Source organism: Leptidea sinapis, chromosome 42 (assembly GCF_905404315.1).
Source record: "Leptidea sinapis chromosome 42, ilLepSina1.1, whole genome shotgun sequence".
NCBI lineage: Eukaryota > Metazoa > Arthropoda > Insecta > Lepidoptera > Pieridae > Leptidea > Leptidea sinapis.
Window position 1 is genome coordinate 6,194,626 of NC_066306.1, and position 72,089 is coordinate 6,266,714.

The 72,089-nt window shown below is 34.6% G+C and overlaps 4 protein-coding genes across 7 annotated transcripts in view; 2 read left to right on the top strand and 2 right to left on the bottom strand.

The window, feature by feature from the left end:
- The first annotated feature begins 23,041 nt into the window (after nucleotides 1-23,041).
- On the top strand, nucleotides 23,042-55,204 carry LOC126976757 (semaphorin-1A-like). The gene is made up of 11 exons (XM_050825322.1): nucleotides 23,042-23,347; nucleotides 37,700-37,839; nucleotides 43,553-43,649; nucleotides 44,701-44,752; nucleotides 47,727-47,979; nucleotides 49,031-49,224; nucleotides 49,301-49,442; nucleotides 49,517-50,198; nucleotides 50,286-50,611; nucleotides 51,174-51,363; nucleotides 52,449-55,204. The coding sequence occupies exons 2-11, from the start codon at nucleotides 37,749-37,751 to the stop codon at nucleotides 52,669-52,671; spliced, it is 2,250 nt and encodes a 749-aa protein (XP_050681279.1). The 5' UTR covers nucleotides 23,042-23,347; nucleotides 37,700-37,748; the 3' UTR covers nucleotides 52,672-55,204.
- A 2,805-nt stretch (nucleotides 55,205-58,009) lies between these two features.
- Nucleotides 58,010-60,173, bottom strand: LOC126976811 (uncharacterized). The gene is made up of 2 exons (XM_050825420.1): nucleotides 59,773-60,173; nucleotides 58,010-59,395 (listed from the first exon to the last, which is right to left on the bottom strand). The coding sequence occupies exons 1-2, from the start codon at nucleotides 60,073-60,075 to the stop codon at nucleotides 58,517-58,519; spliced, it is 1,182 nt and encodes a 393-aa protein (XP_050681377.1). The 5' UTR covers nucleotides 60,076-60,173; the 3' UTR covers nucleotides 58,010-58,516.
- A 1,243-nt stretch (nucleotides 60,174-61,416) lies between these two features.
- LOC126976839 (methyltransferase-like 26) lies at nucleotides 61,417-64,233 on the top strand. Of its 3 annotated transcripts, none has more exons than XM_050825466.1 (3): nucleotides 61,417-61,785; nucleotides 61,862-61,929; nucleotides 62,218-64,233. In XM_050825466.1, exons 2-3 carry the CDS (start codon nucleotides 61,883-61,885, stop codon nucleotides 62,858-62,860), a joined length of 690 nt encoding a protein of 229 aa, XP_050681423.1. In that variant the 5' UTR covers nucleotides 61,417-61,785; nucleotides 61,862-61,882; the 3' UTR covers nucleotides 62,861-64,233. The 3 variants fall into 3 exon arrangements, with proteins under 3 accessions (XP_050681423.1, XP_050681422.1, XP_050681421.1); XM_050825465.1 differs by having other exon boundaries at nucleotides 61,417-61,762; XM_050825464.1 differs by having other exon boundaries at nucleotides 61,420-61,929.
- A 2,210-nt stretch (nucleotides 64,234-66,443) lies between these two features.
- Nucleotides 66,444-72,089, bottom strand: part of LOC126976748 (GPI ethanolamine phosphate transferase 1) — a 17,579-nt gene continuing 11,933 nt past the window's right edge. The window contains exons 8-12 of one of the 2 annotated variants that reach the window (XM_050825309.1): nucleotides 70,646-70,869; nucleotides 69,676-69,869; nucleotides 68,138-68,242; nucleotides 67,356-67,547; nucleotides 66,444-66,747 (exon numbers count right to left, since the gene is read on the bottom strand). In XM_050825309.1, the coding sequence (XP_050681266.1) occupies nucleotides 66,502-66,747; nucleotides 67,356-67,547; nucleotides 68,138-68,242; nucleotides 69,676-69,869; nucleotides 70,646-70,869 (961 nt within the window). In that variant the 3' untranslated portion in view covers nucleotides 66,444-66,501. Of the gene's footprint in view, nucleotides 66,748-67,355; nucleotides 67,548-68,137; nucleotides 68,243-69,675; nucleotides 69,870-70,645; nucleotides 70,870-72,089 lie in introns of those variants that run through there. The other variant, XR_007731970.1, reaches the window with a different exon arrangement.

Here is a 72,089-nt window from a genome sequence, read left to right on the forward strand (position 1 = left end):
TGTCCATATGTATAGAACGTCATATCTTTCAATAAGAGATATCATATTCTAATTTGATTAAAAATATTTGAATTTGAATAGAAACGGGGAAAGATGCACTTATCTCTACAATATTTAACGGACTAAGCCTTCAATCCTTCTCCTTGTTTGTTGCCAAAAACTTGGGATTCTTTTCAACAATATGGCGTCAGCCATAAAGTGAACAACGGACTTTCTCTAGATATAACAACGACCCGACTAATTTGTACACAGCAGGTGAACTTTTAACATGATTTCCTTTTCCATTTTTGAATTGTAATCTTCAAATGGCGTGCTGACCACTTTTTTTCGAGGGTATTGCATAACAGTGGGTAGCAGGGGCGTGCATATGATATAAGCAATTAGGCAGTGCCTACTTCGTTATTAACCTAAATAAATACAGGTTCCGTTATTTTATTACTAAACTTCTATTGAACAGCCACTCATAAAATTTTTCCTTAAGCTAGATACTAAATATCTACAAAAGATTGCTTATCTTTGCATATTCCAAAGCTTAACTACGACTAGTTAGATCCACAGTGCCTACCTTGCCTGAAAATCAATGCATGCCCCTGGTAAGTAGTTGCGCTCGACTATGTAACGTTCATTCAGGTAAAATCGGCTCGAGTCGACTATGGAAGTGCGATCACCGTTTTAGGCAAGTCAACTCTATTCGGCGTTGAATTAATATTATAAATGATAGAGATAGAGTTCTCAGAGTCAGAACTTTTATATTGAAAGAAAGGGGATTGTAATACGTTATTAAGTTTAAGAATAAACCTAAATTTATTAGCTATATAGATAAGGCATCAATAAAGCTCCAATCCGGAATTTCGGTCTGAAGGGCTCCGTAGCTAGTGAAATTACTGGGCAAATGAGATTATGTCTCAAGGTGACGAGAGCAGTTGTAGTGAACCTCAGAATTATTGGGTCTTTCAAGAATTCTGAGCGGCACTGCATTTGTTATGGGCAGGGCGTATCAATTACTATCAGCTGTACGTCCTGCCCATCTCGACACTTATTTTCATTAAAAAAAATCTAACCTCGTTATCTGGCTATCTGCCTGCCACATTTTTTTTCAATATTGCTATAGGCGTAATCTATACTATTATCTGTCCCACCTGCACTATTTTCAATCTACATTCATATTTTTTTTATTTATCATATTACATATACCGATATAAAACTAGGTGAAATTAGCATCTAAAAAAACCACAAAGGTTAACAACTAATGCTAATAACACTTAATAATTTAAGTGCTCAGGGCACATGCAATTTTTTATATATACTTTATAAAAGTTTTTGGACGAATTTTTTGTATTCTATAATGCTTTAAAACCTTTCCCATTTCAAACAATGCGTTGGGCTGTTTTGCCGTCTTGAGTTCTGCGAATTATAAAAGCCAGGGTCGGCAGAATACAGCCATAAACGATTTATGAATGTAAATGACAATACATATATTGGCTGGTAAACTTACCGATTACTAATTATGACAGTAATCACGACCATCACGTCCACGAAGCATCCTTACACAAACAATGAATTGAAACACCGAAGGTTGATGCATCCAATATACGATAATTTATATTTATACAGTTTATGTTGTTTTTAACTTTGAACCAGGTGAATATATTGGATGCAGCACGTTAGAAATAAAATTGTTACATAAGTTTTTCCAAGTGGGAGGCTCCTTTGCACCGGATGCCGGCTAGATTATGGGTACCACAACGGCGCCTATTTCTGCCGGTAGAAACAGTAATGTGTAAGCATTACTGTGTTTCGGTCTGAAAGGCGCCGTGGCTAGTGAAATTACTGGGCAAATGAGACTTGACAACTTATGTCTCAAGGTGACGAGTGCAGTTGTAGTGCCGCTCAGAAGTTTTGGGTGTTTGAATAACCCTGAGCGGCACTGCATTGAAATGCGCAGGACGTATGAATTACCATCAGATAAACTTCATGCTCGTCTCGTCCTTATTTCATAAAAAAAGTAAGTATATAACAACAATTGTGGAATACTCTATTGATTTAAAATTGTTACCGTTGAGTTTCTTGTATGTTCTTCTCATGAGCTTTACTTTTTTCGAACATATTATCGTAGATTCAGTAATTTAAATTACATAAATATTTTAATGATGATTTGAATGACTTAGATGAAGCCTATTTGAATAAAGTTTATTTGACTTTGACCAAACTAATCTATACTTAATAACGAGACGAGTAGGACGTTCTGCTGATGATAATTAATACGCCCTACCCACCAACAATGCAGTGCCACTCAGGATTCTTGAAAAACCCAAAAATCCTGAGCGGCACAACAATTGCACTCACCTTGAGACATACGATGTTAAGTCTCATTTGCCCAGTAATTTCACTAGCTACGGCGCCCTTCAGACCGAAACACAGTAATGTACCTACTGCTTCACGGCAGAAATAGCCGCCTGTTGTTGATGCCCATAATCTAACCGGCTTCCTGTGCAAAGGAGTCTCCCACTGTTAATAATTATAACCGTGAGTCAGTATATGACTCCATACATATACTACATGTATAGTAAGTACATATAGTTCTCATCGAGTATTTCAAACATCCGAAATAACAACAAGTGCGGCCTCAAGGTCTTCAAACAGTATTGTATTGTTTAGTCAACATTAGTGGGTGCTACAAATTGAACAGGTAAGTACTCCACCCATTTAATAGTTAACACAACATACATATCCCCACGTTAACGCATAATTGACTTTAATATTAACATAATGTTTATTCATTATCTACCCTACACGCATAGTTGTTACATACTGAATATCCTGAGATATACAATTCAAAACAAACGAAATGTATCATCAATACATATATTTAAAATATAATTAAAACCATATTTTATTCTGGTGCCTGTCTGGTTTTCCACCTGATCTCCGAAACGACTGGACCCATTTTATAACGATTTCCAAAGGCTACTTATATGTGAAACACGAGTGCTTTAGACTACACGGCTGAAGTTAAACAAAATATAAATTTATATAACTATTCAAGAGCGAAATGAAATGATAAAATAATTATGAAATCATCGTTCGCGTTCGTACTTCGCTCAGGTCACTCATTCAACCAACTTACTCCCCAAGTCAACGGTGCGTAAAGCAGTGTTACTTCATTCATTAATTTAATGAAGTCTTTCTGTCTGTTCATTTATCAAGGCTAAACAGAGTAAATAAGGTGATGAAATTTAAAAAATCGAAACTGAAAAATATAAAATTTATGTCATCAAGTATCTTAAATAGCATTTACAACTGAATTCCACAGAGGCAAAGTAGCAGGCAACTATTCTATAAGCCTGAACATAGACCCAGTCCATTAATTAACAGTACTTTGCGAAAACAGGTCTCTTACAGCAATGGAAATACTAGTTGGCTTTGAAATATTTAAACAAAATGTTTCAGTCGCTTTAACAAACTCAAACTATCAACAAAGCTCACTGTTCATATTTCTTTTGATAAACGTAACGGTTTTAATTTAAAGTTTGGAACGTTTTTGGATGATTTATGAACCAACAAAATGCTGGACAAACAAAAGGCTAAAAAATGGGAGCTTAGTACTAAATAATGCGTTAGTCTGTCTGCCAACTGCATCTCTTAATCCGCAATACTGCAGCTAAAGTTTTGACAAGTGTGAATTAATACAGAAAAACCGACTTCAAAAACTGAAAAGTATAAAATAAAAATGATTAAAATTAAATACACCCAAATCGAATACCTTTAATATTAATAAAATTATTTATATATGCTTCCTATTGATTTAAGTCGGTGGGTCGGTTGGGTTTAAGTCGGTGCCCCGGCTATCCCGCTCAAAGTCACGCGTGGCAAGTGTAGGTACCTGCTACACTTGGCTTTTAGTTTACCTGATTATAGATAATTAGGTTAACTATAAAATTTCGTTGTTTTTTATTTGTTGTGGAAATTTTACCTGTCCTACTATCACGGTTCATGATATCTTATATCTTTAAACGAGCGATTCTTGTATATATTTTACGTAGGATTTTAATAAAATTTAGTATACAGGTAGTTTCGGGGGCGAGATATCGACCTAGCTAGGTTCAAATTTAAAAAAAATGTTTTATCCGTGTTTTATTGAGAAACAGGTACAATAACATTAGAATACAAAGGTAAATTTCGCCACTATATAGAAGACTATAATAGCTCAGATGGCATTGACGACATTGATGACATTGGGTGATCCGGAAAGCAGAAGTCCTATTAGTTTTTTTTTTGTTCAAGTTTTGTACATTTTGGTGACAGACGGATGGACAGCGGAGTCTGAGTAAAACGGTTCCGTTTTGCCCTTAAGGTAGGGCACCCTAAAAAGTAATATGGCGTCTCCTTTGAAGGCGTGTCCCCTTTACATAGTATATACAACACAAAACCTTGGAACATACGATTACTTCTGCTGGCAAAGAAATCCATTCCATTGTGCAATGTGAGAATAAAGTAACTATTGTCCTTTGTGGCTGATTAGTAAGATAACTAACACTGTATTTTGTCTCATATTCAAAGAATTCCCAACTAATATTTTGTATGTTGTGAGAATGCACTTAGCGTGTTTGAAGTCACTGTTGTTATTACGATCTCACGGTCACTGACACTTTAGTTTTTCTCACGATCGCCGTTTAAGATTGATTATACGCGTTTAGTGGCTTTGCCAACAGAAGCTTGCGATTTATTTTAGCTGTAATAATTCATTATAGAAAGTTTTAAATATATAATAAACTAGCCGTACCTGCCCGCTTCGCTGGAGGAATTTTAAAAGGAAATAAATAATACAATAGAAAATAAGTAGTCGTAAAGCATCTAGGACAAATTTCGCATCGAATGGTGGTAGTTGTATGTCGATGCGATCAGCGGTTTAGGCGTGAAAGAGCCTCAAACAAAGACCATTTTCATTATGTGTATACAGATAGATATTTTATTTATAAAAATAAGAGACGAGATGAGCAGGACTTTCATCTGATGGTAATTGATACGCCCTGCCCATTACATTGCAGTGCCATTCAGGATTCTTGAAAAACCCCAAAAATTCTGAGCGGCACTACAACTGCGCTCGTCACCTTGAGACATAAGATGTTAAGTCTCATTTGCCCAGTAATTTTACTAGCTACGGCGCCCTTCAGACCGAAACATAGTAATGCTTACACATTACTGCTTCACGGCAGAAATAGGCGCCGTTGTGGTACCCAAAATCTAACCGGCATCCTGCAAAGGAGCCTCCCACTGGTAGATAGATAATTCATATAACAACCAGATCGAATCATGCCAGCACTATGCAATTCCTATAATCTAATTCATTGACGCATTGCTCGTTTCAAATTTGTCCTATTCCAATTTATGTTTTTTGTATGTGAACCTCTTTCTTTATCATTAGATGAGATGAGAAAGAGGTTCATTTAATGGTTAATGATACGTCCTGCCCTTTGCCCATTACAATCCAATGTCGCTCATGATTCTTAATAAACATAAAATTCCGAATGAAATCGCACGTGAATTCGTCATTTTGAGACATTAACGATCTTACAAATAATCTTGGTATAAAGTTAAGCCTGAAAATTAACCAAAAATATGCTTGATGTTTACAAATAGATATTTTGCTTATGAATGGTTCTATTTTATCTATTGTGGCTTCTGTGGAGGACGCACCAAAACCGGCTAATGTCAAGTTTAGTTAGACCACCAAGCTTCGAGTATGTATTTGTCCAGTGTTAACAAATTTACAAGTGTTTACGTTAATGATCTAATGATAATTATTAAACCTGAAACAAGTATTCATGGTGTTAGATTATAATGGACAAACACTGATAATATTACATAAATAAAACAATTATTGTGTTAGTCATAACTTAATTTTATTTTAATTCTCATGTCGCGGTGTTTGTAATTAAACTCCTTGGAAACGGCTTGACCGATTCTCATGAAAATTTTGAGCATATTGGGTAGGTCTTAGAATCGGACAACATCTATTTTTCATCTCCCTAAGTGTGGTCCACGACAAATTATTTTTTTTATTTTTTTGACATTTTTTTTAAATTTGTTTGATTATGGGTCAACATTAAAAAATGCACACAACTTCAAATTTTCACCCATCTACGATCAACTTACTTTTGCATCGCGATTTTAATATCGGCAATACAACGTTTGCTGGGTCAGCTAGTTCACATAAAATATTTACAAAGGGAGTGAAAACCCGGGAGATGTGGTATTTCACGAAGGTGGGGCGGTTAACAGGAGTTATAAAATGCTACACGGAAGACTTCATTAAAGAACAAATGGTCTACATTTCCTTCATTTAGTCTACAGTCACACAGAGAATGGTCTCTAATTCTAAGTTTGGCCAGAAATACTGGTGTGCAAGAGTGGTTTAGGGGTAATCGGCAAACTGTTGATATTATTAAGACTAGATATTCAGAAACAGGGCTTATCCGGACGTATAAATTTTCTCGCATTTATTTTCAAGGCTGCCTGACATTCGGAAAACTTCAGAATTATTATTCTATTGACAGTGTTGTTAGCGATATAGTCAAAATTTTACATATTCTTGGTTTATTCTCAGGTATAAAAGGGTATAACATTATACCAAGTTGATTTATAAGGCTGAAGTTCTTGCTCAGAGGAGAGGAAGATTGTTATATTTTTAAAAATGTAGGTCCATGAATATGAGATTTTTTTTTCAAAAATAAATAATATGTACTAAGGACTGTAGCAGGATTTTTATATTTAGAGTATCATTGGTGAAAAAAAATTGTAAATGTGACGATTTTTTAATTTTTTAATTTGATCTAACTCCATTTATGCCTTTTTTTGTTCGGTTATCAGCGAAAACTACTGAACCTATCGGAATAATACTTACACCATAAGATGCAGCGTATGTCTGAGAAGGTTAAGTATATGATATGTTGGTTTACTTATCTGGAACCTATATTTTTTTACTTAGAAATACCTATATATTCGCAATACTAATAATTCAGTAAGTGACATTTCATTACATAATCACGGACGAGTAAAATAAGAAGGACTCCGTGTCACCTTACATAACAGTGAACGTGTAAATACATAGCCCCATGCATACACTTACACTAATACAGGCCGATCGGCCGCCATTTTGAGATTTGCCATCGTCTGTGACAGATCAGTTTGCGTCGCAATAAAATATTTTAAAAAAGCCGTCGTGCGTTGTGAAAAAGTGTAAAAACAATACTATAAAAGTATTTGTGGATATATGATTATTTAAGGGAGAAAAATTGTGTATCTGGTTATATCCCGTAACCCCACACACACTAGTATAACGGTGTTTCACTTTCTAATATCACGGCGCGGAGTCCTTCTTTTTTTACTAAGTATTCCGTGTACATAATAGTAAGTAAGTAAGTATATTTTTATTTAGAACAAACACTACAAATACACGTGAACATTTACAAAATATAATAACATTAAAAAACTTATCTAAAAAATTACTCTAATATGCCTAAACTAATTAAAACTAACATACATTAAAAACTAAAGTAAGGCTTATTCTATACCAACATAATAAACTTATTACCAAACCGGCTAACTGCAGTGTTATGTCCCAAAAAGGTTTGCTACTCAGCATATTAGTTGGGTATATATTAATATGACAATTCATACAATAAGCGGGCGTGGGATACTTAATTTGATTGACAAGACAACATTTGCCGCGTCAGAACTTGTACTGCACAATTATTTTTGAATAAAATATGCGTCATTGCATAGGGATTTTTTTAAGAAGGTTAGCTCTAGATACAGATAAGTGGAAGAAACTGGGGGAGGCATATGTCGAAATACAACCTGATCAACAAAGTGGTTGCAGAACATTAATATAATTTTATTTTATTTTACCTATAGATTTCAGAAAACATGTTTTATAAGTAGTAGGTATATAAGTTAAAATGTAGTATGGTCAGTGAAAAAAATTACTTTTATTAAAAAAAAATTGAATTAGGCGTTACTTGGCGGAAATCCATAATTATACAATTGATTTAAGTTTTCTTTAGTGTTAATTCCACCAATAATTGTTTTTAAAATAATTCGACACGTGTTTCACCTCTACACGAGGCATCCTCAGGACGCGTTGTCTCGGCAAAATCTGGCAAAAGGCTTTTATTATTATTATTATTATTATTATTATAGGGAATTTAATCTACTAAAATAGCAGTATTTGAAAATAAATTGAAGAGCAAAAACTACAAAATTCACCATTATATATCTGCGATGATTGCTCAGTGCCGCGCGCTCATTTATATGAAACGAATTGAACATATATTTTGCCATATGAATCCTCTTAGATACCAATAATTTCACTAGCTAACGCCCTTCAAACTAAAACATAAATATTGCACGTACTTCCACTTGGTGCGGTATCAAACGGTACAGCCGACTTTATGTACAAGTAACACTCCCACCTGGTAGGAAATCTTCATCAAGATGAGATTCGAAATACAAAATACAATTTGGTATTAGTATCCATATAATTTTGTTTTGAATGACAGACTTTAACCGAATTAATACAACAAGCGTTACAGCCGACCGAGACAGGTCAGTCTCATTCAAAACTCAAATAATAAAACATGGTGCGCATAAAGAAGTTTCTTTCTTTAAAATTTCCGGAAAGCAGCGCACAATCGCGTGATTTTCAGGAAGGCTCTATTTTGCAATCGATCGAAATTTGAATCAAAATGAAACGCAGGTGCAATACTGCGGTGTTTGCTAAAATACTAGAACAGAGTTATACTTTTACATACATACATACATAAAATCACGCCTCTTTACCGTAGGGGTAGGCAGAGACCACTTCTTTCCACTTGCTACGATCCTTACCTACTTGTTTCGCTTCGTCCACTTTCATTATTCCTTTCATACATGCTCTCCGGTTTAGGGGAACTCTTGACCTGGCCTTTTTTCAAGACGTCCCTGATTTGATCTTGACGCGTCCGCCTAGGTCTACCCCTTCTAACACTTTCATTCACACTGGCCTTATACACTTTCTACACTTTCTTTCTTTTTACACTTTCTTTATTATACTTTTTGCCTCAATAAATATAAATATTATTAAAAGATACTCATCAACATACACACGAATTTTACGTTAGTAAATTAACAAGTGTTAAGAAATCGAACGCATTTAAGGAATAGAAGTGACGTCACAAGCTGCACATTCACTCCAATTATCAACGTCCTCGACTAAAGCGTTTTTGTCAATGACACGTGTAATTGAGTAAAGAAGGCGACAGAGGTCCGGTCACTACGGGTCAATACGATTTAATTGATGTGATAATACACCCGCATTCATGTGGGAAGCTCTTGCAAAATGTGACGTCATCCTTACAATTTGAGGTTATAATCATTGTGTTGGAGAGCTTCAATGTCATTCAAAGGTAAAATAGCTATCTAGCAACAATAAACAATACAGGGATTATGTGGAATATAAATAACCAATGCCCCAACTAATATGATTTTTTCCCTGAAAATTTGATTTTAATGCAAACATTCTAGAATATTTCAAATTATAATTGTTCCGCCACCACCAAGTACCAGCCGCATCACGTTGACATCTGGCATTCCATAACCGCGCGTTTAGCAAGAAATTTCTTGCCTCGCACAGCCACTTTGTGGAATCAATTACCTGATGCGGCTTTCCCGAACCGATACCACTTAGGGACCTTCAAAAAAAGGGCATACTTCCACCTTAAAGGCCGGCAACGCATCTCTTGACAACTGATGTTGCGGATGTCTTTTGCCCCCTTTTATATAAAATAAAATCTGTAGGTACACAAAAATTCAAATGATTTTTTATGGAACTTTCACTGACAATTGCATTAAATTATGAGTAAAATCGATTCAACGGATAGGCTGCCATGTAAATGAAACCTATGCGGGAAAAGTCAAAGGCTAGTAACAAATAAAATCTGTGACATTCATGACAATAATGAAAACAAGCAAAAAATTAAATCTTATATTTAAAGCATTCAATGCATACGAGTATGTAAATGATTACTCCATTAGAGCACATCGAATACAATTTAAACGGTTCTCAATCTCAATATACGATAACTTACGAGACTCGTAGCTATTTCGTCACACAAAATTGGCGCCGAAAATAAAATTGGTGTTGTTAAAGAGGATATAGTGGTATCTTGCAATGATTGTTGTCATCGCTGTATCACGAGCTATGTACTCGGGTCACTGCGACAGCGACACAATGACTGGCTTCCTGTGACCAATGGTCACTGGGCAGAACCCGAACAAGGACGTACCAGCTGATACTCACGATAAATTGTTTGAATAACATAATAGAATTTCGTTGCGAAATATTTTCGTAGTTGCTCACTATATTTTAAGGCTTTATTAACCTCACTTATACTTATCTATGAAGTACCGTATAGCAGGATCTTTCAATTACTTTAAATGTTTGATTTACTTAAAGACAATACAAAATTTACAATACTTTCGCCTCTTGGCGTTACTATTATCACCAGAATCATTGACAACTAATTTGTAATTACTAACATTTAGTTGATAATTATTTTTTATTTTGCATTTTATTGATTTCTATACTACTTTGTTTAAAATAAGATCTTGTAATAACTGCATTAATTGAAAATAATTGTTCTTTTCTTTTTAAATATTATGTAGTTTAATTTTAAGCGAATTCACACACAGATAAGCTTCCTAAAGTTTAAGTGTGTGTTATTATATTGTAAGCTATAACTACATTGTATTTTAAAAAAAAATATAAAAAATATATATATATATTCATTTTAGTTTGTACTGTAACTGTAGATTACTTTATTCCTGTCTTTATTAAGTTTTTCTTTTTTTGTGGTTTTTAAGTTTCTATTACTTAGTTCAGGCACAGTGTTGAATAGCTTTTAAGCAAGACTTTTGACTTTTATTTTGTGATTTAATAATTTTTGAATAAATAAATTGAAATTGAAAAAAAAATATACACATACGATATAAATTAAATATGAAAAAGATGATACTTTCAATAAAAGATGCTTTAATTGCTGCAGAAGCAGAAAAATATAAATTTTAGTTTAAAATCTCATAAAAACTCACTCTAAAAGCAAGGCTACAAAGCGCAGGTCCGGCCACACATGGAGTATTGCTGTCATCTCTGGTCTGGCGCACCCCCTTAATCAGCTCGATCCATTTGACCGCGTGCAACGCAGAGCAGCTCGAATTGTCGGGGACCCAGTGCTCTGTGAACGGCTGGATCACTTGGCGTTGCGTAGAGACGTCGCTTCATTGTGTGTCTTCTACCGCATTTATCACGGGGAGTGTTCCGAAGAGCTGTTTAACCTGATTGAGCCACAAGTTAGGATATCATCCTCACCATCTGGATGTGTGGCGCTCCTCCACAGTGCGGTTTTCAAGGAGCTTTCTTCCACGTACTACAAAGCTGTGGAATGAGCTTCCTTGTGCGGTGTTTCAGGGACGATACGACATGGGTACCTTCAAAAAAATCGCGTACACCTTCCTTAAAGGCCGGCAACGCTCCTGTGATTCCTCTGGTGTTGCAAGAGATTGTGGGCGGCGGTGATCACTTAACAACAGGTGACCTGTACGCTCGTTTGTCCTCCTATTCCAAAAAAAAGCCCTACAAAACGTAGAGACTGAAACTAATAAATAATTTGACAATATGTTCTTACAATTACTGTGATAAAGAGAACGTGAAACATCCATTCGAAAGCCGACGCCGTTCATTGGCGCACATGTCTTCATAATTACACGCGGAGTTTTTATTTCATGGGATAATTGTTCAAGTTCCAGATTCAACTATGGGTGTAATTGTGTGTGTGAACGCTTGAATTGTTCATATGTCTGAGATAAATGGACGATCACGTGGCTATTTTGGAGTGAAAACTTCTTTAGACACGCCGAGTACTATATAATAATAATAATAATATTGACACACTTTTACACAAATTATCTTGCCCCAAACTAGGCATAGCCTGTACTATGGGTACAAGACAACGATATAATTAATACAATATACTTACTTAAATATACATACATATAATCTTCCATGACCCCACTTTTTTATATAAGATGGGCAAATGGAAATGAGGCTCATGTGATGGGTGGTGAGGCAACCGCGAATGGACATCCGCAACACCAGGAGTCGAGAGATGCGCTGCCGGTCTTAAAGGTGGTATGCTCTTTTCTTGAATGTCCCTAAGTCATATCGGTTCGGCAAAACAGCAGCCGGTATTTGATTCCACAAAGAAGCTGTGCGTGGCAAGAAATTTGTTCTTACGCAAAGCTAGAGATTCGAACCTATTGGAAATGACTTCGATTATTTGAGCCGCTCTTCATAATATGCGAGTATTAGGCTCTCCTGCTCATCATATAATAAACACCAATTATACTATAATTTCAATTCGAGTCTTTTTCCACTAGCAATCTGATCTGATCTGAAAAGCAGATGATCCGTCTGATATCTAGTACCTCCTAGTAGTTGCATATCCTAAACCTTATCATAACTTTTTGATCTAAGTCGTAACGCACCACACATCGACTTATCATGACATTATTCAAAAGAATTGTTAAAAAACGTTTGTGTGGTAAAGGTTACTCTAAAATGAATGAATTTCTCAATGATACCACAGATAGGGAATGGAGCGACCGCCAGGCTATAAAATAATAAGTTTAATTGTACAATATTGCTTTGTAAACATATTTTTTGATGAAAAAAAAATCCCGCTGAGTTTGCGCCCATTCTTCTCAGGTTTAAGGCATTCGTCTTGGAATGAGTGGTAGTTTTTGACTTTCAATCAGTGATATCACATTCTATTTTGAACAAAAATATTTGAATTTGAATATTGGATACAGAACCGTCGTCTGACCCCTATGTGAGTCGCCATATGGATTCACCAGCTACTGAGAATGAACGTCAACTTTATATATTAATTATTAACATTTCATTGCAATCCAGGCACTAAATTTCAAAGACTATTCCCCAAACTATTTCCCATCTCAAATTGATAATTCGAAACCGCGAACGATAAAGGATTGTGCAATTCTAGTCTCCAGCATTTTCGTGAGATGATTACAGGTTCGCTGTACCGTTTAGCTGCCGGTCTAATTCCAAACAAATGCAAATTGAGCGAGTGCGGAGTGCGGGCGCCTACGTGGTTGGACATCCGCTTAATGCGGAGTATTGTGTTCGTTTCGCTAATGGCCGGGTAATTGGTACGAGGTCAGTACCGGTCATACGCTCTACCTCAATTGCCCCCTTTTTTTATCTATTATCAGATTTATCACAGCGCTTACATACTGCATAAAAAAGTCGTTAACGTACTATAAATAACAATGACGGTCAAAAATTGTTTTTTTATATAAAAATACAGGACGAGTCGAACAGGACGTTCAGCTGATGGTAATTGATACGCCCTGCCCATTACAATGCAGTGCCGCTCAGGATTCTCGAAAAGCCCAAAAATTCTGAGTGGCACTAATTGTAGTGCGCTCGTCACATTAAGACTTAAGCTGTTAAGTATTTGCCCAGTAATTTCACTAGCTCCGCCCTTTGGACCGAAACACAGTAATATTTACACATTAATGCTTCATACCAGAAATAGGCGCCGTTGTGGTACCCATAATCTAGCCGGCATCCTGTGTAAAGGAGTGCCTCCCACTGGTAAAGCAAAACGAACTAAACTGTCTAAAGCAAAACTCTGCCTACGCGTCTATTAGTTCCCTAGTTATTATTATTCTTCTACTTCTACTCTATTCTTCTTGATGATAAATGATATTGATCAAGATGTTTACCGAAATCATCTGCCCATAATATTTATCACAAAAAGCTCTTTGATTGATCGTGCTGAGGTAAGCGTGTGTCACTTTATTGAGTTAGGAATGAAATCAGTGAAAATGAATACCGAATAGCACTCTTATCAGTTTGTCGTTTGAGAAAACTTATGAAAGCAAGATTGAGCGTTCTCATACAGGGTGATAGAGGCGACGCAACGATATCGTGGATTTATAGTTTCACACATTTTCTTACCAACGGTTTCAGAATGAATCGTTCTTGTCACGAATATCGTTGCCGACAGCGATGTCGTGCCGATATGAGAAGACGACACAATTCGGACTTCGTTCGCACAATTTAGAGACATAAAAACGGCATATCTCGGTAGGAATGTTTAACTAATAAATCTATCGATAGTTATAAATGTAGAACCTTCTTCGGTTACACTACGAAAACTACCGAACCGATCGGAATAATACTATAAGACGAATACCATAAGATGCAGCGTGTTTTGGAGTAGGTTTTAGTGTATAATTAATGGTTATTATTCATAACGCATATTAATTCACTTAGAAATACCTCTATATACGCAATACAAATAATTCAGTACAGTACGGTACTCACGAAGTATATTTTATTAATTTGATGCCGATATTTCGATCCAATCGTGTGAATCGTGGACGAGGCGTAACTGCGGAGGAGGCGAGAAACTCTTGACACAATGACACTTGACCCGTCATATTAATTACAATGTTAAAGTTCCGCGATGATAACAGTTTAAAAACACAAATAATTCAGTCAATGACATTCCATTACATATGACAATTCATACAATAAGCGGGCGCGGGTTTTTTAATTAAAATGGCAAAATAACGTTTGCCGGATCGCACTAGTAATAAATTGTAAGGCAAATGCAACTTAGTTCCAACTGCTGCTAGTTTCTACTGGATATGTCACACATTCCGGAGGGTTTCCAACCATATACCGAGGCAAGCCCTAGACTGGAACCTTCAAGGAAAACGTGGCCATCCATAACAAACCTGGCGGCGGACTGTCATTAGCGAAGCGAAAGACATCGGAAATACCTGGAGTGAAATTAAGAGAGATTCTCAGGATTGCGATGGAGATGCACTGTGGACGCTCTCTGCCCCAGCTTGAGGATACAGGAATTTAAGTAAATAAGTAAAAGTAGTTTCTACCACCTCAGATATGGCGTGACATTGAAAGCATTTGTTTATGCAACCCAATGCAAACCGATATCGTCGGACGATGTTGTTTTCTTCGGACCTAATGATATACCAGTGTCGTGCAGTTACCGTTATCGTCCAATGTAAAAAAGTCTTGTGTGAGTTAGTCGCGGTGCGGTAGTGTGACGATGTCGGGTGGCGGTCGTTAGGTGAACCCATCACGGTGAACGTTGATATCCCTACGTTTCCCTCGCCGTCAACGCTTTAGATAAACACTTTCACTATGTAAACGAATATTTTTCCCCTAACAGATTTCTTTTCCATAGATACCAAAACATCATGCACTATCTACATTTACTAAGCTTAATAATATCTATACTTATAGATAAACATAAAGCATCTGTTTGTGAGGTCAATTTAAAAAGAAAATTGTGCAAGTTTATCTTTAAAATATTTTATCCCGAAAATCACAGTGTCCTAAGGCGAAGGTATCTAGTGTGGGCAGGGCACATAGCCGGACGGACAGTTGGCCGTTGGGGCAGTAAAGTTCTCGAATGGCAAACACATACCGGAAGATGATGTATTGGCAGGTAAGGTAGACCGATAATCTGATCAAGATCACCGGAATAGGTTGGATGAGGGCAGCGCAGGACCGATCTTCGTGGGTATGTTTGGGCATTTGTCCAGCAGTAGATGTTTTTATGCTGAAGTGATGATGATGATGATAAATCTCCGGAAGGGCTGCACCAATGAAGAATATTATGAAATCATGATTTTTAGCTTAGAGTAATATGCTCTATTGAAAACAAAATAAACAAGTATATATTGATATATACATTCTATAGTGATATATGAGATTTTGTCACGTGGGTATAATGATCCTGAAAATAAAACATCATTTACTTCAAAACTACTCGCTTGATTTTTATTTAAACTAAAAACTAATGTATAGAAATACATTACTTTTTAGTTTATATTTTATATAGTTTTTTGTATGCAAATTCTTTTGATTTGAGTGATTCTACGGACAAGTTATTTTGATAGGACTTTCAGATGATTTATTTCAGAATACTAATACGGCCTCCGAGAAAGACAATAAATGCAATGAAATTGTAAACTAAAATATTAATTGATGCATAAATGAATGAAGGATAAAAGAATTGTAAACTAAATTATTAACCTATTCAATAACCAGATTTTCGTTGAAACGAGAAAAAAATATTTTATAGATTTTATAAAAACTGCCCAGTCTTTAAGACACAGCCCCATTCATAATAGTCTGCTAACTTAAAGCATTTCTAATTCTCACTCTGTCTTCTTCTATTGACCTAAGTCAAAATGAGAAAAAACACTCCTTAGCGGCTCCTAGCGAACCATTATGAATAAGGAAAGGAAGGAAGGAGTTTGGAGGAAAGGAACCTTTTTTCGTTATCAAATTTCCTTGAAAAATCATTATGGTGCACGTTTCAATACATATATACATTCTGCAATTTGTAAAATATACAACAAACCTGCTTTTATTGAACAATAAGTTCTCAGTAGTAAATGTGTAAGCTTAATTTTATTTATCAAACGGATCGTGTTTTACCGTCTAAGCAGTCATGGCACGTTGCCAGTTCTCTACACCATCCTAAGCAGCGTTCACGGTACAAAAGGAGATAGCGGCCCAGACTACGATATATTGTCCCTACCTTTGTGCGGTGCTCTTACCGTACCCGACACTGATATGCAAATACCCTTCGCCTGAATTCATTCAAATTATTAGCCGTGAAATCCCCTGTACACAAGGCTTTGTATAATATTTTATAGTTATTTCCACGTTCTTGTTTGATATTGAAATTCAATAATTTGTTTGCCATTTTTATCTGTAATTGCTATGCAGAATTTACTTGATGGCCCGGTGTAATTACTGCATTTTTTTTATGGAAAAGGGGGACAAACGAGCGTACGGGTAACCAGGTGTTAAGTGATCACCGCCGCCCACTTTCTTGTGCAACACCAGAGGATTCACAGGAGCGTTGCTGGCCTTTAAGGAAGGTGCACGCGCTATTTTTGAAGGTACCAATGTCGTATCGTCCCGGAAACAAAGGAAGCTCTTTCCACAGCTTTGTAGTACGTGGAAGAAAGCTCCTTGGAAACCGCACTGTGGAGGACCGCCACACATCCAGATGGTGAGGATGATATCATAACTTGTGGCGTGCCGTGCGAATTCGGCGGCAGGAATCAGGTGAAACAGCTCTTCGGAACACTCCCCGTGATATATGCGGTGTATACAATGCAATTGAATTGTACTAACTTTGGTAGTTTAAGTTGTAGTAACTAAGTTGACAGTTTGGTAAGCGCTTGGAATAAGGTTTATTGAGAAACGCACTAAGGGCGATTTATTAATTCCAAATCCAACTCCTTTAGAATTATAACAAGTTTGATGTATTGCATCTCTGATTATTAGCAGAGATAATAGTTCTAAGAGGGACGTCGACAGAGACCTGATAACTATCGGGATGTGTAGTCCGCAGACGATCTATTATGGACTGCATGTGGCTATCCACGTCTGGGAATCAACCGATTGGGACAGACCATACACCAATAGCAAAATTATGCGCAGAAATATTATGCCCGTTGAAGTCACGCAAAACTACGTTTTAGCGAGAAGATCTATGCAAGCACGTCGTTCATTGCCAGTGGGAGGCTCCTTTGCACAGGGTGCCGGCTAGATAATGGGTACCACAACGGCGACTTTTTCTGCCGTGAAGCAGTAATGTGTAAGCATTACTGTGTTTCGGTCTGAAGGGCGCCGTACCTAGTGAAATTGAATAGTGGCGAGCGCAGTTGTAGTGCCGCTCAGAATTTTTGGGGTTTTTCAAGAATCCTGAGTGGCACTGCATTGTAATGGGCAGGGCGTATCAATGACAATCAGCTGAACGTCCTGCTCGTCTCGTCCCTTATTTTCATAAAAAAAGGCATTTGAACGCAGCGCATGAGATGATCCGTTTCTGCGTTACCACCTGTAGACATACGCATAGATTAGATGTTGGTGCTCACGCTCAAAATTGCATCAGCAGATATCCTATATATATCAGATATATAACGAACACACGAACCCCAACATGAGGCAACATATAATGCATAATTTTGTACTCGGGGTATGCTAAAGATGCTGTGTCGCTCTGTTGAGACGCTGTGTTATTGGCGCAGATGTCTGACCCGCAGATACGTCTCCTTCAGGAAAAACATGGCTGTTTGCGCCGTCTCAAGGATGTGTTGGTGGACGGCGCATAAATTGAAGTTGATGCAAAAGTCCAAAGTAACACTGGATCGGGTGTTGATGCCTTGTTTGTCCTCGGAAATGTGCGGTTCTTTCTCCAGAATATAACGGGCGGCCCGAGCGAGGATACCCTGTGACAGATTCTCCAACTTTAACAGAGCCGGTAGCCTCCTGGGCTAATATCTCTTTATTTATTTATTTATTTATTTATTGATACACCAACAGCATTACATACAAAACATTAAAAATAATTATGGTCTTATAGGTTTATAATCTGGTATGAATGCCAGTTACTGGTGCATACACCACTCTCATTGCAAGACATTAATTTAAATACAAAATACAGTTCGACCTACAAATTTAACAAGGATTTTAAGCAGATTACTAACAATAATAGATACAATATAACGAAGAAATAGTTTGTATGACTATCAACTAACATATTATTATTATTTACAGACAGAAATGTGCGGTTAGTTTTTTTTTCAGAATTGTCACTGTGTCATGAAAAATATCAAAATCTTTTATGGACGCGGAAAATCGATTGTACTCAGAACACATCCTTGATAATGGAGAATGTTTAAGGGCATTTGTCCTACTTACTGGTTCCACAAGTATGTTAGTAATCGGATTTCGTGGATATCTGTGCGGGATTTTGAAATTTATTTTATCCAACAATTCACTGCACGCTGTCTGTTTAAGGACCGCTGACCAATTTTGGTGGAGGGACGGGGGGATGGGCTCCAGTCCTCGACACTAATCTATGCGAAACATAGCGACGCAAGGCCGCTATTTCACAGTTGTTTTTTGTGCGAGTGTAATACTTAACCCAGTCTGGCCCGTTCGTGTTGTCTTCATAGAACAGTAGCGTTACTCTCCCATTTCTAAACGCCCTTAGTCGCCTCAAACGATGCCCTTGGGCCTGGGACTCCCCTATTCTTTTTACAAGTAATTGAAATAAGTCCTATTTATATTGTTATATACGTGTACATATAAACAGTGTTACTTATAAGTTGCCCTAATAAATAGATAAATAAATAAATCTGCATCATCATGATTTTTGACTTCGATTATTACTATCAGAACTTAGACCACACTGTCTTGAATTTTTAGATTAAATGTACTGAGAATTTTTTATACAAGTTATAGAAAGTTACTTAAAGCTAATATGCAATACAAACCCTCGAATGGGTATCTAACTCGTCTCGTCGTTGAGAGATAAATTTAAGGAGATCGACATATTAACAGTACCATGTCAATACATATTTGAAAACCTAATATTTGTGCATAAAAATATAGATCGTTTAAAAAAAAACAGTGACATTCATAACTGCAACACTAGAAATAAACATAATCTTACTCTGATTCACACAAGGCTAACGAAAATAGACAAATCATTCAGAGGACAATGTGTCCGTTTTTATAATAAAATCCCTGAAGAAATTTGCAAACTACAATTAAAAAAGTTTAAAATATTTGTTAAACAGAAACTTTTACAAAAAGCTTATTATGCAATTAAAGATTATATAACAGATAAAAGTGCATTAAAGCAATGTAAATAATTTTAAGGTCTGCATACTATTTTAATTTATAAGCAGTAGGACTGTATTATTCTATTATTTCTATATTTTCTTGACTTCAAAAAGTGATGCGGTTATCCTATTTTGAGAAATAAACTATTTGAATTTGAATTTGAACTAATATTGCCCGAGTAACAGTTCTATTGCCATGTATCTAATTACCAAATATGCATGTTCAGTGTTCACGGCCCGGTTGAGGGAGCTCGTTGTTACACTGTGAGTTGAGTTAAAACAAAAACTTGCTCTGACCCACATCCAGTGAGCCGTACGTGTTTACTTTTCCACAAACTTGATATTAATTTTCGAACAAGTACTGGTTTCGTATCAATTATGATCACCACTACTCTGGGTATATAAAAAGTTGTTTGTTATTTATATCATATACTTATATTATTTTTAGTTTATTTTATTTTACGTTCAACCAGTGGGGGTACCACAACGGCGTTTATTTCTGCCGTGAAGCAGTAATGTGTAAGCATTACTGTGTTTTGGTCTGGTTTTGGGTTTTTCAATAATCCTGCGCAGCACTGCATTGTAATGGGCAGGGCCTATCAATTACCATCAGCTGAACGCCTTGCTCGTCTCGTCCCTTATTTTTATAAAACAAAAAAAACGTAAAAACGTAAAAAGAAAGGTTTTGTACCGTATTCCGTTAAATAATGTCAATCTAATATTAAAGTATGAATGTTTGGAATATAATAAAGCCAAGATAGAATAGTCTAGAATAGCATACAGACTTTTTGATGATTTTATCTTTCACAGAGCAAGTGTCGAAAAAATTTTATGATAAGAGGATGCGAGTGAAGTACCGGACAGTAGCTAGTAGTATAACAATGCAGAGTTAACTAATTCATTCGTTGTTTACGTATGTAACAAATTAAATTGACATAAAACAAAGTATAGAGACCATCGAAAAAATGAGAACAATTCAAAAATTACAAAACACGCCCCTAGTAGTATAATAATGCAAAAAGTTATATAATTTATTCGTTGTTTACATACTGACATTGACAATTTCAAAACAGAGTCCAAAGAATAGAGTCCATCGAAAAATTGAGAACAATTTAAAAGTTACAATTACAAAACTCGCCCAAGTGAACATGTAAGATTATTCACTCGTTAACCAAAAATAATGAATTATTTCTGAAAAAGGTGACCACTAAAATAATTATACTATTTTTTAATAGTAGTTAAAATTATCTAGTAGTTTTCCAAAAAGAACAAATAAAATTATTAACTTTTAAGGTTTGATTTTTACATATTCATAAAAACTAAATTCAAAGTATATGTACATATTTACCAATATTGCAAGATATTATTATCATCATAATTCGATTTTATCTGAAGCTGTATCAGAAAAGTTTTTAGTAACCGGTTTCAGAGGCGATCGTCTATTTTTATGATTCTAAATCTGGCGTCTTATAGAACTAACATTAAAATTGGGCAGATGCTATTTGATAATAAGATATTATATTACGACCAATAAAACAACAAGTTTAAAAAAGCATAGTGAAGTACATTTTAGTAGCATTTTTATGCCAAAAATAAGACTTTTAAATGAATAACTTGTTTTTTTCCTGTAGACAAGTGATTGTCGATGCATTCATTAAAATATTATGAATATTACCTTATTATTTATTATTATTATCTTTAAAATTATTTAATTAAGATCTTATTACTAAAATGCAATTAAAGGGCTTTTTAATGAATATCTCTATTATTTCGATTGTAATTACCTTTGTTATTTAGTTTGTAAAATCTATGTAGAGTTGTATTTAAAAATAGAGCACTTGAGAAGAACATCAAGAAACTCACCGGAATTTATACAAATTTGTAATTTACATCTGTTTGGTAAGCAGTGTTTTTAGTTTTAAACAATACAATTTAAAAATTAATTTTTCTTTTTATCAGTTTTTCTATCTCTTCCGTTGGAGCGCTCAACGGCAATAAGAATATTATGTACTTTTTTATTTTCAAGTTAAAAACATATGACATTTTATAAAAATTGGTAATTTCATACACAAAGTGTATTTCTGGTATCATACAAAGGTACTCTGTGGTATGTATGTAGTAGGCAAAATGTTTTCTCTAAGAGACATCTTCGGTCAAGTATTTAAATTCGGAACGTACCTTTTTAAATACCACAGCACTTTTTTAAGCTGCCAGTAATTCAAATAACTAAAAACTTTTTAGTAATTATTTATACATCCATATTCAGAAAATGTAAATATTCTGCAGATAGTAGTTGAACGTATGGCAACTAAGCTTAGTAAAATTTTATATTATAATAACATTAGGGATGAGAAGGCAGGTATCGGCTTGGCGGTAGCACCTGACACGTTCCCCAATATCGGACCGGGATCGGGCGTCCCGTTTACCTAAGATAAGGGACGGGATTATATAATGCTTGAGGCGACTCTACCAAAAGCTTAAGACCGCGACGCAAAACTTCAATATCTCATTCATATTTTATTAAAACGAAAACTCTATATTTCTTTACGACTAGAAGAATTTGCTACATTGTTATTAATATTATATTTATACGTCCAATTTAAAATATTCAACAATTCCTTCGTTCCTATTAAAATAAAACATTGTTAAGGCTTTTCTAAATTCAAATTTTAGACAAATGATAATAAGTCAACCCAATTTAGTTTCACATGTCTTATGTAATACAATATTGTAAATGAGTAAATATATACCCCCTTATTCATAATGGTCCGCTAACTTTAAACAGCCGCTTAGGAGTGTTTTTTCTCATTCTGACTTAGGTTAATAGAAGAACACAGAGTGAGAATTAGCAATGCTTTAAGTTAGCAGACTATTATGAATAAGGGGGATAATATATATTATTTTGTAGTGGCAATTACCATTTGCCAAAGATAGCCGTATAAAATTAGTAACCAAAGAAAAGTCATAGGAAACCTTCATTTGCTCCTAACAATGGTATTTATAAGCTTCAAAGATTCCCCCCTCCTTAATTATTCGAAGACGTAATAGTATCTACTCTCTACATTATGACCCCTTATTTCCAAACATCAACACAGCACAAAAAATTGTAAGCGTTGCCATCCTGACTGTAGGCTGAAGTGAAACGTGGCAACTGGCAACGACGCACGCGCACGTCGTGAGAGGCTAGAGCAAGATGGAGTTATATTGCCGGGGCGAGGGGAGCGGTCGCCCACGGACTCGAGCTAGTACCGCTGTCGAGAGCGAAGCGACTAAACGCGTGTTGATAGAGGGTTTTGGTCGCCCGGCCACTGTAAACAATACAACTACCTACGTCTACGCTACACCTACTTACGAACCGGTTACAACTCCGTGATTTCCAGTGAAGTGATACACGACTTGTGATGTGGTCGACGACTTGTTTACCGTAGATTTTAGAAATGAGATCTGTTAATTGGTGCAAGTGATTATGATAATGATTAGTGAGTTAACAGTGATGTAAAAATGTGTCTGGATTGTTCGCGGTGAGCATTTATAGTGGGTGAGTGTTTTATGTAATAATTGTTATAAATATTGTAGGGGTACACAATAGTATGCAACTACAAAAAGCTGTAGAGTCAATGAAGGGAAGGGATAGAGCAAGGAGCGTGCGAGCATTGTTGACACACAACTAGGGTCTCCATAATTTCGTTAATTATTTATTTAGATATTTAGATTATTTATTAGACAAGTAAAGTTTTTAACTCGATAAATAGAGTTACGATTCAAATAAATAAATAAAAAAAGACGTTGTATTCAAATAAATAATGTCTATCAAATAGATTTATATAGTTGTTATTATTTTTCTCCAAAATTACTTTTATGCTATTCACGTCACCAGCTGCAGTGATTTTGAAACCGTGGCCTAAATTTCATGTACATGCACACAAACTCACTTTTACAATTAAAGCAAACATTAAAGTTATGCGGTTGATTAACAACATAGTCAATTATATTAATTTAAATTCTTGCGACGTAAAGGTTTTATATACTATTAATATGCTTTTTAATGTTGCATACTGTAAATAAGCAGAGTTTGGCTGCTCATGTATCTTTGTATATGTTCAACACCTGTATATTACCCAAATTCGCAATAAAGAGAATTGAATTTGAAATTGAAATACTCGTGTTACTTGCACAATTATGCTTATGTGCTGTAAATTCAAGTTACGTCTTTAGTTTAACTGCATACCTTCTTAATTATCATGCTACGTCATCATTAGTAATGTGCACCAAATATCAATATTAAAATTACATTCTGATATTTCCTATCGCATCATCAAAAATGAACCGGTTGGGTTCATTTCAAAATATTCATAACATAATTTATTTTTTCTAGAACACGAGTTGAAATAAATATCTTTCAAATGAAACGAGTTTAATATGTTTTATGTATTGTTAATAAAATGTTTTTAAAATTACTATTCCTGTTTTTAAAAGGTTAGATGATATTAGAAGATTTGTAGGCGTTAGTTTGTAGCTTATACCTAATGTTTATGGCTTACTATTATTTTGTTGTAATAAAAACTATTTTCTCATTATCTGAGGCATATGCAAAAGCTAAGATTGTTGAAATATGAGTCTTGCCACTCAACCACCAATATTATTTTTGGAGGGAAGACTTTAGGCACTTTTTTTTTTGGATAAGTACTTAATTTTTTTTTAGTTTCGCCAGTTTCAATTTGCAAAATTAAGAGTAATTTATACACAATTATTAAAATATGTTTTGTAAACTTATTACATTTATTTATTGTTATTTTGCCGTTTCTTTTTCAAGATATATCAAACTAGAAATGTAATGTGTTAAATATTATGCAGCTGTATTGATAAGTTTCATTTTATTATCCGTTTGGAAACGTAAATGATGGTGTCTCTACAAATGCAATTGGTAGGCCGCTTGGTGGGACTCGGACTCTGCTCCACGGGGTAAACTCGGCCTCATGGAAAGTACGACCGTTTTTGTTGCATTATCATATAGTGTGGTTTTAATTTTTTTTATGTAAGAATACGATTTATAAACTGGAGTTCCTGTTGATAGAAAAGTTGTTATTATAAGTTAGGCCATAGGTGAGGTATGAGTAGGGTTTTTCATCGCTTTGTATTCCATAATAAAAAGGCATTTATTTTTTCAAAATTGATTCCTTTAGAATTCTTTTTGATGTCATTTCTTATACTATTAGATACTACTACCGCTTCGGAAACAAATGGCGCTCTGAGAGAGAAGAAGCGGCGCAAGAAACTTTCCCAGCATTCTTTTTTTTTGCGCTCTTTTCAATAAAAATATACAATATTGTACAGTCATTTCTATCGCTATAAAATAATCACAATCTAGTCCCAGGCTGTCCGATCATTTAGATATTCAGCAGTGGAGTAATAGGATTTACGACAGAGCCATTTTTTTATAAAACATTTAAATTTATTTATAGATAATGCCTGAACAGTGGCTGGGACTTTATTGTAGAAGTGTATACATTTACCCTTAAAGCTATTATGTATCTTATGATGCCTACTAGAATTAGTTACAAGCAATCCCTTATTTCTAGTGTTATAATAATGAAAATCACTATTAAGAGCAAAAAGGTGACGATTTTTGTGAACATATATTAAATTTTCATAAATGTACTGACAATGAACAGTCATAATATTTATTTCTTTAAATTTTTCTTTGAGAGACTGTCTATAACCAAGCTGATATATAGCACGAACAGCTCTCTTTTGCATTGCATACACTATATCAATGTCAGCAGCATGACCCCATAGTAATATAATGTGTCTTCAAAGTAGTAGAATTATTAAATTCTTACGTGTGGTAACGCGTACTCATGTAATGTTCATGAGTAGGTTTTTTCATCGAAATGTTAAATGTATCTTCAAATAACTAGAATTATCAAAATTCTTACCACAAAAATTGGATGAGTAGGATTTCGATCGTATGTATTCTATTATGTATCATTGAAACACAAAAGAATTTAAAACTTTTATCACACACAGACTTTGAATAAAAACCGTTTATCACCGGTATGTATGCTATTGTGATCGTTCAAATCACTGGATCGGTTAGACGTTGCTTCCCTAAAACTACTGGAATGTGCCATTTCACGTGGATGTATTTGGGTTTTTCCATCTGAACTTGGCTAGGTCTGCGTGCACACAACTACCCTCTTGTTGACCTGAAAGTAAGCAAAACAAAATAAAAACTGTATAATGCTCTCATTGAAACAATTCTTCAATAATCAATTTTGATTGTTTTTCATATTTTTTTTCTGTTTGCGTAATAATTTTTAATATAAAATACATACTCACGGATACATATCAACGGATCACTACATGTGTGATCCGTTAGTATAATATAAAATCTACGTATTTCTCATATCTGCTAGAGCAATTATGTGTTAAACACTTTGATAACATACTTCATTATCTGTTCTGTTTGATAAAACACTGTTTTTGTAATCACTTTTCCGCACTAAACGCTTAGTATACTTATAACATTCAAAGATTGTGTGGACAGTCACAAAAAGGACACAGAGAAATTCATGTCGTGGGTGATATGTCTACAGCGCGAAAAAGGAAAGATGAATTTAACCATAATCACAACGTTATTAAATTGATTTGAGTTTTCTTTGGTGTTAATTCCGCCAATATTTCTCTTTAAACAATTCGACACGTGTCGCCTCTACACGAGGCATCCTCAGGACGTATTTTCTCGTCAAAACCTGGCACGAGTCTCGTGCATTGGCGGAATTAACACTAATGAAAACTCAAATAATTTTAATAATTATGGAGTTCCGCAAAGTAACGCCTACTTCAATAAATTTTCATAATCACAACAGATAGGGTCAATGGGAACAATGACGGTAGTTAAAAAAAAATGTTAAATCTAAGTTTTAAATACATAATACTAATCCACACTTAAACAGACGACGCGACGGTCTCACAAATGTCGATATAAAATACAATTCCTCGAGTCATTAGTTAAGATTGTAGAATGAATGAATGACATTATCAATGGTTGGATTGTGCATGCGTCATACTCTACGGAACGTCTGTAGATATTTAGATATATAAGCTAATGAAAACTATTCTAACATAGATTCACAGATTTCTCCGTTTAACAAACAAACACGTAAACTGCAAGCAGATTGTTTGAGTTTCGAGCACCCAAATCAGAATCAAAAATTTAAACAAAAAAAAACTTATTTATTATAATTGGTTTAAAGTTCTTTAGCTTTATGTAACATAAAGTAAAGTTTTAGTTAAAAAAAGAATGTATATATGATACCTTTTAAGCATGTCGAGTTAGCCTGTAAGTGGAGTGTACAACAATATAAAATAATTTTTAAATGTGTTCGTAGAATAAGATAGTTGTATACACCTTGGCTTCGTAATAAATAAATATGTGAAAATATGCCGCGTGTACCTACTAATATCGAGTTTTCTAGAAATCTCTCTCGTCTCTCGTGTTTTTTTTTTTTTTCGAGTGCTTGAACCTCAAAAATCGATGTCCAACATTTACATCGACTCTGATACATCTCTGCCTTCTCCCACACACATCAACGCGAACGGCGCACGCTGTCAGATATCACATTATCATTACCCGACCAATGAGAATTCAGTATTCCACACCCGCTCACCTCAGTTGGTTAACTGAATTGTTTGCTTTACAAATATAGGTATTAGGAATTTACTGATTTATCTCTTTCAGTCCAACCCCGATCCGATCAAAGAAATGTTATGTTTTCACTATAAACTAAGAGAAAGACTTTGGTTCTCCCACGGATCTCCTCATTTCTGATTCGATCTCTTAGGGAAACTCCGAGAATAGCCCTCTCCATTGCCCGCTGAACAACAATGAGCTCATGAGGCCTATAGTATTAGGATTTTTTATAGTCTATCTATACTCCAAGTTTAAATAGACTTAAAGGAACTTGATACTTTAAAAAAAAAGTTATATTTAAAAATAAGAATTACGCGTCCATAGATAGAGGCGAATCTAACGATCAAAATCATTAGTCATTAGCGACGCTGCAATAATAATTATAATGTACCACGAATCGCATTTAAATTACATTAATAGCGAACCTTGTTTGCAAATCACTTCATAATGTATTAATAATTGTCTCTCCTAATCGTTGATTCATAAAACAACAGTTAAATGTAAAGCTCTTCGCGCGTTACCAATTACCAGTGGGAGGCTCCTTTCCTCGGCTAGATTATAGGTGCCACAAGGGCGTCTTTTTCTGCCGTGAAGCAGTAATGAGTAAGCATTACTGTGTTGCGGTCTGAAGGGCGCCGTAGCTAGTGAAATTACTGGGCAAATGAGACTTAACATCTTATGTCTCCAAGTGACGAGCGCAATTGTAATGCCGCTCAGAATTTTTGGGTTTTTCAAGAATCCTGAGCGGGACTGCATTGTTATGGGCAGGGCGTATCAATTACCTTCAGTTGAACGTGCTGCTCGTCTCGTCCCTTATTTTAATAAAAAAACCAATGAAACCGACCGCACCGATGTCTGAATGATGTGAAATCCTTAAGTTAGTATAGTATGCAAATACTTACAAAAATTGATAATCGTCAAAAATTAAAAACAATTGTTACCAGATTTCGTTTCAAAGAGAATTAAATTTTAACTTCAATTACTTACTTTTTGTAGCTGATAAGTATCAGTATTATATTAAACATATATTCTCAAATTTACTGAGAGAAACTGTGTTTTTACCGTTTACGAAGCCATAAACACGAAGCAAATCTTGTACATGTAATACTATAACTTGAGTTTTCATGAAAAAACCAGTAACCACAGCTTCCCGTGAAGCGTGGGATAGTAAGAACCTCACACGTAAGTCCATTGCCTAAGGCTTTCTACACACGAGCGACGGGTCGAGTCAACAATGACCAAACTACGCTAACTCACACGCAAGAGTCGTTATTAAATGTCGAAATAACATAAAGCAATTAGAAATGTGAACTAACTTAAATGCTAACATGATTATTTTAGTTTACAAATTTCACAACAAACATATGAATTATTATTATTTGAAGAGGGTGGCTATTTCCTGGTCCTAAAAGGTTCCTAGTAACACCGCGTCCAGAATTGGACTATTGTGTTCGCCACTCATACTAAAGCTCATCGTCAAGCCCTACCGCCTTTACGAACCGCAGTAGTTCCTTGACGCGAGTGTTGCAAACACTATCTGGTGGTACGAAGTAGTTGCCAAAGATTGTGTTACGCTTATGTATTAGTGGGCCGCAGTCGCAGAGTAGATGAATAGAACAGATGTATTAGTTTTCCTTAAAAAAATATGAACCATAATAAATATAATTTTAGGTGGAGATAGAATTTTGGATGTTTTCATTCACTATTATAAAGTTTCAGTTTTTTTGGTGAGTATCCAAAAGTAATGCTATCATATTTAGGTTGAATTGATATTTTTATTTAAATAGTTAGAATAAAACTTGTATATATTAATTATATACATTATAGTAAAAGTATTTTTTTTAATCACTTGGTGTATTAATGTCCTAATAATCGATTTTTTGACACTGACAATGGATCATAGTGGACAAAAAAGTGGAAAAAGATCCATTAATGGATTTTTTCAATGTATCTTAGTGGACAAAGCGAAAATAACGTAATACAGAATTCCTCCGTGTATAATAAAAACATAAGTTAACTAGGGTTAAAACCGAATTGTACGCCAAAATATCTAAGTACCAAAATACAATTTTTATGTAGAGACTCTTGAATTTGTGGTTATTTAAGATTCAAACATTATCGCAAAAAACTATCCGAACGTAGAGATAACTGAGTGCCAAGTTCATGATGCATATGAAATATCAATATTATGGAGTAGGTATTATGATACAGTCATGTAGTGTGGGAGAGGAACCTATCAGGGCCGTTATTATGATTTACGATGAAACAAAAAAGAGAAGTTATGTCGGCGCAGAAACATTTCAATTATTTAACAGTTAAATAACACAATATTCATACACAACTAGGGTTACCATCTAGTGATTTGAAAGGCCCGGATAAAAGCATTTTATTTCGATAAAAGTCCGGAATTTTAAGTTGCTCTCGTTTGGATTTCCTCTTCGTAAAGATTAGAGACTTTCTGGATATTAATTAATCTGTAGTTTTAATACTTTATAATATATATACCATCTAGTTACACATAATTAAAAATAAAATTCGGACTATAGTCTCAAAGTCCGGACATATCCAGATTAATCCGAACGGATGGTACCCCTATACACAACTTAGAAAAAGTTAAAATTGAAAAATACATTAATCACTACTTTATTATAACAACAATAAGTATTGTTTGAGGACGTTATTGTTCATACCTAATACTATATAAGTTATGAGTACTTGATAACATAGTGATTGTTCATAATATTCTGTGCTTTGTCGTGGCTCGGACATTGCCGGTCGTCCGCCATGTTACAAATGGCGGACTGACCACGCAGCCACCGTACCGTGACCCTGTGCTTGTGAAAATAGCCTGAGGCTCACATGTCAACCACATATCTCGTTTCAACATAGCCGCTCTTGACCAAGCTACACGCAGACTGGAGTAATCCGGTTGAGAAGCCCTCATACTTAAAACTTATACTATAAATTATTCACATCCAAAGCCTTGATTAACTTATAACTTTCTTAATTTAGCGCTTAAAACTATCAGTTTTTTACCAGGGTTTTGCATACACCCAATGATTCAAAAACGATAGGACAAAGCCCTGAATGAATTGGGCTTAGATATTTATGTGGATATATCATCCCCACCATCTGGATGTGTGGTGGTAGTCCACAGTGCGGTTTTCAAGAAACTTTCTGCCGCGTACTACAAAGCTGTGGAATGAGCTTCCTTGTGTGGTGTTTCCAGGAAGATACGACATGGGTACCTTCAAAAAAAGCATATACGCCTTCCTTAAAGGCCGGCAACGCTCCTGTGCATCCTCTGGTGTTGCAAGAGAAGGAGGGTGGCAGGGATCACTTTACACCCGTACGCTCCTTGTTTCCTCCTTTTCCATAAAAAATAAGATTTAATTTCTAAATAAAAACAGCTTAAATAAACACGATATTAATATTATTGGCACCCTTGACTGGTCACGAAACACTTAACAAGCACCTTTTTATAATCGACATAACGCTCAGCCCTAATCATTAAGGATGTCTGGTCGAATATAAAACGATTCCTGATGTAAGTAATGCACGGGAGCGGCGGGCAAAAATACTCGAAAATTCGATGTCTGAATGTTCTGAACTTTTGAAAGACTAACAGTAAAAAAGGCTATCGTTGACTGTCCTAATCCAGAAGTTCTTTGGCAACATCTCATGTATGCAGAACCAGGTGGAGGGGAAAAGAGCTGCTCCTGCAATGCTACAAACCCCTAAAAGTGGAGGAGCATCGAGTGGGAGGCAGTGTGACCCAAAAATATGAAGACCAACGACGACTAATATCGCAGTGTCTTAGCAGCCATGACCACTCTAACAAAAGTAACCGATTGAGAAGAAAAGACAGTGAATGACGAACACTGCATAAAAATGGACCTAATTTAAGAAGTCTAATTTGGAAACAGTATACCACATCATACAATATACAACAACTGATCATTTGTGTAATTAGATATCTATTTATATAAGATTTTCTATATCTTAGTATTAGTAAATTTCACCAGACATAAAAACTTTGATACTGCAATCGATTAAGTGTAAATGAATTATTTATCTATGAACTTTTAACACACAATTCGATAAGAATAGGCTGGTTTTATAACTGTTAATATAATAATGGTTTTATAGTATAGCTGTAAACGAACAGAGTATTTCGATTAACACATCCACGTATGGCTAACTCGTTTGTAAAATATTCATGCATATCGTTTTTATGTCTCTCTCATTTTGTATGCGATGCTTCAACTCGAATACTGTGCCTGTAATATTGTATTCATATTTACCACTCGTGTTAGCAACATAATAGTAACTCATATTTTGCTGTTACTTACACATGGTGCTAAATGTCATCGAACATGTTACGACGTTGGCATTCTAACTGTTACATCACAATATATATATACTAGCTGACCCGACAGACGTTGTTCTGTGCATAATAAAAAAATACTGTTTTATAGGAATTTGCTAATAATATTTCAAAACATCAAGAATTATTCCGTAAAATATGCTCCCTGTTGTTAAAATGAAAATGTTTCACAGTGTAACTGTCAAACCGTGCGTCAGAAAATTCTCTCATACAAAATATTACCATACAAAATAAATATTGAAAATAAAAATAATTATGGGTCAAAAATCGAAATAAAAACTACCCTATCTCTCAAGTTGGACTAAATTGCACTCCGTGAAGACTCCACTAAAATCCGTTCATTACTTTAGGTCCATCGCGGACAAACAACGTGACACGTAATTTATATATATTAAGAAGATATGCGACAAACAAAAAAATATTGAAGTAGGAGTTATTTTGCGGAAATCCATCCAACTCTGGCACGAGACTCAAGCCAACCGAGTCAACATCTCCTGAGTATGGCTCATGTAGAGACGAAACACGTGTCGAATTGTTTGAAGACAAATATTAGTGGAAATAACACTCAAGAAAACTTAAAACATTTGAACCAGACTAAAACATAATATTCTGTTACATGCAACTCGACTCCACAAAATTAGCCATTTTACTTGACAATGTATAGGTACGTTCCTATTATAAACTCCAAATTTTATGTATTAGAGAATTGACTATCAATAAGTTTAAAACAATTATAAAAGTCAATTTATGTATCAGGGCTTATTATAAAATTTCGGATTACATTGACTACTTAAAAGCCTGGGATTAAGTCGAAATAGTTTATACGAAAAAATAAAGCATTTTTGATTTTGACTGTTGAAATAATAATAATGTTAACACACTTTTTACACAAATTATCTTGCCCAAAGTTAAGCATATATAGCCTGTGTTATGGGTTACAAGACAATGATATATTTAATACAATATACTTACTTAAACATACATAAATTCATATAAACATACATAAATACATTTAAACATCCATATTCATCATATAAATGCTTGCACCTCCCGGGATTGGAACCCCAAATGAAGAGCTAAAAGTATATCCTAGATACTGAATACATAAATATATGTACCTTCTAATTAAGGCTAGATATTGATCGATAACTGTTTGTCTAACCTATATTAGAAATATAAAGTTGCTGCCATATTGATAAACTCGTCACTATTAAATAACTGCATGTAGAAGTACAAATTACTTACATACTAGTTCTTGCCACAAATATTGTGGCAAGGATAACATTTTTATTGCAAAGAACATTTAATTCTGTAGTGTCTCACAGTTTATACATTAAAGTTCGAAATTATATACATTGCCCATCTTAATACAATCCTCTAAAGAGGTTAGTTATGTACTGAAACACGCACTTTCTCCGTGCAAATTATACTGACGTTTAGAGAATGCCATGCTCTCTAAAATTGACCATAAATCATATTCATACATCCGATTAAAATTGTGACAAGATGACCGCTAGTCTTCAGCTCTGATGGAGTCAGTTATATTACTTACCAACGACGCTTGTGTGGATTTAGCTTTATAACCCTTAAGGCGACACTAAATGCCAGCGACCTTGAGCGATATAAGTCACGGCTGCCGGCCCGCCATCTATGTAACAAAGCCAATATTTTCAAAATTCTTGCGTGGAAAACAGTTTATATGCTTACAATCCTCGTTATTCACAACTAATCTGAATAAATTAACCTACACAAAAAAGTACAAGCTATAAGAATAACTTTTCTGAGAGAAGTACCGAAAAAATGCGTCACGCCATGCCAAAAAACTTGTTTAACATCAAAGAAAAGTGGTAGTTCAAAAAGGCTCGGCAGTGTTAACTATAACCAACAGCAATCATTAGCAACCTACAAATAAGACTTAAGGATATGTGTAACAGGATTAAGTAGTGTTCATAGCTCGAAATGCTATACTTTCACCATAAAACTTGTCTAAAAACACCATGTTTGCGTGTTTTCTGCTTACTCTTCGCCTTAAGGCCGGAACGCATTAGCGCGTCGCTGTGCGTCGCGGCATAGTTGCCTCCGAGAGAATATTTTGAAGCGCAGCGCCGCAACGCTCAGTGCGATACAGCAAGCGGCGCGTTGCTTCAGTATGCATACTGTTAATTGTTAAGTTTATAGAATTTTGTCTCATAATTTAATTAATTGTAATAACTAAATAGAAATATTTTAATTAGTAAATTTATAACTTTAAATTAATTAATTATTAATTTTAAATTATTCATATATTGGATGCATTGCATACCCTTACAAACTAATTTATTTTGTATATTACAGCGATTGTAAAACACTATTGATTGAAAAGAGTGGCCGTCGTGTTTCTTGTGTGTTCTTCTCAATAGCTCTACTTTTTCCGAATATTATGGTAGATTCAGTAATTTTAAAGAAATATTTATAGTGAAGATTCATAACCGCTTAGTTTAAGCCTAATTGAATAAAGTTTATTTGACGTTGATATTTAATTTTTTTTTTCTCTTCCATAATTGATTCTTCTCTGCACACATTAGAGAAATAATGACCAAACTTTTGTCGCTATCGCTCATCTTGTAATGTTGCTCGCACGCGGACTGCTATAGAAATGACGCGAGCTGCCGCTTACTGCAGTTGTAGTGCGATAGGTACCGTCGAGCGACGTGAAGCGACGCGCAGTGCAGCGCGCGCCGCTCTAATGCGTTCCGGCCTTTAGCCCAGTCTAGCTGAGAGGACCATTCTTGGTTATGAATAATGGTGTTGTTAAGAGGTTTAACCACATTTTTAAGTCGACATATCACCCCTGTTCCGGCACACCTTTGTCAAAATAACAGATTTTTTAGAGGCTGTAAAAGTTCGGATGGATCTTTCTAGATCGTATTTAGGAAGACTATAGCTGAAATCCATTGAGCAGCAGACCAGGCATCAGCCTTTTCTTCTGGGCCCTGGTCTAATGAAAGTCATTAGATGTGAAATGTGATCTTTATAAATGATGCCAAAACCTGCCCACAACCCTCGAATACACAATGAACACGTATTTCGCACTTTAAAATAATTTAATAAAAATTTTCATAATTCGGTATTCAGCATACTCGGCCACTATTGCGAATTACTTGGCTAAATATGAAATCATAAAAAAATAGAGTTATTACAAAAATAATTAAATATATCAAGCCAACAAATAATTAACAGAATTTTAATAATCGACTTCGCTTTTCCTTACACATCGCTTCTGAAAATAGCCTCTCACTGTATTGTACTCGCATCGACAAATATTTCTATAGCGACGTATTTTTACTCTTTAGTATATTTCGTAAGAAGTTAATTTTTGCAATATTATGGAAAGAAAAATGTTATTAATACAATATAAAAAAACTAAATGCATCGATATTACAATATTAATTTCGCTCATCACTATTTTTAATAGACTTTGATAAATATACGCTATCGCATTACCGAAATAGTCCCCTCACTAGGTTTTAGTAACATCTGTGCAATGCAGCGGGCGCACGCCTTCTGTTGCATTAAAACCCAACCCTTTCAAACTTAATTTAACATATTAAACATCGTTGCAAAAGCAAATGTGCAATTCATTGTTCGTACTGAGCGATGCTTTGTTGATAAATTATTTTGTATGTATGTTTATTTTATAACGCTGTGATACTTTACGAGTATTTTCTTCACTGCAACGGGTCATTGGCACTCTTCCCTGTGTGACGTCATAAATATCTTCCTGTAGACGTCGATTAATATCCATAATGTTATTTGTATCGGTAATTTCGGCATCGAATGAAGAATTAATTCAGCCGGTGAACTGATTTCGTTTCATTGCATGTTGTGACCTGTGTCAAAGCTGTCTGCTATAAGTAAATATAAAAATCTTACCGACAAAAGCAAAACGTACAAATTTGAATCACGTGGATTATATATTTTACAATTATGAATATGGTAAGCCCTATAAATCTAGCTTTAAGTATAATATTTGTTCAGCGCTATATCGTTAAAGAAATCCGTTGTAAATGACTTATAGTCCTAGTCCACAAGTTCTGGATCACTGTTGGTTACATTGCTAATTTGGGAAAACTTTGAGGAAAAGCGAAAAGTACATAAAGTAATCTCAGGCCCTATTTTGATAAAATTAAAACTAAATCAAACGTCTTTTTTTTTTGAAAAATCAATATTCCCAGCTAAGAATCGAACCTGTTTCGTTTTTCGGATTTGCCCATCTACGCACACTTGAAAAATACACCTTGTGTGTGTTCACATACAGTAGCGTCACTGTGTCTGACACACATCCTTCACCCGTACTCGTAGTATAGTATTACATTGAAAACTGATTTCTCAAATCCATTAGTGAGTTCCACGTATGTGTTACAAAAGCCTCCAAGCGACACTCGATTCGATTACGAGGCAAATTGCAAGCGAAGCACGTAGTAATTTAACAAAGGCTGTGTAGCAGGTATAAGTTGAAAAAGTTTTATTCTCACGATTACAAGAATGGGCGATGGAAAAAATGTATAAACCACTAGCGTGAAAGGAAATATGCGTATTACGTATGTACAATTATTCATAGTTACGTCGTAGTAATTCTACGACACGCCATTATAAAAAGTCTATTAATACATATTATCTAGGTATTGACACACACTTTTTACACAAATTATCTTGCCCCAAATAAAGCATATATAGCCTGTGTTATGGTTTGCAAGACAACGATATATTTAATAAAAAATACTTACTTAAACATAGATAAATACATATAAACATACATAAATACATTTAAATATCCATGACTAGGAAACAAACATCCATATACATCATATAAATGCTTGCACCTACCGGGATTCGAACCCGGGACCTCTAGCTTAGTAGGTAGGATCGCTAACCACTCGGCTATACAGGTCGTCGTATACCATATACAGTAATACCATATACTTGCTCACACTTAACTGGAGTGAGATACGTTTATTAAAATTATGGTAACCTCTACATGGCCATTTTTTATGCCGGCTATACAGGTATAGGCTTCTACTCGCTCTACGCTGTGGGCATAATGAAATTCATTTTAGTAAATCATACTATTCGCAATTTAAACATATTGAAAATTATTTTCTACTTTTGGGTATGGGTTTCTTTTAAAGCATGTATTAATAACCATCATTTAATTTTCCCTGTTTTAGTCTTAAAACAATGATTATTTCGTAGCAACGAATAATCGTCTTTTTGATGTGCGTATCTATTAGCACGCGCTATGGTCTTAGGCACAAAGATACTACCAGGTATCGGAAATAAGAAATCGCTAATACTGAATGTCCTGGTAAGAAAAATGGGAAAGATTAACATAAATTATTGATTTGCCATCAATCCTTGCAATGTGCAAACTTTCAAAATCACTTGCAAAGATTTCGTAAAATACAAACACACAAACATACCAAGCTAATAAAAGTAAGACAGAGAGTTTTATAATCGATGAAAATAACATTGAAGATTCTGTTACACATATAAAAGTGCTAACTTATAGTCAAATTTGTATGAATAAATAAAACAAAAGGAGTCGTTGATAAACTAGAATTTACATTACTCGATACAGAACCTACCTACCCTTTTAAGGAGCTGAGAAGCCCTAACCGCTGAGTGGGTACCCTAACAGCTCGTAAATACATTCAGTTTCGATAACCCTATCACGAGAGAGAGAAGGATCGCAGACAGGTTGTTTTGAATTATTTATAAGGCAATTTCCTGATTAAAGTTGCAGCTTTTATAAAAGTATTCGTTTGTTCCAGAGTGCCCTCGAGCATGGAGTTGAAAAAAAGAATTCTATTTTAAAACAAAATGGCCGTCCTTCGTGCGGTCCTTGTTCTCCTAGCGTCGGCCGCACAAGCGTGGATGCCAGATTCAAATGCCCGGATCCATGTTAAATACGGTAAGTTCTAATCGTTGTTACGTTAACATTTACTTTTAATAATTGTTAACTAAATATTAATTGTAATAGTTAGTTATTAACGCACCTTTACACAAATTATCTAGCTTCAACTAGAAAATGCCTGTACTATTCATGCTAAACGAGTGTTACTTGAAAATAACAATCTGTTTAGATTTGAAAGAACGACAACTCAATTTCTTAATATGCCTTCCTTTCATTCCTGTAGACGGAGCCACAGCCTAAGAGTCTTTTTTAATGAAAATAAGGGACGAGACGAGCAGGATGTTCAGCTGATGGTAATTGATACGCCCTGCCCATTACAATGCTGTACCGATCAGGATTCTTGAAAGACCCAAAATTTCTGAGCGGCACTACAACTGCGCTCGTCACCTTGAGACATAAGATGTTAAGTCACATTTACAAAGTAATTTCACTAGCTACGGCGCCCGTCACACCGAAACACAGTAATACGTACACATTACTGCTTCACGGCAGAAATAGTCGCCGTCGTGGTACCCATAATTTAGCCGGCATCCTGTGCAAAGGAGCGTGCCACTGGTGAAAGACCGTTGAACAAGACATACCAAAATTTACGAACGACGCGTCACTCGAACGTTTTGCTCAGTTGAGTTGAGTTGAGTAAGAGAGCTCGGACGGAACCCGAGTCAAATAAGGTGATCTGGGAAATAAACACTCATATTTGTCATATAAATGTTTGCACCTACCGGGATTCGAATTCGAGACCCGGGTCAATAGCTACTAGGCGTTCCGTCGTCAACATACTATAAGTCGAGACAACAATATAATGTAAATCCCAACTGAGGTCAATACAGTGCCAGTGTCTCGTTTTTAAATTATGGAAAGTGAATAAAATGTATTAAATGCCAAAAGTGGCCGCGCCCTTCGGGTGTTAATTTTAAGCATTGATATTGAACGTAATCTAGTGGAGAAACATACGAAGCTTTATTTATAAGTAACTAGTTGACCCGACAGACGTTGTTCTGTATATCTATACTAATATTATAAAGAGAAAAGATTTGATTGTTTGCATTGAATAGGCTCCGCAACTACTGAACCGATTTGAATAATTCTTTCACTGTTGGGAAGCTACATTATCCCCGAGTGTTATAGGCTATATAACATTTTCAAAAAAAAATAGGGATCCCTACTAAAAGTCCAGTAATGTAAGCCAAGGTGTAAAAATAAGTACGCGAACGACGTCGCGGGGTATCAGCTAGTAATAAATAAAATAATGTTTTTTATGAATTTGTCAATAATATATCATAACATCAAGAATTATTTCGTAAAATATGCTCCCTCTTGTTGTAATGAAATTGTTTTACAGCAGAACTGTAAAACCGTGCGTTAATAAATTTTCTCATAGAAACTATGTATGGACACATCAAAGGAAAAACAAATTCGTTGTTTTTAATTAATTTAGCAGCATTTTCCTATTTATTCACCTTTTAAAACTTCTCTGGACTTCCACAAATAATTCAAGACCTAAAATTGCCATATCGGTCCAGCCGTTCTCGAATTTTAGCGAGACTAACGAACAGCAATTCATTTTTATATATATAGATGCTGAGTTTCAACGTTTGGTTGTCAAAATCGTCTCCTAGGGTTAGCTATAAATTCCTTAGTCAAACAATCTAATTGATAGCTTGGACTTTGACTAAGCCTTTGATGTTTGACTAGCCAACCAGCGACGAAACTTCAAAGTTTGACTATAACATATTATATAGAAACTGAACACTATGAATTTCTTCAGGGATAACTGTAGGATTATCTCTATTTTTAGTATATGTATTACCTGAGTATCCATCCCTATTCTGTGGTATTACTATCTTACGTGCTTACTTAAATAACATATAGTTTTCCATAACAGTTTTTTTTTAACAGTTAAGACTTTCCTTGGATACAAAACAAAGGGCAATATAAGTGCGATATTAGTAATATACATATAGTGACACCTTGTTTTATTTATACATTTATTTATTAGGCTTATTTACAATCACTTACACTAATACACATAAATAAAAAAAAGTAGAACTAAAAACTAGGAACTTAATGTAGTGATTACTTTTAGAAATAATTATTTTTAGGTATTATATAGAATAAGTTAAGAATTAAACAATTTTTTTTAATTCATAAATGAGTAGGTTACATAGTTATACGCGGTTACATAAATTTTCCAATTAATAATATTATTAAAGATTACCAATGTTGCTGCAAATGGTCTTGCGGAATTTGGCTAAGGAATCAGAAAATATGTCAATACCAGCTACGCTATAAGAATTTAAAATTTTACATAACCGTGGGACTGGGAAATTGGTACCTAGGATCGTTCAACGAAGTGGAGTAATAGGCTTACGTGGAATTCTTACTGGTACTCTTAGACTAAAGTTATTTAGCAATTGGGGACAGTCGATAAAGCCGTTCAATAGTTTATGAGTAAACAGAAGATCAAGAAGTTCTCTACGTTCATCCAAAGTGGTAATTTTAAAGAAGGCCAGCCTTTCTTTGTAAGAACAAATTTTCGTGGCTTTACCGGCACTAAAAGCCACATGCCACAGAAATCGCTTCTGAATACGTTCCAGTCTTAGGATATGCGAAGCATAGTGAGGACGCCAGACAACTGAACCATACTCTAACCAGACTGAAATAAAGGTACTTTTATATTTTTAAACTATAAAAAAATTTTGTGTTACGTATAACACTCCCGAGCATTTTAGAAGCACGTTTTACTATGTTTTCTAAATGAGGAAGAATAGTCATTTTTTTATCGAAAGTCACACCAAGTTCCTTAATAACTTCCAATGTCTCTAAAGTATGTTCTTTTATTTTTAGTTTCTTTTATGGTATTTGATTATTTTCATATCATTATAGCTAGTGCACTTTGCTTCGCACATACAAATGCATATATTTATATACAGAATTTCATATAAAACTTTATAAAATCTTTTCTGTTAATTACGAAATTTGTAGAATTACAATCATTATAATCGTTGTTCCCTTTTCTTGTAATGAAATAATGTCACAGAAGAACTGTCAAACTGAGCGTCAGAAATCTCATAAAATTAAATATACAGAAATAAAATTTGAAATTAAAAAATATTTAAAGTTACGAATCGATCGAAATCAAAACTATTATGACTCTCAATTTGGATCAATCTGCACAAACTGTGCAAAATTTGATTAAAATCTGTTCAGTAGTTCAGGACCACGGACAAACAACGTGACACGAAATGTTTGTCAATAGTAATTTTAAGCCCCGGCTTTGACATATTTGGGCACAAACGCGTGACGATCAGTGAGAGTATACTGAGCGCGACTTGTAAATGTCGCCCTCCGCCAGTGAGAACCAATTTATGACTTCTGCACATGGAATGATACCGCTAAAAATCTTTACCGGGACTTATATAAAGCTACGTCTTAAAAGCGAATAATATTTATCATTTCTCATACTCGGAAAGTAATGTTGTCTTGATCTGATTATTGGGTGGAAAATTCTGCTTCCCTCCATGGAGAGGGAAAAACTCATACAAATCACTTTCCACCTAAGGGCCGGAATGAACTTAGAAAAATAGAACTGCTTTCAGCTGTGCAGAGTTTTATGTAAAAAAAACTAATTAAAAAAAAAGCTGTGGCCATGTGACTTTCTAAACAGCCAGTGTGAACATAGCGCAAACTTCTTTGAGCGGGATAAGCCGCAACAATTACGCGGTGAGTTCCATATTTAAAATTTAAAAAGTCGTCATAAATTGTCCTAATTTGACAATTAATTTTAAATAGGTACTACTTAGATAAACAACTAGTTTTATTTTGCTCATATTCGAAATGAAAAGTAAAGTGTTTAACACGGCTAAAAGAATCAATTCCTACTCGGATTATAGCCATATAGGATATAGTCTAAATACCTCGGGAATTGATTCTTTCGACCCTCGGTTAACAATCTACTATATTTTAATTCTGAATACGTTATTAATAAATGCTATTGTTTAAAAAAGTTTTCTTGACTACAGTGGGATACTCCTTTTCACCGGATGCCGGTTAGATTACGGGTACCACAACGGCGCCGATTTCTGCCGTGAACCAGTAATGTGTAGTTAGTGAAATTATTAGGCAAATGAGACTTAACATCTTATGTCTCAAGGAGACGAGCGCAATTGTGGTGCCGCTCAGAATTTTTGGGTTTTACAAGAAATATTTCACTTATTTATAAAGAAATGTTTCTGTAGTCATAGTTTTGATACTAATACGACAAATTTAGAAATTATTGCTTTCCTTTACATGTAAACGATCTAGTATTAAATCAACCACCGTAGGTAACGTCTTGAAAAAATAATTATTTGTCAAGATGAGGACAGGTGAACATTATGGTCAAAACCGAATAAAATTAACTTTTTATCATAGTTACAAAAAGTCTTTAGTAAATGCAGCTGAGCATTATCAAGCAGGTGTTAAGCTGTCTATAGAAATAGTTTGGACTGACACGTGAGAATGCCCGTTGATTATTATGAAATTCAAACTTCGCATTGTACGTAGTCGCGAAACAATACGACCATTGTTTAACACAAGAACATAAAGTTTTAGACGCATTTAAGACGAATATTACCCATCATCGACAGTCGATATTTAAGCACGTAACGTTACTAATAACTATAATTATCACTGACTGGTTTTATTATTACTTTGGGATTACTTCTTGGTGGGAAAACCACTAATAGGGCTAAAGGAGTAACTACAGATTAATATTTGTTATTTTTGTGTTAATTAGGGTCGAGAGGATCAGGACGTTTAGCCGTTGGTAATTGATACGCACTGCCCATTACAATACAGTGCCGCTCAGGATTCTTGAAAACCCAAAACTTCTGAGTGGCACTGCGCTCTTCAACTCGAGACGTAAGATGATAAATCTCATTTGGCCAGTAATTTCACTAGCTACGACGGCCTTCAGACCGACACACAATAATGTATACACATTACTGCTTCACGGTAGAAATAGGCGCCGTTGTAGTACCCATAATCTAGCCGGCATCCTGTGCACCTTAGTCACCTCTTAGGAGACCCTTATTCTTGGGACTTTTCCTATTCTTATTATGCACAGGACATAAAAATTTCTGAGGCTTCGGGAGATTATCTAACTGTAACCAAAAATGCTGAAACATGTAGGTATTTCGAGACAATAGTTCATTTTCCCCTTGAACTTAAATAACTTCCTGATCAGTTATAATGATTATATAAATTAATAATATTTATTAAAATTAATTAAAACGCCTACCTTATCTATTAAACAGCTTGCCTGAGGACATCCGACTAGAAACCAGTAAAATAAAATTTAAAACTAAACTTAAGAAATATTTACTGTCAACACTGCCTTTAAATTAAAATTAGATTTTTTTATTATATTTTTATCAATATTTGTTAATTACACTTGTATAAATCAATGGTCTAATAAGCATAAATGTATAACAAGAGACTTGATCCTGCAGACAAACTGTCCAAACAGTTTTGCGGGACTATGTTAGCTTTTAAGATTCTTTCTGTAAATGATTAATAGTATAAATGAATAAAAAAAATATAATATACATTTGCGTGCAGACCGGAAATATCCAGGGGTAGCCGTGGAGAAAACTTATTGATTATTGCAAAGGCAGACCAATGCTGAATAGATTGGGCTAAAATAACATTAAGGTTTACCTTGTTACAGGGGATGAAATATCAGAACAGTTCGTGGGAAATACATCGGGACCAAATCACTTCCGAATCTTAGATAGAGACGACTTCTCAATTTTAGTTGGTGGAAGGTAAGTCTTTAATATAATAAAATCGACGGTATATTTACTTTTATAGTATAGTCCCAGCCACTGTTCAGGCATTATCTATAAATTAATTTAAATGTTTCATTAAAAATTGGCTCTGTCGTAAATCCTATTACTGCACAGCTGAATATCTGAGTGATCCGACAGCCTGGGACTAGATTATGATTATTTTATAGCAATGGTAATACAATATTGTATATTTGATTAAAAAGAGCCCAAAAAATGCTGGGAGAGTTTCTTGCGCCGCTTCTTCTCTCTCGGAGTGCCATTTGTTTCCGAAGCGGTCGTAGTGTCTAGTATATTAGAAAGGACATCAAAAAGAATTCTAAAGGAATCAATTATGTGAAAATAAATGCCTTTTACCTGCCTTATAATAAACCTATTTTAGTTATCAAAACGTTTCGTCCCTTTCTGTTAAGTTAAAATGACGTATGATAGAAAGGGATAAAACATTTTAATATGTAAGAGGAATATAATAATAATAATCTGTTAGTGTGATAAAGCTAAGTAAATCGTATTTTTTTACTCCTTCGCGTTCAATGAAACCGCTCAAAATATGTGTCGGGACCTTTATTCAAAATAATAATATTGACACACTTTTTACACAAATTATCTTGCCCCAAGTTAAGCATATATAGCCTGTGTTATGGGTTACAAGACAATGATATATTTAATACAATATACTTTCTTAAACATACATATATTCATATAAACATAAAAAATACATTTAAACATCCATGACTCGGAAACAAACATCTATATTCATCATATAAATGCTTGCATCTACCGGGATTCCAACCCGGGACCTCTAGCTTAGTAGGTAGGATCGCTAACCACTCGGCTATACAGGCTTACATGAACACAACTTGTCAGTTACGCGTGTGCGATGTGTAAACAAACCTTATTCACTAGCAAAATTCGTCCCAACTTCCAATTAGGGCGTTATCGAGTCTTTTTCTAAAATGTATATAATATAGCTGATATGTCATTTTCGGTGTTTATTGTTTTTCTAGAACTTTCATTTTCTTTTTTTCAGAGGCACCGTCTACAATATAAGCTTGTACGATTTATCAGAAAATAAAGAACAGGTAAGAAAAGCAACGATATTATCTCCGATTATTATTTTATTTAGCTTTTAAATATTTAAACGTATAGGTTTGCAATATATCTTTCAATTTGAATCAAAATAAGGGATATGTCAGTATAGTTTTGATAACGTCATAAATAGTACTTTGAAATTATAATTGTGCAGCTGATACCGTATTGAAATCTATAGGCTTAAAATTTTTAACATTGTATAGCCACGTACTAGTAAAAAAAAAAGAATTCTGTGTCACGTTACATAACAGTGTAGCACAAAAACAAGCCGATTAACGTGTAAATACAAAGCCCTCGCACACACTAACACTACTACATGCCGATAGTCGGCCATTATGAGAATGGTCATCGTCTGTGACAGATCAGTTAGCGTCTCAATTTTAAAAATGCCGTCGTGCGTTGTGAAAAAGTGTAAAAACGATACTATATAAGTATTTGTGGCCATATATGATTATTTAAGGGAGAAAAAATTGTGTAACTAGTATACCCCGTAACCGCACACACACTAGCATAATGGTACTTCGGTTTCGGTTATATCACGGCTCGGAGTCCATCTTTTTTTACTCGTCCGTGTGTATAGCTTTGCATTGTTTGAAGTAGGTTCATAATCGGCAGTCCCACACTATGCAAGTTTATATAATAAATAAAATATATATAATACAGGTTTAGGTTAGGTGTACCCAAAGAGTATATAAACACTGTTCAGGTGTACATACATCTTCGACCATAGATTATAGGTAGGTAACGGTAACGTAAAAGCGATGAGAAGGCGTAAGTGTTTAATATGTTGAGAGTTTCTACAGTAAATATAATATCGGCCGTTCTCAATAACCTATCTATCCTTAGTTTAACTTACTAGAGGTAGACAAATCTATCCTTTTACGCTTACTTACATTTCAATAACCTATCGACAGATAGCATTGGACTATAACTATATTAGACATAACTATGGATAGATAAGATCTTGTCATTAACGCCCGTTCCCAATATTCAGTCTATCTCTTACTTGAGATAAAAATCGTAACCATCGTTGACTTTTCTGTCCCAATAAACTTATCGACGGTAGCTCACCTTATCCGTTCACAATGGGTCGACGTATAGCTTACCCGTGATAGAAATTTGTATGGAAATTGCAATTCACTCGTCCCAATATAAGGCGATAAGAATGACTTATTGCGTATATTAGGACAGCTTCAGATTATTGACAGCTAATTACTGACAGTAGAAGGTAGTAATTTATCTTTATCTGTAGTATATTGGGAACGGCCGTAACTATATTATACATAACTATGGATAGATAAGATCTTGTCATTAAACGGTGATAGCAATATATCGGTAACTAGAGATACGTTATTAAAAACGGCCGTATATCGATTGTGTACATATAGTATGCAAATAAATTCTATGAATATTAATCGACCAGTAAATTTTCTAACCCCGGTATGCAGACGCAACAGCGAATATATTATATTGTTTGCTTTGAAGTTAAAATACAATCTTTACTCATATCCTGAGTTCGGAAACCTATGATTAATTTCACGGACTAGTAAAGAAATAAGGACTCCGTGTCACCTTACATAACAGTGTTGCACCAAAACAAGCCGATTAACGTGTAAACACATAGCCCCACGCACACACTTACACTACTACATGCCGATAGGCGGCCATTATGAGAATGGTCATCGTCTGTGACAGATCAGTTTGCGTCTCAATAAAATATTTTAAAAATGCCGTCGTGCGTTGTGAAAAAGTGTAAAAACGATACTTTATAAGTATTTGTGGCCTTATATGATTATTTATGGGAAAAAAATTGTGTAACTAGTATCCCCCCTAACCGCACACACACTAGCATAACGGTGCTTCATTTGCTAATATCACAGCGCGGAGTCCTTCTTTTTTACTGGTCCGTGGATTAATTTAAGGTTTTTTAAAAAACGATCAATATGGAAACGTAAACCATAGAGAACGTTGCAGAAACATTTTTTTGTAGCTCAGAGATAATTGAACGTATACTTTTAATATTGTTTGTGTGGTCAACATTGCTAATCTTATCTAAATATATTGAGGACATTATGCTTGATATCGATTAAACGGAAGCTACTAAGACGGTTAGCCGCAACAGTAAAATATATAATGCACAAAAATATGCAAATTTCTTTGACTTCAATCCATACTGTTTGTTAACCAGTTTCCTACATTAAATGAGATCATAATATGAAATACGACCCTGTGGTTACGATATGTCTGTCTGGCTAACAGACCTATTAATAAGACTGTAATAAGATATGATATTGTGGAGTGCAGCCTAGCGGTACTCTCTAAGTAAAAAGCGATTTACTCAATTGTATGAAACGTACAGTCATTGACAGATGACAGCTAAAATCTTCGAAGAAACGGAGATAGCCTAAATCAACTACGTTTTATGCAACTGTCCGCTTTCAAAATTATCTGGATTATACTTCGCCAATCGCCATACTGTAATTACAACTATTTCAAACTTCAGTCAAATAACACCACGTTTCATACTAAACCAAATTTCAATTTTTTCTTAGGTAGTCCTGCCTCTGATTTCGTAGTATTTACATCCTCTTTGGTCGAGTGAAAATCAAAATTCTTAAGTGGCTAATTCTATAATTGACCCACTTTGAAAGTTGGGTGGTAGACATGTTTTATTATTATATTTATTTGTCGCTTATTACTGAAAAAGCTCTACAAATACTTAATCTGAGCCTTTCGTTTATATTTTACGCAAGCATCAAGAACAAATAAATAAACTCGGCAATTTTCAGCCCCAGTTAAGCGTACTTTAAAGCCCCCGATTTAAAGCTTAGCTAATCAAAACAGGGTTTACATAATTTGTTTATTTCACTCAAGACCCTTTCTGACTTTGTACTAATTATAACATTAATCATATTTAACCTTGCTTTCCTTGTTATTAACAGAATTGTAAATTATATTTTACAGCGCATAGAATGGCAGTCAACAGATGCGCACAGGGAATTATGCCAGTTGAAGGGAAAATCAGCTGACGAATGCCAGAACTATTTGCGTGTTGCTGCTAGATCTCATGGGAGACTCCTAGTGTGTGGTACCAATGCTTTCAAGCCGATGTGCAGGCGATATGCTCGTCACCCACCAAATCATCACCTCGAGGAGTTTGACGGGACAGGCAGATGTCCATACAATCCCCTGCATAATTCAACAGCTATCTTCACAGGTGGGTGCAGTGATAGACTTATCCTATCAAATAAATCAAAGAAAAGATTAATGATTATTTTGCTCCGCATTTAGCCATTGATTTTTAAGGGCCACCAACCTTCGAAAAACTGAACATTTTTTTATCTATATGTCATCCATTATTATATTATTAGATACAATAATAATTATCACATTTGACGGTAAAATAAAGTGAGGTAAACTTGTACTTACAGTATTTTAATAATATTTTGCAAGATTTTTTTTTACTTGGAATATATTTAATATAAGCTTCGTGGAATGTTTACGTTTGAAACTGAAATTACAGAAAATATATTTTTGTAGTAGTTGTGTTACTTTTTTTTATCGTAGACGAGTACAAACGAGCGGTCCCCTGATGTTGAGCACCTCCGCGCATTCTCTTGAAACTTGCGAGAGGAATCACAGGAGCGTTGCCAGTCTTTTAGAAAGGTGTACGTGTTTTTTTGAAGGTCGTATCGTTCTGGAAACACCGCACAATGAAGCCAATTCCACAGTTTGTTTGAACGTGGAAGAAAGTTCATTGAAGACTTCACTGCTGATGAACAGCTGGAATTCAGCGGCAGAAATCAGGTCAAACAGATCTTCGGAATATTCCCCGTGCGAATTGCGGTAGAAGACACACAATGAAGTGACGTCTCTACGCAACACCAGGAGAGCACAAATGTTCACAGACCACTGGATCCCCATCAAGTGGAGCAGCTCTGCATTGCACGCGGTCAAATGGTTCGAGCTGATACTGGATGCGATCAGACCAGAGATGACAACAATACTCCATACGAGGCCGGAACTGCATTAGAATGTGTGAATTTACGCCCAGATTGTTCGAAGACAATTAGGCTTTGTCTTCCAGATGACCAACTTTTGCTATGTTTATAACATCCTATTTTAAAGCCATCTTAACGTATACCTGCGAATATAAGCGTTTAACTTTGTTTGGCTTAGCTGATAAAATAGCTAACATGTTTGACAACTTTAGCGATAGAATATGTTGATGGTTAATGAGGTTTTAGTAATTTTCTATTTCTTTACAGATGGACACTTGTATACGGCAACTGCGGCTGATTTCTCAGGAACTGATCCGTTAATATACCGAGAACCAGTACGAACAGAACATTCCGATTTGAGATTACTTAACGACCCGTCCTTTGTTGGTGCTGTGGCATCCACCAGTCATGTGTACTTCTTTTACAGAGAAACTGCTGTAGAGTTCATGAACTGTGGCAAAGTAAGTATAGTTTAAAATTATGATTAAAAACAATTCCCCTGTGTTTATATGATTTACTCAAACCTCGACATTACAGGCTGTGTATTCGAGAGTAGCGAGGGTTTGTTTAAATGATAAAGGTGGACCGCACACTTTCAGCGATAGATGGACCTCTTTCTTAAAAGCTCGACTAAATTGTTCCGTCCCAGGGGATTATCCTTTCTACTTTGACGAAATCCGTAAGTTATAAAAAATTTAAGTATTGTTTACTTTAACCACACCGAAAATGTCTAACTTCTATGTTTTTTTGTAGAATCCACTACAGAGATCATTAACGGAATATACGGCAGCGGTGGAAGCCGAAATGATATTGTTTACGCGGTTTTTACAACACCACAGAATGCTATTGGAGGTTCAGCTGTGTGTGCGTTTGCTATGCGAGATATTTTGGACGCATTTGAAGGTTCCTTTAAAGGCCAAGAAGGCATGAATTCAAACTGGTTGCCACTAGATAAAGATAAAGTTCCTCAGTTTCAACCAGGTACATGCGTTGAAGATAGCCGGACGCTGAGTGATTCTGCCGTTAATTTCATTAAAACACACTCGCTAATGGATAAAGCAGTTCCATCATTCCTAGCCCGACCTATTTTAATAAGAGTCAGTCTACAGTATAGGTTCTCTGCAATAGCCATTCACCCACAAGTTCAATCTATGAACGGCAATAAATACGATGTTATGTACATTGGAACTGATGACGGTAGAGTTATAAAAGCTGTTAATGTTGCTTCTAATGAAGGTGATTTCGACGCAAGTGTAGACGAATATAGTAGAAATCCAGTTAGAACAGCAGTAATATCTGAAGAGCAAGTACTACCTCCTGGTATGCCAATAAAACAAATGCATGTAGCATTAACAACAGAGAAATTAATAGTTTCTTCTGGAGACATAATAAGAGCAATCACTTTATCACACTGTGCCAATGTACTATCCTGCAGGTACAATATTATATAAATACGGTTTTGTTTTATGATATTTATGTTAATATTTCGTAAAATAATTTGTTGATTTTATTTCATTCACAGAGAATGTGTTTCTTTACAAGATCCGCACTGTGCATGGGACTCTAAACAACAGCAATGTGCTTGGGTGGGAAACAGACAATTCCCTAATCCAGAAAGGTTTCTTCAAAATGTAGAGTATGGGAAAACTGACATTTGTAATAAGATCCCGGCTCTGTTGCCCAGCGAGAGACATAGCAACAGAAATCCAGCCACAAAAAAACCAACACAATCGGAGCCAAATGTACGCCAAAAACCAAACGATATACAAAATGAAATTCTCATAGAAGTTGTAGAAACAAATGTATTGTCGGCCGACGATAAGACAATTAATACTAAACATGAAACAGGTAAATACTTCTAATATTTAACAATATAACAATAATAATTTGTAATCGATCACCATGATAAAACTGGTGATAGATAATCAAACTTATCGTAAACGTAGATTAAATGCGCTTATTATATTATACTACAAAATAAGATTCCTTGATGCGTGGCTGCTTTCGGTTTGATACACAAACAGGTTTACAAACGAGTACGAATGTAAATCACTTGCCATAGTCACGACACGTGCGCCTTTACACGAGGCATCCTCAGGAGATGTTGATTCTGACACGAGACTGTGGTAAATGAGCCGGAAACCGCGCTTTTATACCCTCGAGCATAAATTGGCGCGCTGTGATTGGTTGGTGGTTGTGACGTATTACCCCCGGAAGTGATACGTAACTATGGTGAAGAGACCAAATTTGTTTGTTCATTCAACAATGTAAACATGTTATTTTTGTGATATTATTAGATATAATAATTATGGATTTCCGCAAAATAACGTCTAATTCAATAAATTTTATGTTTAACTTTAAAAATTAAATAATTTTTTGGTAATTTTTGTAATCCAAATTTTCTTTACAGATTTATTGACAGTTGAAGCTGCCGACGGCAATATATACAGCGCCCAGGCACTTCTAACCGCAGTTGTTGCGTCGTGTTTAATAACTTTAATGGTCGGCTTTGTGATTGGCTATTTATTTTCACGGCGATTTCGCCACCCCTTTTTTACCGACACCTCGCCCTTTAACGAACAACACAACCACTTAAACAGGCAAGTGTAACTTTAACATTGAATAGAATATATACATATACCTACTAGCTGACCCAGCAAACGTGGTATTGCCGATATTAAAATCGCGAAACAAAAGTAACTGTTAATCGTAGATGGGTGAAAATTTGAAGTTGTATGTATTTTTTAATGCTGACTCATAATCAAACTTAAAAAAAAATGAAAATTGTGTAGACCACCTTAACTTTAAGGGGGATGAAAAATAGATGTTGTCCGAAAATAAAACGAGATGTATCCAAAATTTTGATATTAAACACTCCCTTACATTTAGTAGAAGATTAGTAGAAAGTTAGTTTCCTTATTTGACAAGGTTATTACTTATTTTAGCTTAGTACTGATAATACAGGAATATAAACCTAACAAAGTAATAAAACTATCTTTCTTATTATCTTATTTAATTGAATAATATGTATTTCTAAGTCTAGTAGGTACAGAAGTTTGTATTTAAAGCAGATGATCGAAGTGACATCATTGTTGTGCGATACAATGAAACTTTCCACTAATCTCATACTAAATGTATGGGAGTGATTAATATTTAAATTACGTCTTGTTCGATTTTTAAAAAGTTTTTGATGTCATTTTAGTGATGGGTTAACGTACTTTTGATATCGTTTTAATAAAAAATATATCTTTTTTTACCAGTGGGCTCCTTTACACAGGATGCCGGCTAGATTATGGGTACCACAACGATGACTATTTCTGCCGTGAAGCAGTAATGTGTAAACATTTCTGTGTTTCGGTCGAAAGGGTACCGTAGCTAGCAGCAAGCCAGCAATTTTAGCTGGGCAAAAGAGACTTAACATCTTAAGTCGCAATTGTAGTGCCGCTCAGAATTTAAAGGTTTTTCAAGAATCCTGAGAGGCACTGCATTGTAATGGGCAGGGCGTATCGTCCCTTATTATCATAAATAAAAAAATATCTGTTATAGTTACGGAATAATTCCCTGGTCACACTTAACAATTTCACCCTTGTATATTCCTATTGTATTGTACATAATTTTGTTCTATAAATAGTTATGTTATACTTGTTATATTATATTTACTGATTTTTTCATTTATATATTTCAGGTTAAGTCCTCTAGAGACTCCGCTGAATGTGAACTCCGGATATATGGCACCAAGAGCAAAAAACGTCAATATGGTCGCAAACGTTTGTCCTCTGGCTAAGCAAGATAACTTGCACATCGAACTCGGTAAAGAAAGATCACTCGATCTAAGAAACTCCACAGAATCACTAGACAAAGACATTAAGTGTGGCACTCTCCAAAAAGTTAAAAAGACTTACATTTGAGACATATCCCGGAAGACTTTGTACGGGTCTATTTCAAAGTGATAGTGTTGCGATGTGAAATGTGCCAAGGACTGGTGCAAATGATTGAACGTTTTGTTAACGAGTGATAAGGGTAACGGCATTTATGGTGACTCATGTAAATATTTATTGTAATGTACATACAATTTTAAATATTTTTTTTATTTTAAAGAAATACAACGGACAAAATGTTTATGTTTTTGACCACTGTATCCGTAGCTCATGAGATCAGTTCTAGTTGATGTAATCAAATTATTCCTACTAATAATTGTTGTAAAACAAATTGGAAGGCAAATGGTAGATACCTTATAGACATAATATAGGCCATTTTATAATGGAAGCCTCATTTCATTGTATATACGATTATTACTTTACAACCACTTCTGAAATACCCTTTAAAGATCTCTTGAACATAGTTTTGTCCATATTGGCTGGGGTCGTAGCTACAACTTTTTTTATGATACATTTTTTTAATATTAAGATCAGATGAGATTAAATTGTACCCATTAAATACAATAGTGTACCGTATGTATATATATTGCTAGATATGTAACATGTTGCGAAACAATATAGGCATTTTAGTTACGATAAGTACCCAACGATTGATATATTATGACAATTTATTCAGTATTTAAAATTGACATAACTACACAATATTGGGTATGTTCCGATATGCACTGCGAGCACTACACAGTGCTATCACTGTAGAAAAATTCGTTCCGTTATGCACTGTCAGTATACTTCCGCAGGGAAATATATGACGTCTTAATCACCGTCATATTCTACTGTGAGCACTGGCGTTTTCGAGGTAAGGTACTCGCAGTATTTGATCACGTGATCAGTCAAAACCACACGTGTGCCTATCGTTTTATAAACAATACCTACAGTTTAATCCCAAATATTTTTAATTTGACAGTACTCCAACAGCGGTTTTTTTTAACTAGAAAACTTTAATGCTCTCATTTGAATGCTGCGTGAAAAAATGCGGGATTGCGTTCCGTTTTAAATAGTAACCAATATAACTGGCTATAAAGGAACGGCTTCACTGTATACTAAATTGACGTCACACTGTACAGTGGTCGCAGTGCATATCGGAACGTACCCATGGTTATTGATTTCAGTATTAATTGTTTAAATTTGGTTACTCACATTCCGATAGATTTGTAAGAATAGCTCATATTGCGGTGCAGCTCATTTGTAAATATCGATGTGTATATAATGCTATAGTAGCGGATAGATAATAGTTTTGATGAATATAACTAGGCAAGAGAAATTATTTTAAAAATAGTGAAATACAAGATAGGATATTGGAACACTTTAGTAAGAGCTGTAAGCCCGCTTTCATTATTTCTTTAATATGTACCCAAGTTGAATATTAAATAAGTTATGAAAGTGTTAACTTTTAAGAAAATTACGATTATTATTATTGTTATATAAAGCTGTGCTAAATTGCATAGTGCCTTGTAGGTTGCCAACATAGTGCCTAACGTACTTTAGGGTAGAGTGCAGAGGAATATCTATGTTTAAACTTTAATCTCGTGTTAAATACGTTTTAAATTTTGTAAAGCTTAAAAGCTGCATCGTATTCAATACATTAAAGCTCTCATTATCCTCATGACTGTGGAACGTAATTCATATTTTAATACTATCTTATCTCACCCATCAAGTTTCAGTGTAAATTTTATTCGTAAATAATCATAGGTTATCACATTACTATGCATACCTGTATGTTTAAACTTTATTAAACCAAGTTAAGCGTTCTATATTCATTAAAAAAATTGTGTTTTGTTTAGTCTGCAAATGTTACTAAAACTGTCAGAAAATTACCCACAAGATTGAGATGGGCATAAAACAAAACAAGAATTTGTTACACACTGATTATTGACATAAAGAGTAGGTACTCTTACCCAGATGATTGTGACTCGGCTAAACCTACTACTGTCACCACCTAAAATTAAAAATATTATACATACTATAAAATTTCCCACCGTAAACAAAAGTTTAGTTAATTAGAACTTTAGCAGTTCTGAGAATATTTTTAAATGTTATTTTATATACTACCTACATGTTTGCATTCAAGTAGAATTATTATTAATTGAAGCATACATTTAAGTATGATTTTTGTCCCAGGAGTTTGAGATACCAATGGTCATTTTACCTAATCTTATAATATTATGAAGTCAACGGATTCATTTTCTGACTCATCTATTTGATACTCGCCATTGTTGAAACAGCCACATCATAAACTATAACTTTTATGGCTATGTTTAACAGAAATTACAATTTAATTTAGTATTTTAGGTACGTACCTAGGATACCTACGTAGGTACCTTTATTTAAATTAAAATAATAAACAATCATGTGTTATGATTGATATGTTAAAACAACTTAATTTTTATTCATACCTAAGTACTGCAAACTTTTATTTTTATTAGAAAAATGATCTTATTACTGAAATATTATGAATTATTTATAACATTTGTATGTGTATAAAATAAATTGATTATGTAAAATACATCAACTGTTTTATTGAATGTTCAATAATATTTCTTCGCAGTGCATTCCTTCCATAGGCAAAATCATGGCAAAATAATTCCCTGCCCGCGCCTCACCCCTCTGCAGAGTTTTTGTTCTTCGTTAATAAATTCAATATTTTAGTAAAATGAATTGAAAATGTGCTACTTGCAGATGAAATGTACGTATCCCATATTTTTAAAATAATCATGACAGAATTGCGATACGTGCCCACCGCCATAAGCGTAGACGTAGACTAGAGGAAGTGGACGGCTTTAAAACTAGACCGAAGGCCTTTGATTTTAAAGAAGTCCACAGCAAACGTAGGTTTGAGCCTCTTGCGATGATTGCTCGAGTCAGCACAGTTTTGCCCCCTCCAGAGTACGCGGGGCCCGTCATACACCATCAGGTACAAGTAATTCAAATATTTTTATTCAAAATAGGCTATGAAATGACTTAAAAACAAAAACTACCACTCATTCGAAAAAGTAAGTCTCAGACCTGAGAAGAACTTTCTTCTCTCAGACCTAAGAAGATCTTTTTCATTATTTATTTATTTGTTTACAACACTTACGTCTAGCCCTACAGGAATATTCCTAATGCGCTAGTGTAACATTCACCTTAAAAAATAATGTAACATTTAAAATGAGCATTAATTAAAAAATAAAAATATAGAGATACACAGAATCTTACAATCATTTAATACTTAAGAAACCTAATCTTATAATTATTATTTATTACTATCATAACATAAAGCACACATTACAATCCATGTGAGTTCACTCGGAGTGCAAAAAAACAGGTCGATCCGTTCGGCCGCGACGTTAAGTGCATCAAGCGCGCGTACCAGCGGCCGGCGGTGACGGCCTACGCCTCCGCCACACGTACCGGTCCGGCACTCGAAGATTCACCTGCCCTAATACGTCCGCATTAAATATCTTGCCTCTTATTATTTTAAAAATATAAAGGACAAGCGCTTATTCTCTTCTAGACCTTATTTAATTATAGATAATATCGCTACAATGTAATATGGTACAATAAAATTAATTACCGCCTGAGGGCGGTCGCACCATTCCAATCTGTAAGTATCACAAACGTTTTTTAATAATTCTTTAAAATTTTATAATACACGTGTTTTGAACATTTTCTGGGATATATTAACTACCTTGTTAGTATCTAATCTAAGTTTAAGGGAGAAATGTGTGAATGTAAGTGGGAATATGTGTCTAATAGAAGCGTAGAAAGTATGGAGGATAGTAATTACAATTTAATATTATTCTTGCAATGTAGCATTAGATTATTAGCGCTAAACCAGTACAAGATGCCAGATAGTATATTATTTCGTCATACATAACTCGGTTTTTTTTACTGATAAGTATAGGAACGGAAGAGGAATGGACCAATAATAGACCCTTGTGGTGCCCCCATGCTGAGAGGAGCCCCAGAGAGATACCTGCCATTCACTTTCATTCTCCACCTTAAGAATATATTTTTGTTTAAATATGAAATCAGAAGATCGCGTTCCTATTATAATTTTTGTGGAGAGGGAATGATCCTCCTTAGATCCACGACTTAGTCTGGTACCGTGGAGTAGTAAACAAACACAGTGGCAATGCCTCTTTTTACATCAATTTTAAGTGGGAGAGTGGTATTTCCCAGGGCGTGGCGTCTAGTTTTGTCACCAATTTTCAATACTACTCCAAGTCATTGGTAATCTCATGCATTGTATGCATTTGTATGTTCATAAGCACATTGAGGAATTTTCTAGAAACTGTGACATTCATAATGTTAACACGAGGAACAAACATAGACTTGTTATGCCTATAACTCGGTTGGGTCGAATTAGCAACTAACTTCTACAATATGATCCCAGAAAATGTACAAAACAAATGTGTTACGAAATTTAAAAGAATTGTTAAAAAACGTTTGTGTGTTGCTATAGCATAAACAATTTTCTTTAATGACACCACGGACTGGGAATAAAGCGAACACCCTCAGGCTCTTTAATTATATATGTTTATTGTACGATATCACATTGTAATCCATATTTTTATATAAAAAAAAAGCTCTTGCGCCCATTCTTCTCAGGTCTGAGGCAGTCTCTTTTTAATGGGTGGTAGTTTTTGACGTTCATATGTGATTTTGAATAAAAATATTTGAATTTGAATTGCATTGTGTCACATATAGCAAAATACATCCTCTTGACAGGGCGCCTAGCAATTCGGATTCATTTTGTTATAGCCACACTCATATAGAAAAATTGTAGGTAACTTTGTGATACTATGCCAGAGCAACGTGACATCAGCTTAGTGCAGTTTGGCTGAGGCACAGGTATAGGAAGTTTCTCACCAGGCAATTACCACACAATAACAATGTCTAGAAGTATTTTTCAGAGCTCTGTATAAAGTATTCTTAATGCTATTGCTTGTTTAAATAAGTACTATTTAACAGATACCCACGACTTCTTCCTCATACACATAATGACTGAGTTAGTATAAAAATAAAAAAAATATATTTTATAAAAATAAAATTTAAAACTTTAATAACTTTATATTAAACCAGCTTACCCAGCAAACGTTGTATTGCCGATATTAGAATCGCGATACAAAAGTAACTGTTGATCGTAGATGGGTGAAAATTTGAAGTTGTATGTATTTTTTAATGCTGACTCATAATCAAACAAATTTAAAAAATATATCAAAATAATTAAAAAAAAATCGTGTGGACCCTTAACATTTAGGGGGATGAAAAATAGATGTTGTCCGATTCTAAGCCGTTTCTGAGGAGTTCAAAGTTTAACACCATGACACAAGAACTTTGTATATTAGAATAAAGATATCACAATAAAATGAACCCGTACTTTCTCCCTGATGTGCACACAAATGAAAACCCTACCATTTTATTTATATAGATAGCACAGTTTAAAGAAGCAATACTTGCATATTTATTTACATAAAAATCCATTCCAATCCAAAAGTATCACAAGTTTTTTATCCCTAACTTATTAATGCAGTCAAGTAGGGCTTTTAGGAATAATAGGTACATATTATACCTACACAATGGTACAGCCACACACTAATGTAACTTTTCCTACATTTAAATATTGTTGTTTTAATTTTAAAACCATTTAAACAAATTATTTATTGGTAAGAATGATTTTACACAATAATAATAAGTAGACAAAAAATAAATAATAAATCTAGGCTACTATATAAAAATTATCCCTACCATAAAATTAGATTTGAGATCTCGGACTAATAAAATTTAGTTAAGTACAGATATAATATTATATATTATAATAATTGAAAACCAACTAAATTGATTCTTCCATGAAATTTATATAATTACAAAGAAATAAACGTTTTTCAACAGCTGTTTGAACAAGGTTCCTGTCAATAGTCAACCCTTCGTCTATGTTTACAGATTCTTCTTTCAAATTTGTACTTCCTTCATGAAGTAGGATGAAGTTATGTAGAACACATGCAGCAGTTATCAATTTCTTCACCGCTTCTGGTTTGTTCAAGGTAATATTGTTTAACTTTTTAAATCTCTGTCGAAGTAAATCAAATGCTTGTCCTATATGTGTACTTGCCTTTCTGTGTATTTCATTAAATCTTAATTCGTCATTGGTCAATGGTTCATCAGGAATAAATGGAGTTATTAAGTTTTTTCTTAGTTTATATTCTGTGCTGCCTAATATGTGATTATCAAACTCTATAAAGTTTTTCAGTTCATGTCCCAATTGACTGTCCTTAAATACTTTATTTTTATGTGTATTACCTATTTCGCCTATATGGATATCGAAAAACATTAGGTTTTCATCACATACTGCTTGCAACAAGACTATTTTAGAGTTCCCTTGATTTTGTTTCGAACCTACTTTTAGGCGAGATGAATCTATGAAGCCAACACAATTAGGAAATCCACATCTGCTGTTCACTTTAACTCTTGTAATATGTTGTTCTTCTAAAGATGGCCAGTTAATGAAATTAAATCTCTGTTCTGATAATAATGTTGCAATCTCATGGAATATATAGCTAACTGATGACTTGGAGATGCCAAAATATTCACTTACTTCACTCAGGGAAGTATCAGTTGTGAGATGATAGATAAAGATGTGAACTTTTATACTTAGTGGAATTATGGACAGACTAGCATTTGTGTAGAAATCCTTTAAATAGTTTAGCAGCGACTGTAAAAGAATAACAATTATTTGAAAAATGAAGAAATCACCAAATTACCAAAAATTTTACTCTGTTTGAATTATAAGATTATAATTATTGTACCTACAGATAACTAAAATTATAGTTTAAATTAGATAAAAAGCTATATGACACCAAATTATTCACTGTACAGGTGACATAGTTATCCTAGTAGGATTTTCTCCTACTTCTACGGCATACAAGAAATATTTCACTTGTCTTCCATAAAAAAAACGAAATTTTTTGTTTAGCCTAATTCCATCACATGAACTGCTCAATTGAGTACTTGAGAAGCTATAACATTGAAAAAAAATTGTAGGTATAATCTGAAACAGTACACTGTACAAGTACCAATTTGATTTTATACCTGCATTGTTTTTTTGTGCATTTTGAATTTTGTAACATAAAAAGTGTCACTATATTTTATAGTGAAGTCTTCATAAGTCTGTTTCTTGTTACGAATATTTCTCTTTTCAAATACCACGTTTTTTGATATTAAAGATACATTCTTTCTATTTCTGCATTCTTTCCTAAATATGTTCTCAATGTATGAAATATTTTCGTAGTTTTCATAAAATACATTAGCTGCTGCAACAACTGCCCTGTTCATATTTGAAACATTGTCATCTAAAAATAATTCCATTACAAAATTGGTATCGAAAAGGGACATTTTGATTCAATAAGATATTTCTAATAATTTCAAGAGTTCATACAGTAAATTGAAAATCTTAGAATATTATTTAGATGTAAATTCAATAAATTAAATAGTAAATAAACTGTAAGTTTTTTTTTATTTCATGAACATGGATGCAAGTCCTTCAGTCGCTCTAAACTTTAAGCTGACAGTCTGACACTAGTCCAATAATCTTGTTACGGCCGGTATTTTTTAGTGTAATTCTATTTTTTCTTAACATTTCATTTGGATTGCTGGGATTTTGACATTCACGAGCGGATTTTTGAGAGTTCACGAGCCGTTTGGAGCGATGGTGTGCCCGTGAATGGGGGGCTAAAGGAAAAACAATTGTGTGATTTTTTACGCCACGATAAAAGTGAAACTTTGTTTCACAAAGTAACAAATTATGATCAGTATAATAACCGAAAGAAAAAAACGAATGCTTTATAAAAATTTAAATATAATGTGATAAAAAACCTTGGTTAGGTTTTGTAGGGTTCGAACCCACTCTCCCTCTCGGGAAACAGAGATTAAATTTGGCGCCTTAAAAAAGACAAACAGAAGGTAGTTAACATTATTGATACAATTTCACCCCTACTACAATCGGCCGCGGAGTACGGAAGAAATTGGAAACAGATCTTTTCCATATGAGTTAGATAAAGTGTGGAATATTATAGAAGTCAAGTTGCACTTATATATTCATTCATTTGCACCTGTGCGTCTGGCAGGAGCACCATTGAAGTTTTCTAAATAAAATAAAGAGATCGCCACTGAAGTGTAGACACATTTTTAATCCGTAGGTACTCTTTTAGGAGACTTTTTTTTTAAAGTTTCCAGTTACGGAATGCAATTCTGTCCAAAAAGATCAATATTTAATCGGTTCGAATCGAAGGTTGATAAAAGTTCATTCATACGAATATGTACGTAAATAATAGATATGTTACCATTTTAATTCAAAACATTCACGAAAATTGGTTACATTTTCCATGATAAATCGTATAGGCAGTATTAAAGCCCCAGCAATAAATACAAGAAAAGATTTGAAATGACATGACTTTTGGCTTTAAATGCTGTCTTTTAATCTGTCAGGTCATGAAACCATGGAATTCGCTATTTGTATGGAAAATTCCATAAGCAACTCGATGTCGGCGTGTCTTCTTAAACTCACCCTAATATTTTGTTGTCCTAAGGGATTCAGATCTGAAGAAAACGTAGCAACTAGATATTTTGAATTGATAGAAAAAAAAAACGACTCTAGACATACTCAGTAAGACTACCTACAACACAAGCGTTTTTCAATACATCAAAGGACGCATCTCGCACTTCATAATTAAATTTTTTTTTTAGTATTTTCAAGTCATTGTTAATAATTTACAGTTTTTATTGAAACTGAACTAGAACTCGTTCAAAATTTTTTTAGTCCAATAAATCGATATCAGCGATACTCCGAATAATCGATCTCAGATCGACATCGCTATTTAAATAGACACTTGAAAGCTCAAAATAAGTGTCGATTTATTTTGAGCTTTCAAGTGTCTATTTCAGCTTTCATGTTTCAGATTTCAGCTTTGTGTATAAACTATAAAGTTGTTTTTGTTCAGTTTGAAGTTGACTGTTGAGAAATGAGTTGATTTTGATTTGATTCGTGAGACTGCCTAGACTAATCAATTATCAATAAAATCATGTAAAAGATTGAATTATTGTGAAGTATTTACCTCAATTTATACAATATATTACAATTTTAAAAATTTTTCATCCACGCCCATCGTTTTTCCTGTTTCGGTTGACAAACCGTATAAAGGAAATGACTGAAAAGAAAGACTTTTCTGCCAATTTTCGAAGTATTGATGGGTAAGCTGTTCCTTACTCCTTCGGAAAGCTTGATTTATACTCCTACTTAATAATAATAATAAATACTGAGTTTTCTTAGTACATTTAAAAATCAATACTTAGTTACATTTATGTACATACAGAATAATATTATTGTTCTATCTTCTGACTGATTAACAGGAAACTATATATTTTGAAATGTGTAGGTACACCTATTTAGTGAAAGAATAATTAGAATAGTGATGATATTGTTTAGTATATAATAAATAAAAAATAATATATCTTAATTACCTTTTTTTAAATTTAAAGGTATGATGGAGAAAAGTTGGTCTATCCAGCAGCTTCAAGAAATAAAGGACCAATATTACAAGTACTAAAAAGGCTTATTTTAAATGACGAAGACACAAGCACAAAAGATGAAAAGACATTATTTCTTGAAATAGCTTCTGGTTCTGGTCAGCATTTAGCACATTTTGCACCAAATTTTCCAAATGTCATATTCCAGCCATCTGATGTAGATGAAACTGTATTAGGAAGTATTTTATTTTATGCTGATAATTGTCCTACAAAGAATATCTTGCTGCCAAAAGTCATAGATATAAGAAATGATTTATCAGATTATGGATTTACAGAAAATTCAATTGATTACTTATATGTTTGTAACATGATTCATATAAGTCCGTTTGAATGTACAATAAGTTTATTCAAAAATGCTGGTAAACATTTAAAGCCGGAAGCTCTAATGATTATATATGGACCTATTAGTAGGGATGGTGTTATCACTCCTCAAAGTAATATAGACTTTGATGAAAAACTTAGAGCAAGAGATCCTTCATGGGGTATTCGTGATATTGGTGAACTGGTAAAACTTGGAGAAAATAATAATTTGCATCTCATTGATACTGTAGAAATGCCTGCAAATAATTTCACATTAATATGGAGAAAAGTATAGTTAGTATTTTAAGTATTAGTAATTTTATTAATATTGTAAACTAAGTTATTATTTAACCAATTTATGTATTTAAGCAAATAAAAGCCTCTACTATCAGCTAATAGGTAACAGCTTTTACCAAAATTATTTATTTAATTTATAAATTTTTACCTTTCTATAAAACACTTCTATGATCTGTCAAGTTTGAATTTATAATGAATACTTATCTGAATTACATTGGTAAAGTTAAAATTATATGAAATCATTATTAATGGTCTAATTTAAGTTGTTTGCTAGTTTTAATTATTTCAAGAAACTGGAGTAAATACATGTAGGTATCAGAAAACTCTTGGGAATGTTATGGGATGGGGTAAAATGATATGTCTGGTTTAACACCAAGAAGTCTCAGATTTGAGCTCTAACCATTTAGTAAACCTTCTTTATCATCATATTAGATAATATGATGATAAAGTGAAGATTCACTCTTATTGGTACCCCACTTAGTATGGAAATTATTAAGTGATTGTTGAATGTTGTTATATTGAAGGCAAAGCAAATTGGCTCCGAAGAAACTGGAGATCATCAAATACGGCCGCATAATTGTGGAGTTTTGTTCTAAATACATCTTATCTCTGTACTTATACAACCCAAATTCGGGTCTCCATTTGCCCACAAGTGTAAGAGTCATTTTATTTTTTCAACATGCTCGTGTGGTGTCGCACCAGAACTATTAACAACAAAAGTCAACACGTTACAATGAAAACTTCAGAAACAAAGTAGTGATAGCACGAAAATATCACGACATGTCCCTAACGGTACCTAATGAAACTGCAACCGTGCTGATGCAACAGGACGAGCGCGAAAAGGTGAACGGAAAACGGGATGGGGATTCACGGATACTGTATGTCAACGCCGAGTATGTCTTTTCTCCTGCACGTACATAAACATTATAATTTATACAGTAAAATAAGCGAAAAACATAATTTTAACACTAGAAATAACTACAAGCTTATAGTGCCCCTACTAGGCTCTGTAAAATAAACAATTCTTTTGCATGCGATAGTATTAAATTTTACAATAAATTACCATAAAGTGTATATGAATTATCAATAAATAAATTTAAATCTTTTATTAAACGCAGACTTATGTCGAAGGCTTATTACAGTATTGAAGATTACGTAAACGATATTACAATATGGAATTAAATAGTATTATAGTTGTTTTTTATGGATTATATGGTTCAGCCTTGTGTTGTTTCACTGGTTTGCACTGTTTTGAAAATATGTTTAAACTTTTATGTAATTAATATGAATGTATCTGAATTGTATTTTTTGTGATTGACGTTGGCGAGCAGTCTTTTGATTTTATTTCAATAAAAATATATTTTGACTTTATTTAGATTTTCTATGGAAAAGAAGGACAAACGAGTGTACGTTCACCTAATGGAACGAGATCACCGCCGCCGATACACTCTTGCAACACCTGAGGATCCGCAGGAGCGTTGCAAGGGTATATAGTAGGTGTAGGTACATTGGTTATTTTTGTGTACTTATCAGATATTCTTTGCAAATTTTGTTATCAGGGCGATCAATACCAACAACATGCCAATTTTCAAAACAACGTTTTCGTTTTCAAAGGTCCGCTCGTTTGTTTTTCAATACCTTTAGTTAATATCCTATTCACGGATCTATATGAGACTACAGACTAGGGACCCATTGGACAATTTAAAAAAAATTAACCACGAGAACCCTGTCCATCCATGTCGTCGTATATTTTATGAAGGTATCTAACATTAGTTGTTAAACTTAATTAAATATTTATTGCGTGCTCTTTTCCTATACCTACCATATAGATACGTGTAGTGCGGGTTCACGTACACGTAGATATGTGCGTAGTTCAGAAAATTGGCTTTTTTTAGGTCACACATTTATAGATACCTATCTACCTAGTCTTTTGTTAACTCATGCAATTTTTGAAAGTAAATTACCTAATCAAAGATACACCTAATAGACCAGTCTCGATAATTAAAAATAATAATAGAATGAAACCAAAAGAATACCTATTACCTACAACTTTGCCATTTGATTTTTTTCTATAGGACTTGCAGTTTTGCCAGAAAACGAGATAAACCGTTTTTACCCTAAATCACCCCCCCCCCCTTCTCGACCTCAGATCGCCCGTAATTTATTTTTCCTTTCATTTTTGTTATATTCTTTTCCATTTAAAATAGGTTTCAATCTACTATTATTTCTTTCACTTTTTATCATTTTGAAAGGCTTCAGCACTGGCACAGTAGACATATGTATCAGTATGGAAACTAAGCCTTGTTGATAAAATACTTACCTACATGTGCGTACACTCAATTGAAGCAACAGGGTTGTCAGGTTATTTCTCTAACCGACTTTAAAAAAGGATAGTTTTGGAACGAAGTTCCTTATGGGGCGTTGCGGAGCGTAAACAAGTAAAAAGTGTGAATTTTGATGTATACGACACGCGTGATGAAAATGTTGATAATTTTTTGCAGCCGCCATCTTAAATTTTCATTTTGGCAGCACTAGCTGGTATTGGTTTCAACACCCACGAAATCCATGACAAAACACATGTAGGTAATTAGTATTTTTGTCCAAAATAAATAAATATAAAAAAAAAACATCCTAGAAAACCATTAAGTCACACTCATAAAACTGATAATTGCAGCCGTCATCTTAGTGTAAATTGTGAATTATGTTCACGAATTTATTATAATCGATCTCACGGACTTAAAAACGGAATAATTCGAATACCTACTAATTATAATAATAATATAACAATAAATCAATCTTATACTATACTACTTTATAGTTTAAAAAACGAAAACTGGAGTTATGATGGAGCTGAGTTCAAATAGCCATACCACGCAATACGCTGGCATTTTTAAAAAGATCGCGGCAACAAATAACAACGTGACACTCGACTCGTCTTGACCGCGAACCGCTTAGGGGCCTCGTCAATGCGCATGTTTGTGTGTGTCATTTCGAACGTTTGTAGGTAGTTTCCGTACTGGTACATGTGTCTACTGTGGCACTGGTCTATAATTGGTTTTAGATTACAAAAAATCGTGCTTAGGTCTGTAAACCATCGCAAATATATTGATGTTGATTTTCTTCTCGATTGCTACACTCGAGCGGTAGATGTTAACAGGTGCAAACATAATGCGTCTCATAATCTGTCGCTATCTCTTTCTGTTAGAGGTGATTCAGACGCACTGGCCTAATGTCACAGATTATAAAGTAGGTACTCGTGGTCGGGCCGCCCGCAGCAGAATAGTTGGTCGGGTCGGTCCATCTGTGACGCTCTGCGCGGTCCAATGCCTTCCACTTTACCCTGGATGACAAGACGCTATCTGGACCAGCAGACTTACCTCGATACGTGTCTGAAGAAAGCAGTTACGACAGCCGACATGACCTTGACAGTCAATTCAAATAAGTCTGACAGGTGAGAACTGCGTGTTATATGATGAATGAATGAATCATAGAATATTAGGCATTTTGTAAAAAGCAATTCTTTACAAGATGTATAGTAGGCAGAAATGTTTAGTTACCTACCGCGACAAATAAAAAAATGGTAAATAATCAACATTTTTATTAAAATTGAAAACATGAGGAATATACATCATTCATATTTCATACTTCTTTCTTCTTATTACTAAACAGTCTGCAGCTCAAATGAAATGCGTCAAACTCAGTCAATATCTTGGCTATTTGGTTGATAATAACTATAAACAGTGTGAGAACTTGCACGATCACATACAGTGATATTGAGGTTCCTATTTCCAACCAACTGCCAGTATTTTTTACGTAATACAACAACTGCAGGCCCATTATGTTGGAATAAATTAACACCATTATATTAAGATATCCCATTGGTGCCTGTAAAAAGAGAAAATATTTATAATTACTGTGAATTCAAATAGTATTCGTAGAAGATGTTAAGGCTCTTCGGAGTTGACAAGCCTCTAGCCTTCCGAAATCGGCAAGTGACCCGCGCTGCGATATGTCTTAGATGAAGATGAAGAATGAGAAATAGGATGATTTGAGTGAATGTATCAGAAAGCTATTGAAACAGGCTATAAGGCCATGTAAACTAAACCATATTATAAACAAAATATAGGTCAGAGCTTGGTCAGGGCGTAGTGTGCCGTACGGCACTTTCGATTATAGTGTATCTGAAAAATCTAGTGCCCTGGGGCACTTGCCGATTTCGGAAGGCTAGGCTTTCACTTATTTTACCTACAAAGGAACATAAAATCATGTCTACGTTTTAAATGGTTGTTGAACATTATATCGACCATGAATTTTGTTTAACTCATCTGTAAGTTACGAAGAAACATAAGAATTCTAGTGACAAATAAGGGTAGCACTATAGCAATAGACAGTCACTCAGTATTATATTTAAAATAGGTATGAGTATTAATACTTAATGTAACAAACAATTAATGCGTAATTCATTCATTCATTCACTCTAAGTTGAACTTTACCTTTGTTAATTTTTGTATTGCTCTGAAGCAACAGCCCACTGCAAGTAGGGGCGATAAAGTTTTGAGTAATATCAAAGCAGTTATAACAAATGGCTGGAACGAAGTGGTATAACATAACACCCATCTCACTTCAAACGAATTTAGCGACGCTATGTTGCCTGTGCCAAAATATGCTAAAATGACATACAACATCTGAATGAGAGTTAAGAATAATTATTTCATTTAGCACAAATCGACAGACCCGAAGAGATTCGTACGATATTCAAACAGTAAATTTAAGGACTTTAAAGTTGATAACAGAGCTAGAACATGAAAGATATTTTAGAAGTTTATTGTACTCAAATCGGCTGCTAAAAAAGCTGCGGTGGATTCATAATACATTTCGGTGCGGAAAAAATAAGCAAACGTCATTTTTCACGGTATTTACTACTTAGCTTACCTTACACGTAACTATCTCCCAATTCTCAATTACACTCGAGACAATTTAGATATTTTGGGCAAGTTAAGTGCAATACTTCGAATACGATAGCCCTTCTATTGAGTTGTCTCTATGCTGGAAGATAAGACTGACGGTTTTACTTAATCTTCTCGACTGAACTATCAAATATTATACACACATCAACGCCATCTTTAAATTTAAAAATTACCTACCATAGCTATTAATTATTTTTGGGATCAGATGAAATATGAACGACTTACGACCTATTATTACCTAACTTATACCTACCTATTGTTATATCTAGTTATAATATATATAATATAATACATTAAAAAAAGGATACGAAAAAGAAAGCTCTCCTAAAGTCATGGCTGCTTATACTTCTTTCAAAAGGCGTGATGTGTTTTGATTTGACAGTTTCATCCAAATCAAAGTCGCAATCTGTGATCTGTAAAGAATATTCAATATAAGCATGTGGAACACTATATTTCAACACTTGTATAGTATGATAAGATATCTGTATGTTTTGTTCGTCCGTCATTAACTCTACTTTGTGGGTTAACTCTTTTTTTTATTAAAATAAGGGAAGAGGCATGGGCAGGCCATTACAATGCAGTATCGCTCAAGATGATTGAAAAACCCATTAATTGTGAGCGGCACTACAACTACGCTCGTCACCTTGAGACATAAGATGTTAAGTCTCATTTGCCCAGTAATTTCACTAGCTACGGCGCCGTTCAAAGCGAGAAACAATAATGCTAACACATTAATGCTTCACAGTTGAAATAGGCGACGTTGTGGTACCCATAATCTAGGCATACGGTGCAAAGGAGCCTCCCACTTGTGAAACTCTTGTTCTGCCGCTAAATACTAACCCCCTTATTCATAATAGTCTGCTAACTTAAAGCATTGCTAATTCTCACTCTGTCTTCTTCTATTGACCTAAGACAGAATGAGAAAAAACACTCCTAAGCGGCTGTTTAATGTTAGCGGACCATTATGAATAAGGGGGTAACTCTATCTCGACCTTTAAAAATGCAAGATTTGTCACAATATTTTCTGTTAAATGTCAGCTAAGTAATAAAAGTTGCAAACTCGTGTTGTGGCATTTTAGAACCACAATCCGCAACTCGTAACATAATAAGCAGACATACTACAAGAGTAAAAAATGAATACGAATACGAGGGTCAAACTGAAAGTTCTTAAAAAACAAAAACTGATTAAACTAGCAAGTTATTAGTATTAAAAATCTTTTCAAAATAGTATCCATTCACATCAATACATCGTTGCTGCATGCAATGGAAGCACTGAGAAAAGCACTTTGCCAGTTTAATTTGAGATGGTTTTTCACCGTCAAAGTTCATTCGTAGTCTATCATAGCTTTCTTGTCGACTTACGGCCGTTTTCAATAACCTATCTATCCTTAGTTTCTCGGTTTAAAGAACTTTAATTTCTCATTAAGACTGTCGTCACTTACATGAGAACATAAGATCCGTGAGTAAGAGGCGAATTTGTTCATTGCTGCTTTCCGGTTTTTCAAGGCGGTGGTCCAAGTTACAGAATATAGTTTATTTTTATTATGATAAGATGTTTTTATTCATTGCTTTGTAAATGATATAGCAGCCTTTTTTTGAAGATGTTGAGCGAAGTCGCTTCTCTAAACGGTGTCATCTTGTCATTAAACGGTGACAGCAATGTATCCGTAACTAGAGATACGTTATTGAAAACGGCCGTAAAATGACATCGAAAGTCATAAAAAATATTAAAAATACATATTTTGGTATAAAAATAAATCTTATTTCTTTTTTTAATTCGACATCAAAGAGACACTGCACTATAATAGGCCGCACAAAATAAACACCAAGATAAAAGTAACAGTACCTTTCTGTTTCCCAGGCCTAAGAGCTTGAATTCAATGTACATCCAACAGAGTATGTTCAAAAGCAAAGTAACCATAAACAATCCTTCATGGGACACAGATAATAACAAGTAGAAATTGACTATTGAAGAGAAGATTCCATGGAGACGATTGGTTATATTTGTAGAATACAGTAGTGGCAACACTGAAAGTATCACTGAAAAAATATGCAATTTCAATAAATTGAAACACAATATGTAAGTACATATAGTTAGGTATATATCGAATCTCAAGAGACATGCATTCCTCGTTATGTTGAGTAGAAGAGAAAAATAACAGAAATGGATGAGCGATAGCATTCATAGAAGCGCGATTGCGTATCATTATGCGAGATTTAACTAATCGATGTTGCCAAGTATACCTAAGTATAATTCTATCATAAAAAGCTCATTAAACACCAACATAACATTACTTATATCCCATGAATATTTCTTCCTTAGAGGGCTTTCGCACTAAGTCCGATCAGAGTCCGTACGGACCCGTGAATACAGGTCTAGAATTCTCGGACTGAATTCGGGTATTGCTTACGCACTAGTCCGATCTCTGATCAAAATCCGAGCAATACAGGGGTCACTTTTTGGCATACGGCTATTTTACGCGAAGCCACACCAGAGTATGCAATTCTGGCAATGCTAATGTACGTATGAAGGCGCAGAAGAAGTAAAGAATTCTGGGTGCACCCTTCTCTTGGTGGACCGACGTTTAAACAGAGATTTTTACAATCACCACGCAGTGTTACGTCAATACTAATTTTACAATTACTACAGAATGAGTACTTTCGATTTTATTTTACATCACATAAAGGATAATTTTTTGCGACAAAACACACGACTACTCAAGACCGTATTTTCACGGGTATGGATCGGACTCTGATCGGGCGTAGTGCGAAAGCGCTCTTATAATTAAATATAGAAATAGATTAGGTTTACCAACCCGTAAAGCACCAACAAGCAGTCTGGAGAAGTTGTGAAATAGGTGAGCCATTCTCAAATCGTTTGGACTGCACGAATATGATCTGCAGCGATAATGTCAGGAGTATCATTTGTAGCACGCTTACGATAATCTCTCTTATATTAACTGTATTCTCGTAATTACCACTCATAATGAACCAAACATAGTATATCTTAACAAGCAACCATATAAATCCAGCAGCATATCTATGCCAAAAATAAATATATTAATAAACGCATATCAAACAATCAGTTTTAGTATTAATAAAATAACAGATACCATGCAATAGATTATAGAACCGACCATAGACTGAGAAAAATGTCCTGAAAGCACGATAATGCATGTTCAACATTGATTTGTCAATGTTTACTAATGGTTTAATATTCAAAATACTAAGGAACGAATGCCTAGCTTGACTGTTTACGACCTGTCAATCAAGATAGGTTATAGTAACAATAGCAATTGCTGTAAATCCGTTCTATCTACACCCACGCTTTAAATCCTCTATTATAGTTTCTAAAACAGTTGCTTATTGCCAACATTAAAACATCCAATGTCCAAAAAACCATTACATCATCCAAACGAGTGTTGTAATGAAATTCAGTACAACGTTACAACACTCGTTTGATTGATGTAATGGTTACTAGGCCGGCTTTTTGAATGTTAGCAGTAAGCTAACTGTTTTAGAATCTTTTAGAGGATTCATATTCTGGGTGTAGATAAAGTCTTGTATGCAACTGTTGATAATTAGGTATTAAAACACTCATGTGATATTATTATCAAACGAGGCGAAGCCGGGTTCACCCACATTCGTGTTGTAATAACCCTTATTACACAACAGTTGCATAAATAACTAAGGGATGTTCTTCTCTTTTGCACGCTTATTGTTCATCTGTACGAAGTATATTGTTAGTGTATGTGCTAATTCACGTAGAAACCCGCGTGCGCGGTATTGGGTGCAGGCGCGGTGGACGCGGCCAGCTCGTTTTCTCATTGGCCACCAGACGTTTGAGCGTGTGTGATGTGTTGTCAGAGGTTTGTAAATAATGGAAGCACTGATCAACTCTTCTGTATTGAACGACATGATAATAAATATATGAAAACATGCTATCATTTCTAGAGACAAGTTTTTAGCTAGTTGAACTGCGCGACCCGACAACGTCAAAAGTTTGTTATAACGACGAGCGCGCCGCACGGGCCAGTTGCTAGCTTACCCGCTCCTTTCGCCTTTACCTGCGTTTTGTACGTAAACACTTGCGTATTATGCTGTGTTTTTTAATATTTCGTGACCACGTCCACGAGTCAACGTGAACAAGCACTATGGTTTCAACACCAAATTTTGCTTACGATGATAGATCATAGGAGCTTTTAACTACTTTAACTACGGAGAAGCTTTTTAACTACTATAGGAATATATAATACGATA

Coding starts and splice junctions, on each gene's coding strand:
- LOC126976757 (XM_050825322.1), top strand. CDS start 37,749: ATGGCCGTCCTTCGTGCGGTCCTTGTTCTCCTAGCGTCGGCCGCACAA. Junction 50,612..51,173: donor TAATACTAAACATGAAACAG/GTAAATACTTCT, acceptor TTTTCTTTACAG/ATTTATTGACAGTTGAAGCT. Junction 51,364..52,448: donor CAACACAACCACTTAAACAG/GCAAGTGTAACT, acceptor TATATATTTCAG/GTTAAGTCCTCTAGAGACTC.
- LOC126976811 (XM_050825420.1), bottom strand. CDS start 60,075: ATGTCCCTTTTCGATACCAATTTTGTAATGGAATTATTTTTAGATGAC. Junction 59,396..59,772: donor TGCACAAAAAAACAATGCAG/GTATAAAATCAA, acceptor ATTCTTTTACAG/TCGCTGCTAAACTATTTAAA.
- LOC126976839 (XM_050825466.1), top strand. CDS start 61,883: ATGACTGAAAAGAAAGACTTTTCTGCCAATTTTCGAAGTATTGATGG. Junction 61,930..62,217: donor AATTTTCGAAGTATTGATGG/GTAAGCTGTTCC, acceptor TTAAATTTAAAG/GTATGATGGAGAAAAGTTGG.